The sequence below is a fragment of the Muntiacus reevesi genome, chromosome 17, assembly GCF_963930625.1.
Source record: "Muntiacus reevesi chromosome 17, mMunRee1.1, whole genome shotgun sequence".
In the NCBI taxonomy this organism is placed as follows: Eukaryota; Metazoa; Chordata; class Mammalia; order Artiodactyla; family Cervidae; genus Muntiacus; species Muntiacus reevesi.
The window spans coordinates 60,597,901-60,669,508 of NC_089265.1; the positions used below are offsets into that span (position 1 = coordinate 60,597,901).

The following is a 71,608-nucleotide window of genomic DNA, read 5'->3' on the forward strand; positions in this document are numbered from 1 at the left end:
AGTGTCGCATCGAGATAAAGAGATGAGCCAGAGGCTGACTCCTGAGACGGCTCAGGACCAGAGGCAACATAATTCCACAGGATACTTGAACCTGTGAGTCCGCAGGTGTCAGAGTGCGGAGGCTCGGGGTGCGGCCCTCGGGAGGGCGGCTGCGACGGAGGGCAGGGCATGCAGACGCAGCGCACGGTGATGGACGGCAGGCCTCTGCTGCTCACGTGCTGAAACCCTCTGAGAAAAGTAAGGCCACAAAGCTGGTTTCAATAACGGAAACAGTATTTTGAACACAGTTTCTTGAAAACTGCTTTCATTCATTCATCAGATGTTTACAGAACACCTACTCTGTGCCAAGAACTTTTCCACGGGTTCAATAAATTCATCCCCCCAAATAAATATGTCCAAAATAATTTAAACAAAATGGCATTTCAAAAGATTTTTGAGATAAACAGAAGCTTAAAAGTTTAAATATGAAAAAGTCGCTAAAAGTTAACTGACAACTATAAAGTGCTACGAAACTATGGTAAATAGATTTCAAAATGTACACAGGTTATCCTACTGTTATTTTAAAAAGTGAAATCAATGACAACATGTGAATTTAAATAAGACAATCACTTTCAGAAATTATAAATAATGAGGAATTTTACTAAACTTAAAATATGGCTTCATATTCTCATCACTACAATTGATAAAACAAGAAAACATAAAAAGGGAACTAATTCAGAACAGATGTGTCAGGGAAGAATTTTTCCAGTAGTGAACTATAAACATGAGGAGCAAATAATGAAATATGTATTATGGTAAAAATTAGAATCAGTTACTAATTACATAATCCAAGCAGTAAATCAGATACCTAAATACGTAGAAGAGGCATTTAAAATTAATGGACAAACCATGTTTTTACTATTCAAACCTAACTCAGATAATACATAAACCTGCAATGTGTTAAAATTTGGCTATTTCCCAATGCCTATAAAGTCAGCTCTTATTTATCCATAAGGGAGAAGGAAATGGCAACCCACTCCAGGATTCTTGCCTAGCGAATCCCACGGACAGAAGAGCCTGGTGGGCTGCTGTCCATGGGGTCGCACAGAGTCGGACGCGACTGAAGCGACTTAGCGTGCATGTGTGTATTTATCCATAAAAATGTATCCAACTGCAAATCTAACAAGCTTGCAAACAGAATTTATTGAATTCTTCCTGCCTGATTTGCTAACACTTTTCCAACTTGAAATTGATACGTGGTACTTTTGCCCTGCTTTCTCAATATTTCACTTTATTTACACTCTACAAGGAAATGTAAAGACTTACAAACCCACCATCACCAGTCCTTCTCTAGGAAAAAGCAAAAAGGACAGTTTCGCCTTAGCTGCTACATTTAAGAAGAAATGATTTATGCCTAGCATGCAGTAAGAATCGGAAAGGAACAGGAGGAGCAAACAACAGTGTCTATTCCAATGAAAGTTTATTAATTTGTATGAAGTCAGTTTGTGATTCATCCATATTCAAATGAATTAACAAAAACAAATTCCAAAGCTAAATATAGAATGACTTTTGGACTATCCAGGTGTCTGCTTGTTTTCACTTCAGGACAAAACGAGGCTGTGAGGCTGGCAGTCCATTAGCTCCCAGGTCACTGAGATCTCACCCAGTGGCTACGGTTCTTTGCCACAGAGGCCAAAAACGTTAAGCATGATGTTACTACTGCCACTGTTTGCAAAGCATACAAGAGAGCTCTGAGCCACCTGACTACAGCGATCAGGTAGGGACAAGAGGCCAGGTCAGAGCTGACACAAGCATTCAGCCTCAGAAACTGAAAGATCCTTAAAGGTCACACGGTAAGCCCAACATTATCATTTTACAGATGATGATACTTAGGTCCCCCAAAAGATTACTTAACTTACCCAAGGCTGGGCAGTTTCATGGCAGCAAAACCAATCCCAGGCCTCTGAGAAGCAATCCAGTGCTCTCTGTAAAATACAGTATCCGACTCTTGGAGAGTATGCTAAAGGACTGACCTTGTACATGTGAGGTAATCTTTTTTTTTCCGGAGTTGGGGGATAGTAAAGGGCTATGTAGTTACATGTGGGGAGATACTTACTTCATCCATCAACCCAAGATAAAATGCAGATCTTATTTCAAAGCCCTAAATAATATCCTGAATTTATTTATCAGACATGAGTAATAACTTTTCTTCCCCAAATTACTGTGGGTTTCCAGAGTTTACCAGCAACTGGCGAAAAACATGATTAAGAAATAAACTATCTTTTCAAACAGACTGCAAGTCTGTCCTAATATTTACTAATGGGGTTTCCTTGGTGGCTCAGATGGTAAAGAATCCACCAGCAAAGGGGGAGACCTGGGTTCAATCCCTGGGTTGGGAAGATCCTCTGGAGAAGGGAATGGCTACCCACTCCAGAATTCTCACCTGGAGAATTTCATGGACAGAGAAATGTGGCAGGCTACAGTTCATGGGATCACAGTCGGACATGACTGAGCAACTTATACTCATTCACTGAGAAAAACATTATTTAATGAGATTAAAAAATAATATTGGCACTTATACTATTAAGTAATCATTCCATCTCTGGCTTTTACTCTTTTCTGAAATTTTCCAGAACAGAAAGTCTATGCTGATTTGCTATTTACTTTTTCCTTGTTAAATATTAATATTTGAAGTCCCATGAGCCTCTTTCTAAAACTTCTAAGAAACCAAAATTCAAAAATCTCTTTGCCAAAAAAAAAAAAAAAACTCTGCCTAGCTTACTTCTACATATATGTAATGTCATACAAATCTACTTACAAATATTTTAGAAACGATAAGAAATTCAAGAATTTTTATGTTTAACTGGCTATACATAGGTGCCATGGTTCTGTTTCCTGAACCTTAAGAAATGTTTCCAAAAGAAGTTGATATTAACATTTCCTCGCCTAGAGCAGCCCTTTCCTCACTGAGAGGAAGCAGCACAAGAGAACGTACAAACAGAGGGGAAAAAGGTAGAGGAGTCAAACCAAAGTCTGTCAGGAAAAAAATCATAGCAAACCTTCCTACACAGATAAAACACATGTCAAGCTGCAATTTCCTTGTATCACCATGCAGCTGTCTGGCCTTGTGGTGGGCATCTTGACAAGGTACATTCAATCAAAAGTGTTAAAAGTTAAGGTAAAAAAAAGAACTAATGTATGATATCATTTTGTCCATCCATTCCAAGAATATCCTAATCCATATAATTGGTTAGTTATATTATAGCTGTTCTCTATAAATATTGAAATTTAGATGGGGGAATATTTTATGGGTATTTACTATCTCTGTTAGATTTAGGAGCCACAGGAATTTCAAAGATACATGAGGCATGCTTTTGAAGCTTATAGTCTGACAGGGGAATAAGCAATGTACACAAGAGTACAAAAAGAAAGCAGTGAAATAAGAGCTTTATGAAAGACTAAAGCACAATCAGAATTCATTTCTTGAGCTAGTTTTAGAGGCAGGGTAAGATTTCAATAAGCAGAGAAGAGGAAGAAGAGAACTCCATAAAAAGGAAAACCATGAACAAATGCGGCAGGGTAAAAGGGTGTCTGAAGCACAGACAGGATGTCAGTTTGACTAGGACAGAAAAATTACCTGGAAATAAAGAAACCAAGATGTGCAGGCTTTGGGGCTTTATTTTGGAGACAACACCCAGCTGCTGAAGACTTTTGAACCCAAGGGTGATATAACAAAGGCCTATATTTCGTATGTTTGGAAGAGAGTATTAAACCTATGGTGCTATTTAGCATAAGCTTAAAAAAAAAAGTGATATAACAGAAGTCATGCTCGAGGAAGAATAATTTGGCAATAATAGAAGTGACAGAGAAGGGATAGTATGCAGGCAGGTGAGATAGAATACTACAACTTCCCACGTTCATAAGCCGAGTAATGTAAGTGGATAAGTCAGTGTTATGCCAAGCTACCACATTTTGTATACATATCTTAAATGTAGTATAGAACTTCTATAGTGATTCAGGAAAACATGGACTTACACACAAGTGTAATTTTCCCTCCTATCTTCACCTTAATAACAAATTCTGGCTTGGAATTTTTATTTCACTTTTTACCTCACTCAAGTTTTGTATCAATAAGACTCCTTATCATCTTTACATATGAGCAAAATCAACAAGATGTACATATCAGTGTTTAATCAGAAGAACACTTAAAGCAATTTTTAAATCCTATTTTGTTAAAGAATTTGCTTTATATCATACGCAATAAATTTCCCTCAAATTTCATATTTTATTTTCCAAGAGAAAGAGCACTTCCTTTCTTGCAGACTATAACCACATAATCAAAACAAACAAAACGTAATTACCCAATGAATGTGTAATAGTTACTTCATAGAGTTTTTTTTTAACAGATTGGCTGCCACAAGTATCATGAAAGCAGAAACTAACTGCTTTCTTTGCTTTGGGTGTAAACTGGGCCACACATGAATGTCCCTCTTCTAGAAAAAGGACCAAATCAGGTTAAGTTTTCAACATTCCACAGATTAAGATAGTCTTATTCTATTGGGTTTCGCAAAAGAAGAGATTTAATTATAAAGTACCGTTTAATTTAATTTAAAAAAAAGTCATCAAAAAGGTACACTGAAATGGTCAAGTTACATAAGCCTTACAGAAAATTATGCCTGATTTTTAGTAAGTCAGATTTATGGAACAGATATTTGAAAAAGAAGACTGAAAAAGATTCACTTGGTTTGAGGTCATCTGAAGAAGTGCAGATGATTAGGGCCCTAGGTTTAAGGAGGGGGTGGTGTCCCAGTTTGTAAGAAAGCCTTGTCTCTGCTTCCATGACTTTCCATTTGAGTGCAAAACTGTTGCCACTTCTCAGGGACCGCTGGAACCTCTCCAACAGTCAGTCCAGCTTCCTACCCAGAGGAGCAGTGAGACAGCTGATTGGCTCAGCGCAATCAGACAACAGCCCTCAGCCTCAAAGCAGTCAAGGAAAAAAGATTGGTGACCAGATACTCAGGGGAAAAAGGATGTAACAGGCAGGAGGGGGGAGGAGAGAACATAATTAACCAACGTAAACGTGCAGAAAGTCACAGCCACTCAACATGTCAAAGAGAAAAATGCTTTACCTGGAGACATTCAGCTAGGGATGGAATTCTTTTTTTTTAATTTAAGTTAAATAAGAATAATGAAACTGTCACGGAGGAAATCCAAGTCACATGAACAAACTTAACTAGCAACTTTTACATATTAACATTTAAGAAACGTAGTTTACTCACTCAACAAATTCACTGAAAGATGTCCTATTTCCTAAAAACTGTACCTAACAGGCGTCCTTTTGAGTGAGTCCAGTCCTGCACGCGATTTCAAATTGAAGGGGGAATGGGTGGGGTGCAGCATACATGAAGTTTTTACAGCATGGAAATAAAAGTATTTTTAAACCTTCCTGGGTGAAAAGTCAGGCAAGAGGTAATGCGTGGAAACCGTCAAGTGCCGCCCTAGACGCCCACCCGCCAGATACCATCGCAGCCGGCTCGGGGAGTCTCCCTCTTTCTGCCTGACAGCTTCACTTTCTTTGAGGTCTGGAGCTGGTGATCACACTGGCCCGTCATGGTATTTTCAGCTAACAAAGCAGTTACTCAACGGGGGAAAGCCACAAAGGAGCCGAGCAGCTGCTGCTGCACCCGTGATGCAAGTGCAGGAGGAGCCCCGGGCCGCCACCGCCGCCTCGGCTCCTCCGTGACGTCCGGGAGGGGTATCCCCGGCCCTCAGGAAGTGGCGGCCGCGGGCGGCTCCGCCCCCGCGCGGCTCGGCTGGCGCGGACGCCGGGCCCGGGCCGGCCCGGGATCGCCGCCGCCGGCCGAGCACGCCCCGCGGGCCGCGCGCCGCCCCGCGAGTCGCCCCTCGCGGCGGGCTCCGCGCCGGACTCGCCCTCCGCTCCCGCCACAGCCCGCGCGCCCCGCTCTCGCCCGCGGCTCACACCCACTCACCCCGACCCCCTGCGCCGAGCCCGGCCCAGCGCCGCCGGTCGCCAGACGGGGTCGAGCCGGGTCCAAGATGGCGACTCCACCCCCGCCCCCTCCGCACTCCCCGCGGGGCCGGGGCGCCCCTCACGCGGCGCGCTCGCGCCCGAGGCCCGGCTAAAAATAGCCAGGCCCGACTATATTTGGTGCGGCCGGATCCCGGCGCGGCCGCGCGCGCCCGCCTCGCCCCGCCCCGCCCCTCCGCGCCCGGCCCCGCCCCTCCGCGCCCGGCCCCGCCCCTCCGCGCGCGCCCGGCCCCGCCCCGCCCCGCCCCTCCGCGCCCGGGCGCGGCGCTGAATGGAGAAGGGGCGGGGGTGACCGAGGGGAACCTACTCCGCTATCTGCGGCGCGCGCCGGCGGCGGGGCCGGGCCAACCGCCGAATTTAGTAACACCGCCTGCGTCAATCACGCGCCTCGCGTGCGTCAGTGCTGCGCGGCTCCAGGTCCTGCGCCCCCCACCGCCCGCCAGTCTCTGAATGGAGGCAATGTAGCGGCGCCCTCCTTCCTTCCGAGACTGGATGGGAACCTGCGGCGGTGCAGAGGCTCTGCTCCTGTCCTCCAGGCCAACTCTCGAGGCACCCTTCCAGGCCTGCTCCACACCACCCTGTCTGAAGTGCAAGTGGATCATATATGTAACTTTAGTTTTGCGTTCAGGATTCTTGTGCTAGCTCGAACCTTCGATTCTGAATTGTGTGCTCCGCCCCACACCACCCCTCAACACACAAGCAAAGACCGTGACAGGTCAGAAACATAAATGTCATGTCTGATTCAAGCGGACCACATGGGGACCATGTCTGCTGCATAGTTTCACGCAAATATTTTCTCCTCCTCAAAAATTCATTTATAAAAGTGGTTGCTTTTACCCAGCTGCAACTTTTGGAGCTAGGAGACTTTAACTCTGATAAAATTTTGTTATTGTTTTCAGCAAGAAATTCACACTTAAATTCATCACTTCCAGGAAGAAACTGCTCTCCGTAACAGAATCTCCCAGGCTTTCAGCTCACCATTTCATAACAAACACGTCTCAGGAGACCAGCACAAATCCCCTAACGAAGGACTGACTAATAAATCCTGTTGATTGATTTCGAAATGTTTAATTTGGGAGGTGGAGGGGAGGCCCATCTACAACCATTAAAAAGTGAAAGTGCGAGCTGCGAGTTCCATTTCTGACGGGAGGGGGTGATTTGCAACATTCAGACTCGCTCAGCTGTTCAACACGTGTGTGTTTGTTTTACACACAGTAGTTGCTACAGCGCGCGCGGATGGTGGATGTGCACTAAATTGGGTGCTAAGGTCGTTAGAAAATTCACACCTTAAGTGTAAAGAAAGAAAACCTTATCTTCCCAGAGCCATCGGTATGCCTGTGCAAAACACGCACCCAGCAAATGACCGGAGGAGGAAAGGGATTAAGCCTAGGCACCGAGAGCCAGAGAGACGAGGGACGTAAACAGCTTCAGGCTGTTGCTTGGGGGAAGCGCAGCTGCACCGCAGGGAGTCTTCGGACTGGTGCCTGACTCCTGCACCGGCTGCCAGGTCGCTCAGAGAAGCTGTTTGGCCGAGCCTTCCCTTTCGGAAGAGCTGTCCTCTCTCTTACCCCCTCGCCCTGGCTCCCTGCCCCGGGGCAGCCTCGGAGGCGTGCCAGTAGCTCTCCTCCAACTCTACTCCACCCGAGCCTGACAGCTGGGCGGTCCCGCCTGACCTGCGGGCGGGCCGCTGCAGCCTCTTACCGACTCGCGACCGGGCGAGCCGCGCGGTTGCAAAGGGGTTGGCAGCCCTAGTCCGAAAGGTCGCCGCGCCAGGACTGGCTGCGCCGAGTTTCCATTGTCCTGCCCTGCGAATGGCCGGGGAACGCGCGCGCGTGCTCGCACATGCACACACACAGACACACACACCCTCCCTCGCACACGCGGAACCGGCTGGGCCAGAGGAGGGAGGAGGAGGGTGACGTAGCGTCCCATGGCGTCACATTGACGTCTCGCATTCCAGGCACTCTATGGAGAGGGCGCTGGGGCTCCTGTGGCATAAATGACGTGCCGAGAGAGCGAGCGAACGCGCAGCCGGGAGAGCGGAGCCTCCTGCCTCCCGCCCCCCACCCCTCCGGCTCCTGCTCCTCCTCCGCTCCCCACACACAGACAAGCTCACACCCGCTCCCTCACTCGCACACACAGACACACGCGCGCACACACGCTCCGCACACACACTCCACTCTCTCCCGCGCGCTCACACCCCTCTCGCCCTGCGCCCTCGCGGGTGCAGCGCAGCGCCGCAGCCGGACTCCCCTCCTGGGCTCACTTTGCAACGCTGACAGCGCCGGCGGTGGCCGCGGAGGTGGGAACAGAAGCGGCATCCTATCCCCTGGTCGCGGCCGGAGACGGGACGCCCGCGGAACCCCTCGGCGGCGCTCTCCCATGAGTCGGGATCGCAGCATCCCCTGCCAGCAGCTCACTGCGCCTGGGAGCCGCTGGACTTGTACACCGCAGCCCTTCCGGGACAGCAACACTGACACCCCCTCCAGTGCAGATTTCGGGGCAGCTTTCTAGAAACTCGCACTAAAGACGGAACCGCCACAGCATTCAAGTACGTATGAGATTCGCTCAGTTAATAGGGAGACTTGTTAAAAAGTTGGCGCGCTGGGAAGCTCAGCTTCTGAAATTGACAACTTTCTGAGTTGGGGTTTTCCCCTGCTAGCTCCTCGCTCCGGCTTTGCTCGCGGAGTCGCCGGTGGGTTCCGATCTGAAACTTTTCCCTCCCGGTAGCGGGCCTGCGGGGATCTCTGGAGCTTGTGGGATTCCTCTCCTTACCCGAAGAGGCGAAAAGCCTCTAACAAAGACGAGGACCGGGATTTGTGCAGTAGCAGCTCCAGCGATGTAATTCAGGGTATTTCGGCTCTAGTTGTCATGGTAATGATGCTCTAGGCGGCGGCGGCGGCGGCAGCGGCAGGGAGTTGCAGCTCCTGTGATGAACGGCAGTAATTTTCCTGCCTTTTAACTAGGATTGGAAATAGGGGCTCCGGTGGGTCCAGGTTAATCTGCCTAATGGTGACTCCGAGATGGCTGACTGGGAGGAAGCTCGGGAAGGAAGGGGACCTGGCTGGAGTTTGCAGCCGGGTTCGGAGGACCTCAGGAAAGAGGGCATAATTGTAGGAATGTGGCTTATTGTATTGAAATGAGCCTGGGGCTCCACTAGACACGTCTGCCTGGCGTCGCCGGCTTGCCGGTGTACACTTTTCCCTTCGTAGGTAATCGGGTGTAATTGCCGACCCCCGTGCCCCAACATGCGTGGGGACTGTGTCCCCCCCTCCGCTGGGCCTTGACTCGGTCTGGGTAAGGCACGTTTCAACTGACAGAATTCGCGCTTTTGGAGAAGTTGCTCGGAGTGTTTTACTCTTGATAGAAATGAAAGTTCTCGGTGGTAAGAGGAGAACGGTCAAGCGAGTGCAGCCTGCGGAGACTGACTTCCAAGGGCGCTTCTCAAACCTGTTGGAAGCTTGGGGCAATCGTGAGGGAGAAGGCATCTGTCCCTTGATTCTAAAGAACGTTCCTGGAGATTGTCATTTATCTGTTATGCCCACGGACTGTCTAAAGGGAAGAGCTGCGAGGAGTTTGGTTATCAGAAATCTCAGGCTATTATCCCAGAGCCGTAGAGTGAGTGCCGGGAGAGAGGTACAGAGCGCCGTTCAGTCATTTCAGCGCGAACCCAATCCTGAATCTTCTTTTCCCACGACGGAGAGATGTTTTACAGAACTGAGTTGGGGAGAGGAAAAGCTGCCCGACGTGGCTTCTGAGCGCAGTCAATGCAGTCTGAATTTATTAGAGTTCTCTTAACAAGATGCTCATAATGTGGACCATCAGAAACCTCTTGGGCCGCAGCAGCCTTCCACCCGCCCCCCACCCCGCACCCACCCCGCCCTACGCCCTCCCTCGGACCCTGCGCTCGCAGAAGCTCTCCCCCGCGGTTTGCCTCGTCTCCCTGGGTCTTTCTGAGAATCTCAGTCTTTCCCTTTCTGGCGCTCTCTCCTCCACCCCTCCCGCCCCCGCCCCACCTCCGCCCCCGCTCCCCAGGGTTGGAAACTCCGTGGAGGAGCCCGGGTCACAATGGTGCGTTTCACGGTTTCCTTCACACACTCCACCACCGGGAGGGGAACACGGGGGTGTTCCTTTCGCCTGCCCACGAGAAAGAAAGGGGCTTTGACAGAGGTAGTTATTTCTTCCTAATTTACAACCTCGAGGCTCCGTGTTCCCGGCCGCGGCGGCCGCGAGCGGGAGCGGAGCAACGAGTTTCCAGGCGCGGAGGCTTTGCCTAGGTAACCGGTCCTCTCGGGGCGGGGGGCGAGGGGGCGCGGAGAGCGTCGAGGGGCGCTGCGCCCGGCTGGAGGAGCTGTGGTGCGGCTTGCCCACCGCAGCCCAGCCCAGCCCACCCCCGCCAGCGCTGGGCGCGCGAGGGAAGCCTCCGCTTCCTTGGGGAGGCGCTTCCCTCACCCACCCTAGCCAGAGGTCGATCCTTGGAGACCCCAAAGAAGGGCGGGAACGTGGGCACCTGGAGGAGGTGGTGGGAGGCTGCCGGAGACTCCCGCTGAAGATGCGGGGGACGGGAAGCGCACGTCGCAGCCGTGGGAAGAGCCTGCGCTGGGGCGAGCGCAAGCTTTCTGTAGTATCAGCTGGGGCTGGGGGGGGCAAGGGAATCCCCCACTTCCTGGCCGTCGGGGGCTTCCCGGCTCTGGGGGCTCCGATCCCCTGTCTCCTTTCAGGCGAGCCGCGGGCGCAGGGGCGGCGGGAGACGAAACTTACTGGACACCCGCGGTTCGGGCACGCCCGAGGTTTTTGGGATTTTGGCGGTTTTCTTTCGGGTGCCGGTTCCCATTCTTATAGCTGTGAGTGGGTCCGGGCAAAGGGGGCGCTGTAGGCCGGAGAGTCCGACACGACTGAGCGACTGAACTGAACTGAACTGGGGTCATGGGATCCTTTCCCGAGGCCCGCCGAAATGCGCTTCCAGGTACAAAGTTTCCTAAGGCTTTGCGCAGAGACGCTTGCCCCAGAGCGGCTCTCGGCGCCCTCCGGGTCGCGCCCCTCCGGGTCGCCGTGTGGCCCGGAGCCTCGAAGTCGCCCACTCTCTGGGATACCGCCCGAGGGTGCAGGGGGGCCTCCCTCGGCTGGCACCAGCAGCGGCAGACGCCGACCGCCTTGTGCGGTGCTTCCAGCGCCGGCCTATTTCCACTCCGCTCTTTTGTTTGCTTGACCCCTGGACCCCGAAACTCGCCGCTAATAGAAGCGAAGCTCCATTAGCATTTAGAATGAAAAGCTCAGACTTTCTTAATTCCTCGGGGCATTCATGCATTCGTTCCGGACCCTGTGCATTTCCTACGCAACGTGTAAAATTTGTATTTGAGGGGTGGGGGCGGGTGAAATTGGAAAATATTTTCCGCTCCTGCACACTCACAGACTCCGATTCCGGCAGAACTCTTTCCTCAAGTGTTCCCATTCTTCGCTTTTCCTGACATGGCTAGCTCGGAACCAGTTGGGGGGTCAGGCAGATTAATTTCTGGGCAACAACTGGTTGCGCGTTTTCTAGCCTCGGTTCGGGAACCGCAGAACCGCCGTGAGCGCGGACAACCTTTGCTCGGCTGCCCCACGGCGCTGTGATCCCTTTAGCCCGGGGACTCCGATCACCCTCAACACTGCTTTCTTAGCCTTTTAATTCTTCGTCATTTCTAGAGATCCCTACCACCCCCACCCCCGTATGCCCAGGCCAGGCCTCGGTGACCCGGCACAGTCTCACTGTGACCTTTATGCTTTCTCCTGGCGCCCGCCCCCCGTCCCCCCAGAGCCTACTGCGGAAGAGCGCAGCCCGGCAAGCCCCATCGCTGAGACTGGGCCCTCAGCGGAGCCGGGCGGCCCCGCAGCCACTTCACCCAGCCGGCCGTCCCCGCCTCCTCCACGCTCAGCCTCCGCTGGAGAGACCCCCAGCCCCACCATTCAGCGCGCAAGATATCCTCCAGGTAGGTCTGAAGGCACGACCCTTTATTCTTCCCGGGCTGGGAGGTGTGGGTGAGGAAGCCACACACCCACAAGCAGGCTGGTGGACTTGCCCAGCGCCAGGACAGTGAGTGACTGCTGGCCGCGAGTTTCACGGCACAGGTGGCATCTTTGCACGAAGCTCCTCTGGATACCACACGCTGTTGCTACCTAGTGGAGCAGACAGATTAAATTAAGCGTTGCATTTCTCAAAGATATTTTTCCTAAGAAAAATGCAAATACACCAGTAGATTGGGATATTTTGATACCTTTTAATGTCTTCATTTTTGCTCTCCTTTTAATGCTAAGGCATTTAAGAGTTATGGGATCATTTCGAACAATACAAAGCATTTTTGTTTGTATAAAACCCAAATCATCTGAGTGCAGACATTTGGATTTTTGCAGCTCAGAGGGAAAGAGGGAAAGCATGTGAGCTGAAAACCAAGGAGTAAATTTGAGTTGGGCAAAAGAAAGGATTGGAGGTTTAGCTTGTAGCACCTCTTTTTGCATTTGGTAAAGGACTCCCCTGGTGGTTCAGTGGTTAAGAAGCCACCTGCCAATGCAGTAGGCGTGGTTCCACCCCTGGATTGGGAGGACCCCCGGAAGAGGAAATGGCAACCCATTCCACTATTCTTGCCTGGGAAATGCCATGGACAGAGGTCACAAAAGAGTTGGACAGGACTTAGCATTTAAACAACAACCAAGGGATACCAGGTGCCTAGCCAAAGAGATGCAAATAAACAGAACTCAGTCCCAGTAAGCTCATCTTCTATCTGGAAACCTCAGAAAGTCACAAAGAACAACAATAGGTAGGGACTGGTGAAGAATGATAGAAAAGAGTCATAGAGAAATCCAAGGGAAGAGAACAAATGAAACATCAGGCAGTGCTCTTTTTTTGTTTTTTAATGACTAGCCTTTCATTTCACCCCAAAAGCTGAACAGCAGGGTAAGTGCTCCTTTAACTTGAAACTAATGATGATTTGTAGGGCCTTGCTTGGAAAACAGAGGCTTGAACTGGCCTCTCCTCATCACTGCTTCTTCCAACAGGCCCTCAACACCTTTTTTCAAGTCAAGATTTCATCCCATACATGTATGACTCAATCAGATTTGGAAATGTGGGTAAGAGAAAGATGTCAAAGGAAACGTGAAGTATTCGCTTTTCTATTAGTCACACCTTTTACACGATAGACTCCAAAGAGACGTTAAACACGTGGTTTTCCTTTGGTTCGGAAAAACCAACCACCAGAAACTACCCAGTTTACTATTTATATTTAGCCATAAAGAAGAGGAAATAATTAGATACATTATCCACTGGATCCAATATGTCTCAGGGCTTTCTCATTAGTTCAACCTCTGAACAATAATAAGTACTCCAGATATCAGTGCTTTGGGGCTGAGGAAAACTAAATCTATTAAGAAAATGTTTTCTTTTCTAGAGGTGCTAACTTTTCTATCATAAGAAAATATGTAGATAACTCACTTATTATAACCAAACTGTAGTTATTAAGCAGCTATTGATATATTTATTACTTAGATGGGGGAATATATATATATTTACATATACATTTATACATAGACACATGTACCGCTGGAGAAGGGAATGGCAACCCACTCCAGTACTCTTGCCTGGAAAACTCCATGGACAGAGGAGCCTGCAGGTCTGTAGTCCCTGGGGCCACACAGAGACACGACTGAGTGACTGACACTTGCTTGCATACATGTGCTAAGTCGCTTCAGTCATGTCTGACTGTGTGCAGCCCTGTGGACCATAGCCTGCCAGGTTCCTCTGTCCAAGGATACTGGAGTGGGTTGCCATGCCCTCCTTCAGGAGATCTTGCTGACCCAGGGATCGAACCCGCATCTCTTATGACTCCTGCACTGGCAGTTGAGTTCTTTACCACTACCACTAGTGATTCCTGGGAACCTATATATGTATATGTATATTTAGGTGTATATGGCACAGAGCAGGTTTGGTGGGTGTTTTGTTGCAGCTGCCGATCTTTTTCTTTGCAGATGGCGCAAACTCCCTCAAGCCCATTTCCTGGGCCTGTGTTCCCACCTCACCACCTAGCTGGCTGAAATCATCAACAGGGGTCCAGTTTGAGCAGGCTGCCAGTCCTGTTTGGAGGAGTAGGGAGGGGGTGGGAGAAAGCAACCATAAAGTGTGTGGGTAGCCTCAGTTGGCACTCATAAAATGTTAGAATGTCACTGGGCCAGTAAGTCCCAAGTAGGACACCTTTTTTTCTTTCTTTTACTAACACTCAAGTTTACATATCAGAGAGTTGACTTGGGGGGGGGGGGGAGTAGTGGTCTCTTGCTCCCAAAATAAACCAACAGGGCATTCACTGGATTTCCTCTTGTCTTCCTAAATTGATAGCTGAGATCACTCCATTAAATTTCCAGGGCTCAAAATCACTTTTTAAAACACAATTGGGCTTTTGAGGGAAGACATCAAACTTCCCAGATCTAATGGAGGACGGGGCAAGGGAAGGAAGGAGGACACAGAGGTCCCCTGGAGGCTACGTTTTGACAGCCTGTGGCCCCACGGGCAGTTCCTGAGGGATACAGCTTTCTGCCCATGGAGGAAGGGAGGAAAGTGGGGGAGACAGAGGGAGGGAGGGAGGGAAGAAGGAAGGAGAAAAGAAATAAAAGAGGAATGAAAGAAACAGAGAGCGAGCACTGGAAGGGGGGAAGGAAGGACTCTATGCTGCTAGAAAGGTGGAAAGACCGTCACTTCCCAGTTCCCATATTAGAGAGCAAGGAATCCATTGCCACCCATTAGCTAGGAAGACGCTTCTGAGAGATCCTTTTTCCTCTCCCTGCAGATATGCCCTGCGTGCAAGCCCAGTATAGCCCTTCGCCGCCAGGTTCCAGCTATGCAGCACAAACATACGGCTCGGATTACAGCCCGGAGATCATGAACCCTGACTACGCCAAGCTGACCATGGACCTTGGCAGCACGGAGATCACCGCCACAGCCACCACGTCCCTGCCCAGCTTCAGTACCTTCATGGAGGGCTACTCCAGCACCTACGAACTCAAGCCCTCCTGCCTGTACCAAATGCCGCCGTCGGGGCCACGGCCGCTGGTTAAGCTGGAGGCGGGGCGCGCGCACGGCTACCAGCACCACCACGAGCATCACCACCAGCAGCAGCAGCAGCCGTCCGTTCCGCCCCCGTCCGGGCCGGAGGGCGAGGTGCTGCCCAGCACTTCCATGTACTTTAAGCAGTCCCCGCCGTCCACCCCCACCACGCCGGGCTTCCCCTCGCAGGCGGGGGCCATGTGGGACGACGCCATGCCCTCGGCGCCCGGCTGCATCGCGCCCGGCCCGCTGCTCGACCCGCCGATGAAGGCGATGCCCACGGTGGCCGGCGCGCGCTTCCCGCTCTTCCACTTCAAGCCCTCGCCGCCGCACCCGCCCGCGCCGGGCCCCGCCGGCGGCCACCACCTGGGCTACGACCCGACGGCCGCCGCCGCGCTCAGCCTTCCGCTGGGAGCCGCCGCCGCCGCCGCCGCCGCGGGCAGCCAGGCCGCCGCGCTCGAGGGCCACGCGTACGGGCTGCCGCTGGCCAAGAGGGCGTCCGCCCTGGCCTTCCCGCCGCTGGGCCTCACGGCCTCGCCCACCGCGTCCAGCCTCCTGGGCGAGAGCCCCAGCTTGCCGTCGCCGCCCAGCAGGAGCGCGGCCTCGGGCGAGGGCACGTGCGCCGTCTGCGGGGACAACGCCGCCTGCCAGCACTACGGCGTGCGCACCTGCGAGGGCTGCAAGGGCTTCTTCAAGGTGAGCCGCCCGCCTGCGCCCGGCGCCCCTCCGCCCGGGCTCCCCTCCGCCCGGCCTCCCCTCCGCCCGGGCTCCCCTCCGCCGCCGGCCTCCCCAGCCCCCGGGCTCCCCTCCGCCCGGCCTCCCCTCCGCCGCCGCCGGCCTCCCCTCCGCCGCCGGCCTCCCCAGCCCCGGCCTCCCCTCCGCCGCCGGCCTCCCCAGCCCCCGCTGGGAGCGGCTGGGCCGGTCCTTCGGGCCCGGACCACCAGGGGCGCGATGCTGCGCGCGCACTCCGGTAGCCTTTGCTAGCGCCTTCACACCCACGTTCTCGGGGCCTTCTAACCTGATGTCCATCTCAGGAGGCTGCCCCGGGTGGGCTTGCGGAGACTGTGAACTTCCCGACGTGGCTTTCCCGGCTGCAATTTTTTCTGGAGAGAGCTTTCGGAAGATTCGCAAAGGGATACACACCTCTCTGTATTCCCCTTCTATCCATCCCAAATGTCTGAGGGAACAGAGTCTTGCGTGTCAGGCCTTGGGTGTTTCTATCTCATTTAATCCTCCTAGTGAGAGCTAGAACTCTAGACAGAACTGAGATGGAATTTTGGCCACCCACTAGCTAGTTTTATGAACAGCATCTTGAGGGTTTCAATTAGTTATCCTTGTTTTATAGATGAGGAAATGGAGGCTCAGAGAAGTTATTCCACTGCCCCTGGACACACATTCAGAAAGGGAGATGGAGGCAGGATGCCAGCTGGTGTTCCCATGACCCCAGAGTGCAGGCTTGCTTCACAGCTCAGCTGCTGAAGGAGAGATGGGGGCATCTGGGGGTGCAGCTTAGGGCAGCTCCCCTTGCAGAAGAGAGAAGTGGAGTCTCATCAATCTGCTCCACTTCTGTGCCACACTCAAGGCCAGGTGTGGACACTCTTCATTAGCTCATAGACCCGAAGGAGAATTTTACAGCGGGAGGGGTCTTCAGCCTCCCCCTTCTTTTACCCATGAGGATATTGAAGGTTAGACAGGTGATTTAGTGGCACATGGGAACAGTTCCAGCTAGTTTCTGCTACTCTGGAGTTCAGTGCTCTCTGCACCACTCAGAGAGAAGAGGCCTTGCTCTCTTGCTGCTCTGCTTTTGCTCTTGACCCCAGACACTTACTTCTGCGCCACCCTCCCTATTCTCACTGCTTTGGTCATTGCATCAGGTGTTTGCAAACCCAAGAATGTTCTCCCACAATTCTCACTTCCTAACCTCCAGTGCTGGCCAGGGTGGAGAGAGAGGAGAAGCTGGATGCTGATTGGGTAATGAGGATTTGGGAGGCCAATAGGCTGGATCTTGGAGCATGCTGGAATTAAGAGTCAGAATACCCAGAAAGGAATCCTTGATCTGTCACCTATCAATTTTATGATGTTGGGTAGGACACTTCCTTCCAGACCTCAGTTTCTCTATCAGGTGAATACAATTCAGAGAAGAAGTGTTAGTTTTAAATGAGATAAAACATTTATGAAAATACTTTAAAATTTTTAAAGGGTCATAAAAGAATAGTACATTGTAAATGAAAACTACAAAGTATTTATGAAAAATGCACATGTGTACATTGGTATACATACCAACAAGCAACAGTTATTTTTGATCTGGAGGTAGGAATCATGTGATAATTAAATTCTGCAGACAAATGAGAAAATGTTTGTGGAAAGATTTTACAGTATATTAAGCACCATACAAGAGGTATGCTAGATTATGATGTCTTAAATGTAGAACTGTCAGTTTAGCCATTTTTTTCTGTCAAGTAACTGCATTTCTTCAGCAGATTTGATTTTTACAGTGTTGCAGTGGAAATGCTGAAAGGCATTGAAACAGGCAGTCAGAAGGGGGAAAAGAAAGAAAAACAATTACGAGAAGTATAAGTAATCCATAAATATAACCACCCCTGAATAATTGAGAGTTGACCTAAATGCAGGAGTGATAATACATTCCTGGTCTAGAAATGTCAGTTGTGTTCCCCAACAAGCCTCCTTTTTCTACAGCAATACCTCAAAAACAAATCTATACTTGAAAGGGTGGGGGTAGGATCGGGGAGAACCACCCCACGGATCTGTTAATTAAGGGAGGACAGGAGCATGTTTTACCCAGTGGCTTTCTACCATTAAATTGAATTCTTTAAAAATGTGACATGAAGTGCAGTTAATGATGGGAATTCAGTGATTGAACCATAACGATCTCTGCAGGCACACGAATGTTAGGGAGGTTTCAGGTTATTGGGAAAGCATATACCTGACGCAAAATGCCACCAGCCCTCAAATTGGTATATCCTTGAGGATGATGACAAGAGATACAGTTTTCTAAAATCACTTTGAAAGAGAGCTTTTAATTACAATGAAAGAGAGCTTCATTCAGGAAACACAGGTTTCCTACCCTTACAGACTGCTGCAAATTTAAATGCTGGAAACATCAGAAGTATGTTGTATCTTGGAAATTTCTCATTTTGAACTAGAATCACCTGCTAAAGCAGAGAAAATGTATCTGACTTTAAATTTTATGTAAGCCGTTTAGAAATGATCTCTTAAAATGAAATTAAAAGGTGATAGAGTAAAAACTGATACAAGAGGATTGAGAATTGCTGAAAATTAAAAAAGATAGAAAGTAAATCTAGAATTTTAGACACAAAATAGATCACCAATCCCAGATTACCTAGATTTTTTTTTTCATGTAGCCCAGGCTCACCAAATAAATTCACCTTTCTGCTCTATTTGGAGTTGAATAGATTCAGGTAATTTCTGAATGAATGGTGAATACACATCCATTTGCACAGATTATTTTTATTTTTTTAAATCAAGCATTCTCTTGTCTCTGGAGCATAAAATATTATTCTTTTATTATTTCATGTTTCATTTTAAAATTGTATGTGATTCTGAAGAATACAACATTATTTTATATCCATACACAAGTTTAATGTAGCATCTTTTACAGTATAGCTATTTTGTTCATGTCAATAGTCATTTATGACATAACATATTAATGGGAATTTTCATTGAAAATATATTGCCCTCATATTCCTTCCTTTATCTCATTCTTTTTTGTTTGTTTTTTCTTGGATGTGATAGTGGTTTTTAGTATCCAGTTTTAAATCTTTACTTTCAAAAGTCAGAAATCGACAGTTTACCATTCTTTTAAAAATAACATACACTGCAAATGTTGATTAAGTGATTTGTTTTTGCATTAAAACTTTATTTCCTATGTTATAACTAGAGAAATCCTCATTTTTGCTTTTTATGATTTCATCTCTATTGGCAGACAAAGCCAGTTTCTGTGATATTTGACTTACTATAGTGATAGGCAACAAAGTATATCCCAGATAATTTTGATTTTATTTTAATAAGGTCAGCAATAATCAGGGGAGTGGACCAAGTAGAAAATTGTTCCCAAGGGGATATTAAAAGTGAAGATAATCTAATCCTCCAAGGTATGATATGTTGACCTGGTAATTTCAGATATGATTTTATCATTCAGACTTGGATGTCTCCTGAGACTTGCTTCAGAACAATCCAAGATGATTTTCATTGTCAGCAGCTAACACTAATAAAATTGTTTTTCCTGCAGGCTAGCGTGTTAGGAAATTAAATTTATCTAATTATACGAATTGCACTGTCGCTTTTCACATTGTAATCAAAATACATCTTGTCAGGTCCTACCTCTTTCCAGAAACTATTAGTTGACTATCTGTGTATTGTATTTCCTCAGAGAACAGTGCAGAAAAATGCAAAATATGTTTGCCTGGCAAATAAAAACTGCCCCGTAGACAAGAGACGTCGAAACCGATGTCAGTACTGTCGATTTCAGAAGTGTCTCAGTGTCGGAATGGTTAAAGAAGGTATGAGTATAATGCTTTTTATCCAACTTGCTTATAAATATTCTCAGATATCCCTGGAAAAAGTTAATATTTGCATTGGGATGGTGAATTTTCCTAGTGTCCCTTTCCTTTCAGCATTTTATTTTTATGGTGTATTTACATTTAAAAATAGCAGAGGTCTGCTTATTCTAATTTCTCAAAATCAATAGAGAGCTTGTGTACATACATCTTCCTTCTATTTGAGAAGGAGCCTTTTAGGGCTAATTCATTACCAAATGTACGTACGGGGTGGCTGTCATGCTGCCTGCTTCAACTCTCATTAAATCATTGTGGGGATATTACTCCAAACTTTTCCCACTTTTAAACTGTCGGTCTCATTTAACGATTTGCTCAATTGTAAAGTGTTTTGTTTCCTTTCTGTGATTTATGGCTGTTTGTGGATATCTTTGGAGACATTTTTCTTTTTTTCTCTTGGTATCAGTTGTCCGTACAGACAGTCTGAAAGGGAGGCGAGGTCGACTGCCTTCCAAACCAAAGAGCCCGCTACAGCAGGAAGCCTCGCAGCCCTCCCCACCGTCTCCTCCGATCTGCGTGATGAACGCCCTTGTCCGAGCTTTAACAGACTCAACGCCCAGAGAGCTCGACTATTCCAGAGTAAGTTTTATGATATCCTGCTTTTGAGTGAATGGTACTGGTAATAAGCCTGGATTGAATGACTTGTGTCTGGCACTGTGCTCAACCATCTTCATACCTTTCTCTATTTCTTCACTTCACTTAGCATTTCCAGTGCATCCATTGCACCAGATAATTTTTCCCTTCTTGAGCCTCTAAATGCCTTAACGAATGACCCTGACAGTGCTGCACCTGTCATGCCCATTGTTGCAGGATTCCCGATGGCTGTGCCGATGAAAGTCTGCACAGGTGAATTACAATTTGTACATTGCTTTCGTGCTTTAGACAACATGACTACTGTGTTTTTTCATATTGTGACCAAACCAGCTGGGTAAGCCTCAGGTTATCCTTAAACAGTTTACCCAGTTGCACTGGCATTGATTGACATACTGCCTATGCAGAGGGATTAGACCACTGATGGAGAGGAGCAAGCTCTGGCCTTAACATCAGGCGGTGTCAGGAGAACTGGGATGGAGTGTTGCCTCTGATGCTTCCTGCCTGGGTCACCTGGCTCCTGCTCTTGGCTTTCTCATCCTTACAGTGGAGATGATTACAATATTTAACCTCAGAGGGATGTTTTGAACATCAGTCACATAGGAACAATGGTTGAGAAAACATCTGAAACTGTAAATGACCACCAGTGTTGTTAAGTCAACCAAAATATACCAACACTTTTATTTCATATGAGACATAGTGAGAGCACCAGTTTGAAACCTGAAAATTCCCAGAAATTTGGATAGCATGAAGAAGAACGATTTTCTGAACAAATGTATAAGTATTACTGGAAGACGGTTTTAAAATAGACTTAGAAAAGCAAACTTCTAGTAAGGCAGGTTCTCACCAGAGAAGAGAAGAAAGGAAAAGAATCCTAATTATTCAGCCATTTCTACCTGCTAGACACTGTGGTACTTCGTCTCATCTAACAACCATTTAAAGAACCATAAACTGTAAGAATAGTTACTCCCACTCCAAGACAAGGAAACTTAGAAACACAGTTTGCACACAGAGAAGAGAGAAACCAGTCCGGGGATCCCCAGTTGGTTGATTTGGCTTGGCAGCAATTACCAGATTGCCTTCTCCAGGCCCAGTCAGTATCGTGAACTTCTGGTTGAAGGGTTGGCCGAGAGTGTGAGTGTGTCTGCTCTTGCCCTCTGTTTAGGTTGTAGTGTTGGCAAAAATGAAAGGCCGATCGGTATACCTGCTGTGGTCTTCCTCCCTCCTTCCCCTCCCTCCTTCTAGTCTGTGAGTCCTCCTTTGCTCTCTGGAGCACAAGACTTCCTATGAGAAGCATGGCAGGTCCTTGGCATCAAAGGTTGAGGACTCTTGTTCTGATTACAAGTAGCATCTCTTGACTGAAGTCAAGTCTCAAATAACAGTTTAACTGAATAATGCAATGGTTAAAGGGCTAAGGCTTTGGAACTGTGCAGGCCTCAAGTAAAATTCCAGTACCATCATGTATTGGAATGACCAATACATTCCAAGCTGGGTGACCTTGAGCAACTGATTAAATCTTTTAGCATCTCACCTTCCTCATCGGTGTTATGGGATAATAATAATAATATCTACTTCCCAGGATTGTTTTTATAAAATTTAAGTAAGATACTTGTCAGAGCTTCAGCTCAGTACGCTGTATGTTACCTCCTTGGCCATACCTTCTTATTCTGTCGTTGTTGAACGCTTTAATGAGTATAGACGCTACATATGGCAGGTGCTATGTAGCAAAACCACTAAGGTAAGCGTGATGATTGCTGTTTCATAGATGAGGAGATTAAAAGTGAGAAAGGCTAAAGAACTGACTTGCCCAAGGTCACGTGAATGAGTGAGTGAAGTCGCTCAGTCGTGTCTGACTCTTTGCAACCCCATGGACTGTAGCCTACCAGGCTCCTCAGTCCATGGAATTTTCCAGGCAAGAGTACTGGAGTGGGTTGGCATTGCCTTCTCCAAGGTCACATAGCTAATATGTCTCTGAGATAGAATTAGAAGCCAGTGGGTCCAGTTTGCCCTGCAAAGTCTGTCCTCCTAAGACCAAAATTCCCTGCCTCTCCGGCTTCAGTGAGAATGGGTGATGGAAAAGCATTTGGGAATACAGATTTTTCATGAACCAACTCTGGCCTTCCCTTATGCAATCCATCAGAATTAATGAAGCTTCTTGGCACTGCCTCCACTGAGGCTACAGCACACAGTCTGACGTTGTTCTGGGGCATTGGAAATGACTATTTCTGGCCAGTCCAGAGAATTTTGTCCACAAAGTGATGATGGCGGGGGGGTGGGGGGGGCAGTCATCCAATTATGGGTCTACACGGCCTAATTAGTTATTCAGTGGCGAAGCTTGTCCTAGACTTTGCGTAGTCCCAGCTGGGAACTGTCCCCACACGGAAACATCCATCCACTGCGTCTGCTTGCTTCTGCACCATTCGGTGTGTTAGACTAGACTCATCGTCCTCATCAACAAACATTTATCCAATTTAATTGTTAGCTTTGTCCAAACTAGCAGATTGACCATGCCAGAGTCTGGGTCATGATGATACTACCTCTGGGGCCTGGCTCAATTTTGCAAAGCATATTTATTTTAATTGCATTGTTTTGGAATCAGATCGAACCTCATAGCTTGGATTCTCCTGCTTTTAGATAGCTTTACAAAATTATAAAAAATTGGACCCAAATCAATTAAATTAAAAGTCTTTTTTAAAAAATACAGTGAGTTTTCATCAAAAACTTGGATGAAGGCGTAGAAGGCATGCTGATCACATTTGCAGATGACAGAAAGCTGGGAGGGATCGCTAATATGATGGATGTCAGTATCAACATTCAGAGTGATTTCGACAGGTTGGAACAGGATGGATGAAACCATCATGGAGAAAGTTAACAAAAATAAATGTGAAGCTCAGCATTTAGAATTTTTTTTAATGGGAGAGACTCAGCTTGTCAGTGGTCCGTGTTGAGAAGCTCTCAGGAGTTTATTCCCTGTGCTCAGTAAGAACCACCGATGTGTCAGGTGGTGGCAGGAGGGATGCTCCGTTAGCTCCGGCCTCTGCAGAAGAAGGGTAGGACCAGGACCGACTCGGTGGCGCCCATGGGCTCTGCGCTGTCGGCCCACACTTCAAGGATGGCGTTCAGTTCCAGGCTGGGATTTAAGAGGGCAATGGACACACTGTTTCTGAAAACTTGAAAGGGATAGTTGGAGGAAATGGAAGTGTGTAGACAGAAGAGGAGTAGGTTTGGTGGGACGAGGCCACACTTCTGCCATGTGACCAAGAGGACTGTTCTCCCAAGGGCAGAGCTAGAGGGTGAAGGAAGTGGCCTTTCCAGCCCGTTCTGAGGACAAGAAAGAGTTCTCTTGGCTCTAAGAACTGCTATGGAAGTATGAAGAAACGTAAGGAGAACTCTTTACAGGGTTCCTCACAAGGAGACAGGTTGTTTTGGCTGACATTAAGTTCCTTCCAGCTCTAAGATTTCATGATTCTAAGGTCTACCTTATTGTCGCTAAATGCAAGTGAATAGATATACATATACATATAAGAATGTGTGTTGTTAAGTAACTTGTTACTTCACAAGATTGAATTTGCTTCATTCTCTTTTAAATAATTAACATAAAATGAATGAAGCAAAATGAATTTATTGGAAGTCCACTCTGAGCCAGGTACCATCACATATATTTAGTTTATGTGGTATAATTTATGGTTTCAGTCATTTTTAAAATATCATTCATTGGAATTCAGTTTTCATATTACCTTCTCTTTAAAGTTTTTATTTAAGAATTCAGAGAACTGGATGTGATCTTGAGGTAATCTAATCCAACACTCATATTTTCAGAAGAGTAAATAAAAGTTTAAAAAGATTAAGTGGCTTACCTAAAGTCAACGGCAAAGGGTTAGACCCAAATCTCATCCCTCAAGAGAGTCTGTTTCTCACCATATTGCCATTCCATTTAATGGAAATGTACTAGTTTGTTGTTTTTTTTTCAAACACAAGTCTTTATTAGATTTTAAAAATTACAATAAGAGTAACATATACTCATGGTTTGAAAAAGGCAAACCATTTAGAAGTGAATCAAGTGAAAAATGAACATATCGTCTTCATTTATTCCTGCTTAAACCATACCATAGTGGTAGACATAATTTATTACATTTTAAATAAGAATATGCGCTGTCAGTTTCGAGTCAGACAGTTGAACATGACCAAAACAATTGATTAAAGATGCTACCTTCCCCCAGTGAATCAGAGAAGCGAGAAGACATTTTGCCAGACAGGTTCATTCTAATCTTCCTGTCCCCGCCTGTGTGCCTTTGAGGTAGTAAGGGAGTGTTTTCCTGGTCTGTGGGACAGGGAGGTGGAGGACTTGTTCCAAGTCACAGAGGGAAGGGTGTTTTCAAGGCCAGAAAGATTGCTCCTCGCTCTGTGAAGCGTTCCTGGCGCTGAGACCTTCTCCTCTCCTTTGGGCCAAACTTCTCTCCTTCAAAAGTGAGCTCAGATCAGTATATACCAGTGCAGTCAAAACATGTCAGATTTGATTTGTTTCGCCTCAAAATGTTGCTGTTCTCTACCCCACAGTTGCTTTTAATTTAGCATCACAAGTATATATAGATACCGGACTCGACTTCAGAGCCTGTGTAATTACTAATGAGAAAGTGTACTTCGCGTCCTCATTTGTTGGTCATTTTAAGTATTTGCCAGCGAACTAGGATGTTTTCTGGTGAGAGTATCACTTAGCACTGTAACAGACTCCAAAAACAAGATACAGTACAGATGCAACCAGGCCCCAGCAAGTGGAGTTTAAATGTGTTAACAAGATAGCCTGAGAACCAAGGTGGCTGGCACATGTTAGACCTACAAAGTATTAACTGCGTGAAGACTCCTCAGAGTCCTTCTTAAAGCTACTTCAGAGACCCTCTCCAATGGCCACTCACCCACCGGATGATTTCAGGCCAGTTCTGCCCCGCTGTGGGCCTCAGCTTTCTCATCTGAGCCACAAAGAGATGGACTAAATGCAGAACCACAGTCCCTTCCAGCCTTCCCGTTCCCTGACCCTGTGACCGTTATATCTGCTGCAGTTCCCCTATCAGTACAAGTCTCCCTTTCCCGAAGCGTAGTACCCAGACTGCCTGTATCAGAAGGACCCAGGGTGTTTGCTTAAAATGCAGATTCCGGGGCCACACATAGGCCTGCTGACTCAGAACTGGGGGACGGAGAAAGCAGGCAGGAATCTCTGTTTTTAAAAAGGCCTCAGATGGTTCTTTGGCACACTAAGGTTTAAGAACCATCATTATAATTTAATAAGGACAATTCAGTTTTACCCCGAATCTCCTGTTTCCCAACTTGCCTGGCGTTGAGAAGGAATGAGCAATAGACACGGATTTGACAGAAAGTAATTGACTCACTGAACCATTCTTCCAGAGCAGTAGACACATTATTGAACAAGATGCAACTCTGTCTTCATGGAGCTTACAGGCCAGTGAGGGAGACAGAAAATAAACCCATATGTAACTGCAGTGATGCCATTTTGGGAAGAGACGAGGGTTTGGGGGGTTTGTTTTTGCTTTTCAGAGAAAGGAGGCAATTAGATCAGAAAAGAAGAAACTTGGGGAAAATTATATTAATTGCCTGTTTTTAAAGTGTCAGTTTTTAAAGTGTAAGATTCTAAGACTGTATACATAGTTTGACTCATCGAATAGTAATGTCCGAAATATAAGGACCCAGGGAAAAGTAGCACTGTAAGGGAAAATAAAATGCTCAAGACATTTTACATATTTAGCCTCGACTGACGGTGAGATAGAGTGAGTATCAGATTCCACTCTGCTCTGAAAACATCACATTGCTAAATTTTAGGGCTGGTGTTCACCAAAGGTCTTCCATAATTTATTTTGGGCCTAGGCTGTGTCTGAAATCTGACTTGTACATACATGGTATTACCGTTTGAAGTGTGTCAACTCATTTAGTTTAAATAATATTTGTTGCTTGCGGTCCTAGATTCTCAGTCTAAGTCCTTCAGAGAAATCTGCATTAGACATTAGCTGTCAGTAAATGCAACCCTGTGTCTTTGACTAGTGGTAAAATCTGATTATTGATGGATCAGTTATCCATAAAGGCTGGAATACAACATTAGCATAAAGAGGAGAAAAGATTCACTTTTAAGGTCTTTCTCTATTTGGCCTATATCTGATTAGAATGATCAATAAACAAATTATTCCAGATTTTTTTTGGTGAACCCCAAACGGCTTAGCCCAGAGACAGAGCAATATAGGGGAGTACAGAAGCAGGGCTTGGGGTCTGGTTCTTTCAACTCCATGCTCAGCATTTCACGGCGAGGTGTTTATAAACTGCTAGCCCAGGCAGAGAGAGACTCTAATATGTTTTGTTCTGTTTCTTTAAACCTTATATTCAATAGAGGGGACACTTGATTTATTTCTCACCCCCAGAAGTTGATGCCGACCCTCCAGTCACCTCCTAGTTACTGGTGGCTCAGACTGAATCCAGTTTGGCTCCAGAATTCTGGAACGTGAACCGGAATCACTGCAGGTGAAGCCCAGAGAATCTGGCTGAAGTCTGGCACACGGGGCCTGCTGGCTCTCCTCCTTGCTGGACTCCATCAGAGAAAAGCTCATACACAGGCAGCCACTGCGTCTCCCTGTGTTTAGGACGCATGAAATGTGAGCGCAGCAGGGGCAGGGGCCTGCAGAGGACCCTGGGTGAAAGCTAAGTGCTCTGGAGGCTTCTGAGCAAATATTGGAAGCAGGGAGATTATTGAGTTGTGAGCCCTGCTTTCAGGGACAGCAGTGTAGGCGGGAGCTGTTAGGTCCCGTTCCTTGACGTTCTTTAGTCTTTTTCTCTCCATTTAACACCCTACTTTGAAACAATAAGGCTGAATTAGTATCAGATTCCTGGCAATACCACCATCATACCTGATGTGATTAGCAATATTTAGAATCACTGAATGCAGAGCCATCATGTGGAACATTCCACCAGGATAGATGATGGTCGGGGCTGTAAAAGAATAGAAATCATACCGTGTCTGCCATCAAACCCACCCTGGAATTAAACTAGAAATCAATAACAGAAAGACAACTGAATACCAGAGCCAAAGGCATCTTAGAGATTGGCTAGTCTCGTCACTTCCTACTTCAGAAGCAGAAACAGGCCCAGAGAAGTTCAGTGCCTCATCTAGGGCTTCACGGCAAGCCAGCGTCAAAGCCTGGGGGAGATGTACTGTCTGACCCAGCGTTCTTTCCTCGACTCCCAGTTACCTGAGATTTCACATGTAGGGCCATCAGTTTTCTAAACGTGGTGCTGCCTTGAATTTCATGCTGCCTGTGGGGAACATTTGGAATTAGATTCACATAAGAAGAGGAAGTTTAAAAATAAAACCTTCTTCTCCCCGCCCTCCTCCAGTTAATAGTACATGTGCTGAAAGGAGGCGGTGGGGAGCGTCTGTGACACCAGGTCACGCTGCCAGCCGTGAACGTCCATGGAGAGGAGAGAGGGCTGCTTCCTTCTACCACGCCTTCCTACCGTTCCAACCCAGAACACCCAGGGCCTCCTCTTACTAGAATCCTGGCCCTGGGCAGATTCTTGGGAACAGAGGAGCCAGGACTTTGAGCTGGACCTGATATTATGGGATCCTAGAAAGTCAGGCTGAAAATTAGGAACCTTCCAGTTCAACCCCATCCCTCATTTTATAAAATGGGAGCTGAGGGACACTGATAATTCTAAATATCAAAATCATTATCGGTGTCATTACTGTCTTCATGTGTTAAATATGTTCTATGTGCCAGGTTTTCCACATATGTATCACACTTAATCACTGCAACAAAATGTTGAGGAAGATAGTACCACCATTGTGCAGAAGACAGAACTGAGGCTCAGAAAAGCTAAGCAATTTACCCTAGATGACTATAGTAGCAGAGCTGCATTATGTCACAAACGAGGGGCCTAAACAAATCTAGGATTGAAGCAACTGGGCTCCTTGTCTGATGTTTCTTTTGTTATTTCATGATGCCTTCTGGGAAAACACGGTGGGATGAGGGGAGACCCACTTCAGACAAGGGCCTTATTTCTTCAGATCTATGTAATTCTACAGTGAGCACCTGTCTGCTCATTGGCTTTTTGTCCTCCATCCAGGTTAGAGCTTTGTGGCAAACCCAGGTACTCCCGTGACTGTTCTTTCATTCAACAGTATTCACCAGCGGTTTGTTATTGTCATTGTTTAGTCACTGAGAGTCAGTTCTGTCCCAGTCACTGTGGTGACAGAATATGAGACCAAATGAATATACACATGGAGAGCAAAATACTTTTTTTTTTTTTGAAATGCAACCTGTATTACAGAGTAAATTCTCACATACACATATACTCTAGTCTTCCATTGATCAAAGCAAAATACTTTTAAAAGCTATCCCACAGGCCACCAGCGCGTAATATCAGAACTGCTAACAGCCAGAAGGTGTAGGACTGGAAACCACAGAGGCGTGTTTAAGTCTTGGCGGTCCCACTGTTGGTTGTGTAACTTGGGAAAGTCTCTTAGCCTCTCTGAGCTTCTTTGAGTCTCGGTTTCCTCCTCTGTAAAATAAGGATTAAAATCCGCGCCCCTGAAAGATAACTGAGAGAGGAGACACAGAAGCACCATCAGCTGTGTTTCTGTGAAGGCAGCGATGCACAGTTACATGAAGGTTTTTGCACGTCTCTTCAGTCTCTGTTGTTGGTTGTCCCTGGATTATTACTTTGCTGTATCAATCTTTCTGCCTGAAGCAGGAAAGATTTTCCTTCAATGATTCAAGCAAAATGCTGACGCCACCCGCAGAGCTAAAAGCTGGGGTGGAGACTTTAACCCTGCCCGTCCCTTCCTTCTGCTGGAGCCCTCTAGGTCAGTGCCGTCCAACGGAACACGCTCTACGCCACATGGTGGCTACCGAGCGCTTGGAATATGGCTCGTGTGACCGAGGGTTTCCACTCGTTTAAGTAGCCACAAGTCCTGCGTCTGATGGCACCGTCTGCCTGGGCCGTGCCGAGGACACATTCCTCCCCCACCCCCCCTTTTTTGTCTTATCTCTCAGAAATCCATCAACAGTAAGCACTCATCTTCTCGAACTGGTTCATTCCAAAATTCTCAAACTTCACTGCGCATGAGAATTCACCTGGAGATCTTGATAAAACATTTTCTTGGGCTACTCCCCACAGAGATTCTGACTCTGTAGGTCTGGGGCAGAGCTGGAGATTTTTGCTTTAACACATTCCCAGGTGTTGCTGATGCTGCTGGTCCAAGGACCACAGTTTGAGAACCAGGGGTTAATTAAACATCTTGTTTGGAGACAGCTTTGCCTTAGGGACTCTGTGGATCCTGGAGGCTCACAGACAACCCCCTAGGGTGATGACTCTCAACACCGGCAGCCCTTTGGAATCACCTGGGGAGCTTTTAAAAACTCCTGATGACCAGTCCTCATCCCAGACCAGTTAAATTAGAATCTCTGTGGCTATGACCCAGACATGAGTGTTTTTTAAAGCTCCCCAGATGATTGCAGTCAGGACTGAACTCCAGTGCACTCATGGGGCTTAAGCAAATTTCATTGCCTATTAAGGGGTAACAGAATCCACTCTGTTTATGTCACAGGGCTATCGTGAGAATCTGATGAGACTATGAGTGCAAAAAGGTTTTATAAACTGTAGGACGCAAGAGTAGCGATTTAGGCATTGATGATTTTTTTTTTTTTTTTTGAGTGTAAATTGTTTTCTTAGAAGGTGCTGGAAATTGGGGGGATGAGGACTAAAACTTGTAAGAGAAGCAAGCAATAAAATGTGCGGCATCACATAAAACACCGTGTGGGCGGCTGACACTTGTCCCAAAGGAAGACTCTAGGAGACACTGTAGAACCTGCGCTGAACTGTAGTCACCCCGCCCAGGGGGTACACAGCTTGGTTATTTACCCACCAACCCACTGACTGAGGTTCTCCGGGAAGGATGCTAATTTCTAGCACTTTCTGCTGTCTGTCACAGTGAGAGTGGGCTCTGGTGGCCAAAGCCAGCCCTCCTGAGAAGAGAAGGCATTGACAATCTTGCAAGAGCCGATGCGCAAATGGTGCTGTCAGGCCTGTCGGACTGAGATAACGCTGCTCTCTGGGGTTTGCCTTCCAGTACTGTCCCGCTGAGCAGGCTGCCGCAGGCACGGACGCGGAGCACGTGCAGCAGTTCTACAACCTTCTAACAGCCTCCATTGATGTGTCCAGAAGCTGGGCGGAGAAGATCCCCGGATTCACTGATCTCCCCAAAGAAGATCAGACATTACTTATAGAATCAGCCTTTTTGGAGCTGTTTGTTCTCAGACTTTCCATCAGGTAATTGCTACTCTTTTATCTTCCTTTAGTCCACTCCTTCCTTTGAAGAAGTTTGAAACCTGCTGGATTTTTAACCATGTCAGTGGGGAAAAGTTTGCTCAAGAAGGACATATGTAATATGACCAGGCGTTAAAAAACTGAGCAGTGGATCGAACGCTGGGCTGGTAGCCGGGTCTCCTGGGTTCTAGTCTGTTTTAACAGACTTGTTGTAAGACCCTAAGCAGGTCACTTGCTTCATCAGAAATTTAGTTTCCTTCTTCCTACAATGAGAAGGTTGGATTTGGCAATTGATGGGCTTCCCTGGTAGCTCAGCTGGTAAAGAAGCCGCCTGCGCTGCAGGAGACCTGGGTTTGATCCCTGGGTTAGAAAGCTTTCCTCCTGGGGGGATAGCAGCCCACTGCAGTATTCTTGCCTTGAGAAACTGCGTGGACAGAAGAGCTTGGCCGGCTAGTCTGTGGGGCCGCGAAGAGCCGGACACGACTGAGCGACCAAGCCCCCTGCAGCGCTGTCACTCTGACCAGGAAGATTCTCGGTGCAGAAGGTATTTCCTGGGGCCAGCTTTCAGCATTGCCTTTGCCTCCCAGGTTTCCATTTAGTGTTACTTTCTGATGCAACCAGAGGGGGCGCTAAAGAGTTCCCACAGCTTTGCAGCCTCCACTATTTACTCCCATGAGAAGAGCTTCTGGATCAATAGATTGGTTCAGCTTACCACACTCTGACATCAAAAACAAAGAGAAACTGATTTTTCAAAAATCTAGAACCTGGAATCTAAGCTTCTGCCATAAAGTTCATATGTAGCATTTTAAATTCTACCTTCCTTGCTTCCTTTCAGTTATATCTTTATAGGAGATGGTACCAACATTTTGCCGATTTTATAGGAAAAACCATCACTTTTCCCCTCTTTCTCTTCCCTGCTTTCCTGGTTTCACACCATGTTACCAAAAACTCTTATTTAAGATGCAAATTCCCATGCTTCATTCCCAGCTGTTTTGGTTTGGATCTACGTTGAAGCAAGTCTAGAAATCTGCATTTTTTAATGTACTTATTGATATTTTAAAATGAAAGATGAATATTTTTAATGATGAAATGTTCAATTCACAAAGAAAATAGACATCATAAGCCATTAGACACCTAACAACAGATAAACAAAGACACATAAAGCAAAAATCAGAAGAAATATGAGGGAAAAGAAAAAGTATATGTAATCATAGTGTGACATATTAACTTAGAAATCTGCATTTTTAAGTCATCTTCTAGCAATTCTGATGCCACTGGTCTGAGGTCGGGGTTTTAAACCCTGAGATTGAATCATTCTGTCCTGTGCATGCATGCCTCTGGGGAGGGATCTGCGGGAGAAACCGAAGTGGAGTTACAACCAGACTGCCAGTAATTAGCATAATTACAGCCAATCCTGCTTGTGCAGGCGCTAAGCTGACTCAGCAATACGACTACGATCTATTAGGCGGGCAGCAAGGGATTAAGTCAGAGATCAGCTCCAGGAGGGTGGCCGCCATGTAGGCCCTATTCACCAGGTTTTCTCCAGTGTCCAGCTAAGGAATGGCACTGGTTCTGTGCTCAAGAAGTACTTGCTGAGTGAATGAATGAATGAAGTTATTTCTCTAAAAAGCGCAGCTGAAAAGACATTCACATGTTACCTGCCATGGGCCAAGAGAGAGAGAGATGTGGCAAAAGATTTGAAAATTAAAGGAGAGTTAAGATTAAGTTAAGGTCCACCTAAAATTCAGAATTAGTTACACCTAACACTGGTTGGGCTCCTCTTGTATTCAGACACTGTGCACAGACTTTCAAATTCTTTATTTTATTTAATTCCCACAACATTCTTTGGAGGTAGCCGTTAGAATTCCTGTTTTATAGATAAGGATAAGGAAACGCAGAAAGATTAAACAAGTGCCCAGGGCTCCAGAGAGAAGTGGCGCTAACTGGAAGTTCCAGGCTGCCTTTCATGAGAAAAGAACGGGATCACTGCGGACGTCATATAAACTGTCAGGGTGGATTGAGAGAGAGCCCTTGACAGCCCAGCTGCTACAAGCAGAAAGTGTGGTACAAAACAAGGACTCTTTTTACTTTAGACCATTGTTCAGTTTATGATTGATTTCTGGCGCTTGAGAGGACTTGGTGTTTTTAGAGTCTGCACAGTGGAATTGTAGTGTCTAACCTTGGGCCTTATCAGTTCTCGACATTTAAGAAAATGAAAGAGAAGTCCTGGCAGAGGAGCACTGGAGGGAACAGTCTTGTGTTCGTGGCGCAGAGAGACAGGGCACTGGGCTTCACTTCCAGCCTCCATCCCAGGGCAAGCCAGAAAGTGCATCTGCCCACAAGAGAGCTCACGCCCTGCTCCGAGCACCTCCAGGGCTGAGGCTTCCCAGGGGAGTCAGCGGACCTCCAGCAGTGGTTGTTTATCCCAGGGTTGTTCATGGAGGGCGTCTGGGTGGGTTTCACAGCGCCATGCTGGGTTTTGAAGGCTGCGCAAAGCTGTGTGGGTACCGGTGCCTTATGATGTTATCCCACTGGACAGACGAACAGGCCTATCTTTGTGTCTCTATCCTCACCCCCCGACGACTTTCTCCCGTAGGTCAAACACTGCTGAAGATAAGTTTGTGTTCTGCAACGGACTTGTCCTGCATCGACTTCAGTGCCTTCGTGGATTTGGGGAGTGGCTCGACTCCATTAAAGACTTTTCCTTAAGTTTGCAGAGCCTGAACCTTGATATCCAAGCCTTAGCCTGCCTGTCAGCACTGAGCATGATCACAGGTAAGCGCCGCCCTGACGTGGCGTGCAGGGACGGTGGCTCCCCGTCTCTCTTTTCCTGGCTTCTGTTTGCTTCTGGCTTTGGCTGCCACTCACACACAGGAAATTAGGAAAATGATTGCCCCGCTTTGCTGAAATCCACTGAGTTTGTTGTTTGGACGCTAAGTCGTGTCTGACTCTTTGCAACCCCGTGGACTGTAGCCCACCAGGCTCCTCTGTTCATAGGCTTTCCCAGGCTGGAACACTGGAGTGGATTGCCATCTCCCGCTCCAGGGCACCCTCCCAACCTAGGGATGGAACCCACGCCTCCTGTATTGGCAGTCGGATTCTGTACCACCGAACCACCAGGGAGGTCCCCGCTAGGTTTATCCTAGTTTAAACAGGAGACACACAACTTATTGTCACGAACTTCCAGGAAAGAGGATTCCCAGCGGGTTTGGTTACTGTCAGTAAACCCAGTTGTATGAAAATCTAAATTTCCACAGGGTCACTGTGCGCAGGTGGACTCACTGCTTCAGGGTTATTTTTACAGGAGCTTTTGAAGGAAGATTACCTTAACCAGCCTAGTCTTGTGGGGCAGAGGGGTGGGTCTTCGCGTCTCCGCAGTCCTTGGCTAGTAACCCAAAGTAAAAGCAAAGAACTACATATACATAAAACACACATTTATTTATTTACAGCTTTATTCGGCAGCTTTAATTGGCAGAGGGCTGAGGAAAATGGGTATTCATATACAGCAAAAACGGTTCAACTCAACCACTTTAAGGGTTTAAACCAGAAGTCTGGAACATATTCAGCTTCTCTGCTCTGCCTTTCTCCCCCTAGATGTCTCTTCCTGTCTATCTTTTGGGAGGTAAACGATTCGGAGGCGGAATGACAAAGAAGAACAAAGCATAGTGGATAAGAAAGGGACACCTTCTCCCGGGAGCTGCTTGAGGCCCAGCTCCCCTCTGCCCCTTCACACTGTCAGAGTTTCCTGTTCGATCTCATCCTTCTTGTTCAAACTGGGGCTTGGTGAAGTCGGGACAGTAGATGGAGGCTCCAGAAGGGCTAGCCAGAGCGGCTTTCACCTCCCCTCCTTGTCATCAGACTCAAGTACAGGCTAGATCATTGGACTGAGGATTGGGTTTCAGATTCTTGACACGCTCCTGGCTGTGGCAAACATGACTTTTTAGGCTGGTGATGCGTTTCACAGAGGGCCAGATGCATCCTGGGGCACCCATGGGCCCTTCTTTCTGATGCATCCGAAATATGCATCGTTTACACACACCTCCATGGGACATTGCCTGCTAGCTAAAGCGAGGTGTGTCTGAGCACATTAGGAGACTAAACTGGTTCATCATCTCACGGTTTACATGAGGGCCAGGAAGAGGAAGGGTGTGTGCAATGGGAGGAGTAGGACCCCAGTGTGTTCCCTCAGGGTTCCAAGTGGGAATAGGCTCCTCCTGGTCTTTGGTCCTGAATGAGAAGTCTCCCTGCCAGAGGCTTCCAAGGAAACCATTGACAAAACAGAAAGAAACAGTCTCCAAGAGAATGGATTTGATTAAGGGGTCTTTCAGATGGCACACGTAAGGGAACACCTGAAGAAAATAAACACATCGAGAGCACAAATGTTTCACTCCAGCAGGACTGGAATGAACCGGGCTCAGAGGCTAGCTTTCAGCTGAGGCTCTCCAGCTCAGGTTTAAAATCATTCGGCTCTTCCTAGGACAGTTAAACCTTCAAAGCTGGAAAGTATGAAATCTAGTTAATTTAGAAAAACAGACACAAAAACCAGAGCCAGATAAACTTTGCTTTCAGTAAATAAAGCCAACACATTGCACATCGCTATGGAAATGGGATTTGAATATAATTCATCGACACGTGCTCCCTGATCCAGGCACTCCGCTGCAATTCAGTGGGTTTTCAGAGATGGTAACATACACACCTGGAAGGGATAGAGCACGCAGAAGAGTCCATGTGATACCAGGCGCTGAGTGCCCCAGTGGGGATGTGAGAGTGGGTACCAGGCGCTGACTGCCCCAGTGGGGATGTGAGAGTGGGTCCCAGGCACTAAGTGCCCCAGTGGGGATGTGAGAGTGGGTCCCAGGCGCTGAGTGCCCCATTGGGGATGTGAGAGTGGGTCCCAGGCGCTGAGTGCCCCATTGGGGATGTGAGAGTGGGTGCCAGGCTCTGAGTGCCCCGGTGGGGATGTGAGAGTGGGTACTAGGTGCTGAGTGCCCCAGTGGGGATGTGAGAGTGGGTGTCAGGTGCTGAGTGCCACGGTGGGATGTGAGAGTGGGTCCCAGGCGCTGAGTGCCCCAGTGGGGATGTGAGAGTGGGTCCCAGGCGCTGAGTGCCCCATTGGGGATGTGAGAGTGGGTGCCAGGCGCTGAGTGCCCCGGTGGGGATGTGAGAGTGGGTACTAGGTGCTGAGTGCCCCGGTGGGGATGTGAGAGTGGGTGCCAGGTGCTGAGTGCCAAGGTGGGGATGTGAGAGTGGGTGCCAGGTGCTGAGTGCCCCGGTGGGGATGTGAGAGTGGGTGCCAGGTGCTGAGTGCCCCGGTGGGGATGTGAGAGTGGGTCCCAGGCACTGAGTGCCACGGTGGGGATGTGAGAGTGGGTACTAGGTGCTGAGTGCCCCGGTGGGGATGTGAGAGTGGGTCCCAGGCACTGAGTGCCCCGGTTGGGATGTGAGAGTGGGTACTAGGTGCTGAGTGCCCCGGTGGGGATGTGAGAGTGGGTCCCAGACACTGAGTGCCCCGGTGGGGATGTGAGAGTGGGTCCCAGGTGCTGAGTGCCCCGGTGGGGATGTGAGAGTGGGTACCAGGTGCTGAGTGCCCCGGTGGGGATGTGAGAGTGGGTCCCAGGTGCTGAGTGCCACGGTGGGGATGTGAGAGTGGGTGCCAGGTGCTGAGTGCCAAGGTGGGGATGTGAGAGTGGGTCCCAGGCGCTGAGTGCCCCGGTGGGGATGTGAGAGTGGGTGCCAGGCGCTGAATGCCCCGGTGGGGATGTGAGAGTGGGTCCCAGGCGCTGAGTGCCCCAGTGGGGATGTGAGAGTGGGTACTAGGTGCTGAGTGCCCCAGTGGGGATATGAGAGTGGGCCCCAGGCGCTGAGTGCCACGGTGGGGATGTGAGAGTGGGTACTAGGTGCTGAGTGCCCCAGTGGGGATGTGAGAGTGGGTCCCAGGCACTGAGTGCCCCGGTGGGGATGTGAGAGTGGGTCCCAGGTGCTGAGTGCCCCAGTGGGGATGTGAGAGTGGGTGCCAGGCACTGAGTGCCCCGGTGGGGATGTGAGAGTGGATCCCAGGTGCTGAGTGCCCCGGTGGGGATGTGAGAGTGGGTGCCAGGCGCTGAGTGCCCCGGTGGGGATGTGAGAGTGGGTACTAGGTGCTGAGTGCCCCGGTGGGGATATGAGAGTGGGTGCCAGGTGCTGAGTGCCAAGGTGGGGATGTGAGAGTGGGTCCCAGGTGCTGAGTGCCCCGGTGGGGATGTGAGAGTGAGCCCCAGGCACTGAGTGCCAAGGTGGGGCTGTGAGAGTGGGTGCCAGGTGCTGAGTTCCAAGGTGGGGATGTGAGAGTGGGTGCCAGACACTGAGTGCCCTGGTGGGGATGTGAGAGTGGGTCCCAGGCGCTGAGTGCCCCAGTGGGGATGTGAGAGTGGGTGCCAGGCGCTGAGTGCCCCAGTGGGGATGTGAGAGTGGGTGCCAGGCGCTGAGTGCCCTGGTGGGGATGTGAGAGTGGGTACTAGGTGCTGAGTGCCCCCGTGGGGATATGAGAGTGGGTGCCAGGTGCTGAGTGCCCCGGTGGGGATATGAGAGTGGGTGCCAGGTGCTGAGTGCCCCGGTGGGGATGTGAGAGTGGGTCCCAGGTGCTGAGTGCCCCGGTGGGGATGTGAGAGTGGGTCCCAGGTGCTGAGTGCCCCGGTGGGGATGTGAGAGTGGGTACCAGGCGCTGAGTGGCCCGGTGGGGATGTGAGAGTGGGTGCCAGGTGCTGAGTGCCATGGTGGGGATGTGAGAGTGGGTACCAGGCGCTGAGTGCCCCGGTGGGGATGTGAGAGTGGGGCCCAGGCGCTGAGTGCCAAGGTGGGGATATGAGAGTGGGTACTAGGTGCTGAGTGCCCCGGTGGGGATGTGAGAGTGGGTGCCAGGTGCTGAGTGCCCCGGTGGGGATGTGAGAGTGGGTGCCAGGTGCTGAGTGCCAAGGTGGGGATGTGAGAGTGGGTACTAGGTGCTGAGTGCCCCGGTGGGGATGTGAGAGTGGGTCCCAGGTGCTGAGTGCCACGGTGGGGATGTGAGAGTGGGTGCCAGGTGCTGAGTGCCAAGGTGGGGATGTGAGAGTGGGTACTAGGTGCTGAGTGCCCCGGTGGGGATGTGAGAGTGGGTCCCAGGTGCTGAGTGCCCCGGTGGGGATGTGAGAGTGGGTGCCAGGTGCTGAGTGCCCCGGTGGGGATGTGAGAGTGGGTGCCAGGCGCTGAGTGCCCCGGTGGGGATGTGAGAGTGGGTCCCAGGCGCTGAGTGCCCCGGTGGGGATGTGAGAGTGGGTCCCAGGTGCTGAGTGCCAAGGTGGGGATGTGAGAGTGGGTGCCAGGTGCTGAGTGCCCCGGTGGGGATGTGAGAGTGGGTGCCAGGTGCTGAGTGCCATGGTGGGATGTGAGAGTGGGTCCCAGGCGCTGAGTGCCCCGGTGGGGATGTGAGAGTGGGTACCAGGCGCTGAGTGCCCCGGTGGGGATGTGAGAGTGGGTGCCAGGTGCTGAGTGCCATGGTGGGATGTGAGAGTGGGTGCCAAGTGCTGAGTGCCCCAGTGGGGATGTGAGAGTGGGTGCCAGGTGCTGAGTGCCCCGATGGGGATGTGAGAGTGGGTACCAGGCGCTGAGTGCCCCGGTGGGGATGTGAGAGTGGGTGCCAGGTGCTGAGTGCCACGGTGGGGATGTGAGAGTGGGTGCCAGGTGCTGAGTGCCAAGGTGGGGATGTGAGAGTGGGTACTAGGTGCTGAGTGCCCCGGTGGGGATGTGAGAGTGGGTGCCAGGCGCTGAGTGCCCCGGTGGGGATGTGAGAGTGGGTACCAGGCACTGAGTGCCCCGGTGGGGATGTGAGAGTGGGTCCCAGGTGCTGAGTGCCAAGGTGGGGATGTGAGAGTGGGTGCCAGGTGCTGAGTGCCCCGGTGGGGATGTGAGAGTGGGTGCCAGGTGCTGAGTGCCATGGTGGGATGTGAGAGTGGGTCCCAGGCGCTGAGTGCCCCGGTGGGGATGTGAGAGTGGGTCCCAGGTGCTGAGTGCCCCGGTGGGGATGTGAGAGTGGGTCCCAGGCGCTGAGTGCCCCGGTGGGGATGTGAGAGTGGGTGCCAGGCGCTGAGTGCCACGGTGGGGATGTGAGAGTGGGTGCCAGGTGCTGAGTGCCCCGGTGGGGATGTGAGAGTGGGTACCAGGCGCTGAGTGCCCCGATGGGGATATGAGAGTGGGTCCCAGGCGCTGAGTGCCCCGATGGGGATATGAGAGTGGGTCCCAGGTGCTGAGTGCCCCGGTGGGGATGTGAGAGTGGGTCCCAGGGGCTGAGTGCCCTAGTGGGGATGTGAGAGTGGGTGCCAAGTGCTGAGTGCCCCGGTGGGGATGTGAGAGTAGATACAAGGTGTTGAGAGCCCCATGGTGGGAAATGGTCATCTCTAAAGAGGTAGTGTAAAAGAATCTAAAAAAGAGTGAATACATATATATGTATAACAGCGTCAATTTGCTCTACACTTAAAACTAACACAACATTGTAAATCAACTATACTCCATTAAAAAAAATTTTTTTTAAGATGTAAATATATCCAAACCAGAAAGGGAAAAAAATAAAAGAGGCAGCATGAGCTGGTCTTTGATAAAAACATAGGATTTCTCCAGGCTAAAATGGATGGAGTGAGAATTTTAGGCATGAATATAAATTTGCTAACGCCATTGAAAATGTGGCTGTCATAGATTTCAGGTCTAAAAACCAGAGTGGTGGGAAGTGAGACAGGTGTGACAGGTTAAGGTGAGGCACCATGGAGAACCCTTCACACTTGGATGAGAAGGTTGGGGTTTATCTTTGGAGCAGTGGGGATCTGCAGAGAGGAGCTTCATGGCCAGACTTGCATTTTAGACAGGTCTACCCTGACAGCTGGTTTTGAGCACAGATTTTAGCAGGAAAGAGACTAAGAGGGAAAAAGCCAGTCCAGGTATGAAAGTTTGGTTTAAGAAGAGGTCCTGAGGCTGACATCTTTTTTCGCTTTACCCTTTAAGTGAAAGTGAAGTCGCTCAGTCATGTCTGACTCTTTGCGACCCTGTGGACTGTTAGCACCAGGTTCCTGGGTCCATGGATTTTCTAGGCATGAATACTGGAGTGGGTTGCCATTTCCTTCTCCAGCGGATCTTCCCAACCCAGGGGTCTAACCCAGGTCTCCCACATTGTAGGCAGACACTTTACTGTCTGACCCACCAGGGAAGCCCCATTTTACCCTTTAAGCAGAACTTAATAGACAGCAGTGAGGTCACAGCATGTGGGTGCCCGGCAGCCCCAGCCTGCAGAGAGTGACTGTTCAGTGTGGAGAAAACGGCCTAGGAGTTAGGAGAAGGAGGTGCCGGTGGCTTCTCTGCCTGCAGCGTGCTGTGTGCGGCGGTTATACATGCTTCCCTGCTGCAGCTGTTTAGTCAGTAAGTCGTCCAACTCTTTGTGACCCCATGGACTATAACCCGCCAGGCTTCTCTTTGCATGAGATTTCCCAGGCAAGAATACTGGAGTGGGTTGCAATTTCCTTCTCCAGGGGATCTTCCCAATCCAGGGATCGAACGTGCGTCTCCTGCGTTGCAGGCAGCTCCTTTGCTGCTGGGCTCAGCCTCCGCCCATTTATGTGGAGACTTGCTCGGAGAGGAAGCAGGTTGCATGGCAGACATTGCAAGGATGTTGGAGACCACCACCCCAGGTTTGAGTCTGGGATCACGTATTTAATAAGTGCATGCTACTGAGAAATGCATTTCTCTGAACTCAGTTTCCCCATCTGTAAAATGGGGATAATAATATCTATTCCCTCTGGCAGCAGCAAGGATGACAGATAACTAGGTTTGTGATGTAGCCAAACTGGTTTCAGAACAGTTGCTGTCTCCATTTATCTTCCGTCCTGGAGGGATGGTGACAGGGACTCCCTCAAATCAGGCACATGCCTGCCCTTTCCACAAACACTAGCAGTCCAAAATCAAACTCAGCGGCATGAGGAAACAGGTGGTAGCCTTAGAAGGCAGTGTGTGTGGTGAATATCTCCTAGGATGCTGGAGAGAGGCTTGAAGAAAGACAGTGATGTTAAAGAAATCCGGCTGCACTTACCAGGCGCTGACAGAGGGCCCAGTCCTTGAGGGGCACCTCCAGATCCTGCTGCCAGTCCCACGGCCTCTGCCGAGCGGGTTGTTTTAGGTGCTCTAGTTAGAATACACAAGAAAAACAAGGCCTCTTCTCTCATTTCTGGATCTCGCAGAACTCTCTCTGTGATTTGCTGGTTGGGAGAGAGGTTGAGATGTGTGAAAACTTCAGGAAACGGCAGAAAAGGCAGTGCCTGAGCGCCAGCAGTGCACGTTGTCCTGGATGTTAATTTTCATTTGATCGTGGGCTTCCCTGAAATCTTGACCTCTGAGAAACTCCATTGATCATAAAAGGTGATTGTGATCAGTTGGGCTATTGGCAGGAGAAAATTTGTCCCCAGATTGTCTGCTCCAAACCACACGGAACTCATCAAAAGGAAATGGGGTTTCAGACATTTAACCAGTCTTGCTTCCAGGAAAGTTATTAAGAATCTGTACCACGTTGGTAGTCTGTACAAACATGACATTTTTTCCTAATTCTTTTTTTTTTTTTCCTTCCTCTATTTCTGTCTCTCTGCCCTGATAAAAAACTAGGTGGCAAGGTGGGGCAGGAAATGGTTTTTTCAGATCACTCTCCTTTCTGAAGTAAAAGGGAGTTCCCCACACTTGTGGTTGTCGCATGTTTTTAGGTCCTCACTTTATCTCCCCAGCCACTCCTATGTTCCTGACATAGGAGTAATGGAAGCACCTTGCTTCTGATAGAATGCCAATGAGGTGATGTCTAGTTGCAGTTAATTATGTGTAATAAATAAGAAGCACCCCCCAAATCAAAAGTTAGTATGGAATTACTACATTTTGTGAGTATTGTTCACTAGATAACTATGAGGCCCTACTCTATGTGGGGCATGGTGACAGGTCTCCAGGGATGCCAAGATGAGCCATGTGAGTTCTGCTGTCAGAATTCACAGCAGAAAAGTGTACGGTCTACTAGGAAGTCATATGTGTTGGTGTAGTGAACTAAGGTATGGCAGTGAGTGCTCAGGTCCTTAAAAGGGATAGATTCAGGGCAGGGGAAGTTCCGATAACTGCTAGGACTTTGGGGTTAAAGGAGAATGAGGTACTGGTCATGCATGGCTTCCCAAGGAGATGGCGTCGAGAAATGAGGCCGTTTAGAGGAAGGACATTCCGCTGTGCAGAGGAGGGAGCTGCTTAGCGGAGGCGGCCGTGGAAGTCTTCACATTCTGGGGAGAAGCAAGGAGCTGGAGTTGCATCATGTATTTCTTTATTTTTCCCTTTTCTTGAAGGTGTTGTGGGCGCATCGCTGATTTACAGGGTGTTAGTTTCAGGTGTAGAGCAAAGTGACTCAGCCGTGCATACGCATATATCCGCTGTCTTTCAGATTCTCTTCCCATGTAGGCCACTATGCTATACCGTAGCTCGTTTAAATCCTGTGTGTAATCTCAGTAGAAAGAACAGAAAAACTAAGAGCGTACAAGCTACCACACTTGATGATGCTGTGTCTTAGAATGAGCATGAGAAAGAAGCCATGAATCCACTGTGGGCCGAGGACTGCCTGCTTCTGATGGTGAGAGCTGAGAGCATGTCCTGCACTTGGGGAAAACTTAAAGAATTTTCAGGGAAAAACTTTGATTCTACGTAATATTTATCTTGTGGCTTATGGTTATGACCTAACCGCAGAGTAAAATGCATTTCCCATAGAGTAAAAGGGGCTTCCCTGGTAGCTCAGCTGGTAAAGACTCCACCTGCAATGCAAGAGACCTGGGTTCAATTCCTGGGTCAGGGAAAGCCCCTGGAGAAGGAATAGGCTACCCACTCCAGGATTTGTGGGCTTTCCTGGTGTCTCAGATGGTAAAGAATCCACCTCAATGCAAGAGACCTGGGTTCGATCCCTGGGTTGGGAAGACCCCTTGGAGGAGGGCATGGCAACCCACTCCAGTGTTCTTGCCTGGAGAGTCCCCACGGACAGAGGAGCCTGGTGGGCCACATTGATGGGGTCGCAGAGTCGGACACGGCTGAGCGACTCAGCACAGCACATAGAGCGAAAAGGGAAGGAGGCTGGAAAGGCAGCTCAGACCGGATGGTAGGGAGGATCTTGAGTGCCCAGGTGCCATTTTGCAAGACACTACGTTAAGTCAGTGTTCCCTGTGGCTTTCATTCCCTACTCGCGTCTTCCATCAGGCAGAAGACATTCTTCTTTCCTCTCGGCACTCTTTCTCTTTTGCCTGTGGGAACGTGAACCCTGAGACTGAGCCGGGGGCAGGAGGCAGTGAAAGTGACGGAACCCGTCGGGGGCCGTCCTGCCACCCCCTCCAGCAGCTGTTCTCAGCTCCCCTGTTCACTCGGAGTGGTCACCTGGTCACTCTGTTTTTCTGGCACGTAGAGCCATCAGCTGCATTGCCAGGAAAACTAGATGTGGAACTTGCCAGGGCCATGTTTTTTTTAAAAAACGGTAGTGGCGAAGGGATGTCATGGGAGTTGGGGACTGGAGGACTGTGCTCAAGTCTTCACCATGCTTACTTCCTAGCTGTGCAATTTGGGGCAAGTTGCTTACCCTCTCTGAACCTCAGTTTTCTCCTTTATCATAGGGATAGTGATGTCTCCGTGTAGTTTTCTTGTAAAGATTGAATGACCTAATGTGTACTTTATAGAAAAAAAATTAGACAAATCCCTGTTATTATTACCCTAAATGGCACAAGTTTTACTTCCAAGAAGAGCTGGCAGTTCTAAGAATCCATAGGTCACTTCAGTCGTGTTTGACTCTTTGCGACGCTGTGGCCTGTAGCCAGCCAGGCTCCTCTGTCCGTGGGTTTTTCCAGGCAAGACTACTGGAGTGGGTTGCCATTTCCTACTCCAGGGGATCTTCCCCACCCAGCAATCGAACCCGCATCTCTCACGTCTGTTGTGTTGGCTGGTGGATTCTTCACCACCAGCACCACCTTTGAAGGCCCCCCAAAATGCTGACGCTTCGCTACAATTATTTGTGCACATAACATTAAGCAATTTCTTTGTGTCTCTCTTTTCCAGCTAGATTCAGGATTTCTTAAGGGAAGGGAGAGGTTTATTCACCTTTATAATTACTTTAGCATTGAAAAGTATCTGGCATAAGGTAAATATTGCTTGAATGAATGGGTTAATTGTGAATAGCAGAAAGTGTCCCAAATTAGGAAAATCTGTGTTATTTATTTTTAGCCCACCACTTTGTTATTAGAAGATAGTCAGAATTCCTGAGAACTACGTTATTTTAATTCAGAGTGACTCTGTATTTATTGAACATCTGCTATGTGCCAGGCATAAAATCCCTTATCCTTGAAGAGTCTGGGGTCTCACTGGGGGGACAGACACCTGCTCTGATAAATCAAAGAGCCCGAAATGCACTGTTCCAGCCTGAGCAGAGGCTGCTGACCGCCGTGTGGTTTCCTGATCGGTGTGGGCTCGGCGCCTGTGGGGCTGCCCATCAGGAAAGGATGCTATGACGTGAGCAGCAGCAGTGAGATGACTTCCCAGAGGAAGAGTAGAGTTCCGAGCAGGAAGTCCTGTGTGTTAGTGTGTGTCTGAGTTACACACGCGTCTCTCCCCGGGTGCTCTTCTTGCCTTTGGCTGGACCTGTATTACTGTCGTTACTGAGTCGGCCTGTGCCAAGACCTGCTCAAAGTCAGAAGAAGTTCCTTTTCCTTATTGAGGCTGCTAATGGTACCATCACTCCTTTCCTTGCCCCCTGATCCTTGCCATGAGGAAGAGGATTTGGCATTTCTTGTGTGGGCCTAAGAGGCAGAACTGTAAGCTGTAGGAAGGCAAAATTTAGCTCAACATAAGGAAAGCTTCCTGAAAGACAGAACTATTTGACACTGGAATAAGCAGCCCTGGGGAGTGAGTTACAGAGATTGAATGAGCACTCATTGTATACTGTGTCAGACATCTTGTGGGGACTGGGATTGACGGTAACACCAGCTTCTCCAACTGTCACCTGCATGCAGATTATTGCACATCTTGTTAAACTGCAAATAATAACCATAGGATAGTGAGAAAGTGGGCAACAGTCCATGGGGTTTACATTTAATGGGAGAGGCGGGCACTGGTGACAGAAAATATCTGATTTCCACCTGTTATATCCTTCAAAGGGAAGAACACGGAGAAGATGCCATAGGAGAACAAGATCTAGGTTGGGAGTAAAAAGGGAAGCTTCCTTGAGGAAACACTGGGTCTGCAATCTGCAGGATGAATGGATGTTTACCTGGTGAGGAGGGAGGAGCAGGAGCGCAGAGCTGAATAGCTTCATGTTTTCACTCAGTCAGGCTCTCCCCATCTCTCTCTGTACCTTCTCCTTCCATCCCTCGCGTCCCTTCTCCCCGCTGCCTGCCTCCCTGCCTCCCTGCCTCCCTCTCTCTCCAGCAGAGATGTCTGCTGCGTGACTAGCTAGGATGCGCCAGAATCCAGCAGTGTCTTTGGACACTAACACGCGGCAGGTTAGGAGTACAGGCTGTCGTTGCTCGCTCTGGGCACTGGTCTGACCCCGGCGCTCTGGGCACTGGGCACTGGTCTGACCCCGGCGCTCTGGGCACTGGTCTGACCCCGGCGCTCTGGGCACTGGTCTGACCCCGGCGCTCTGGGCACTGATCTGACCCCGGCGCTCTGGGCACTGGGCACTGGTCTGACCCCGGCGCTCTGGGCACTGTTCTGACCCCGGCGCTCTGGGCACTGTTCTGACTCCGGCGCTCTGGGCACTGGGCACTGTTCTGACCCCGGCGCTCTGGGCTCTGGGCACTGATCTGACCCCGGCGCTCTAGGCACTGGGCACTGTTCTGACCCCGGCGCTCTGGGCACTGGGCACTGTTCTGACCCCGGCGCTCTGGGCACTGGGCACTGTTCTGACCCCGGCGCTCTGGACACTGGTCTGACCCCGGCGCTCTGGGCACTGGGCACTGGTCTGACCCCGGCGCTCTGGGAACTGGTCTGACCCCGGCGCTCTGGACACTGGGCACTGGTCTGACCCCGGCGCTCTGGGCTCTGGGCACTGATCTGACCCCGGCGCTCTAGGCACTGGGCACTGTTCTGACCCCGGCGCTCTAGGCACTGGGCACTGTTCTGACCCCGGCGCTCTGGGCTCTGGGCACTGATCTGACCCCGGCGCTCTAGGCACTGGGCACTGTTCTGACCCCGGCGCTCTGGGCACTGGGCACTGTTCTGACCCCGGCGCTCTGGGCACTGGTCTGACCCCGGCGCTCTGGGCACTGGGCACTGGTCTGACCCCGGCGCTCTGGGAACTGGTCTGACCCCGGCGCTCTGGACACTGGGCACTGTTCTGACCCCGGCGCTCTGGGCACTGGTCTGACCCCAGCGCTCTGGGCACTGGTCTGACCCCGGCGCTCTGGGCACTCTGGTCACTGGTCTGACCCCGGCGCTCTGGGCACTGGGCACTGTTCTGACCCCGGCGCTCTGGGCACTGGGCACTGTTCTGACCCCGGCGCTCTGGGCACTGGGCACTGTTCTGACCCCGGCGCTCTGGGCACTGGGCACTGATCTGACCCCGGCGCTCTGGGCACTGGGCACTGATCTGACCCCGGCGCTCTGGGCACTGGGCACTGTTCTGACCCCGGCGCTCTGGGCACTGGGCACTGTTCTGACCCCGGCGCTCTGGGCACTGGGCACTGTTCTGACCCCGGCGCTCTGGGCACTGGGCACTGTTCTGACCCCGGCGCTCTGGGCACTGGGCACTGATCTGACCCCGGCGCTCTGGGCACTCTGGTCACTGGTCTGACCCCGGCGCTCTGGGCACTGGGCACTGATCTGACCCCGGCGCTCTAGGCACTGGGCACTGTTCTGACCCCGGCGCTCTGGACACTGGGCACTGTTCTGACCCCGGCGCTCTGGGCACTGGGCACTGATCTGACCCCGGCGCTCTAGGCACTGGGCACTGTTCTGACCCCGGCGCTCTGGGCACTGGGCACTGTTCTGACCCCGGCGCTCTGGGCACTGGGCACTGTTCTGACCCCGGCGCTCTGGGCACTGGGCACTGTTCTGACCCCGGCGCTCTAGGCACTGGGCACTGTTCTGACCCCGGCGCTCTGGGCACTGGGCACTGGTCTGACCCCGGCGCTCTGGGCACTGGGCACTGTTCGACCCCAGTGTCTATAACACTGCTTGGCACGGAAAGTGAAAGTTGCTCAGTCGTGTCCAACTCTCTGTGACCCCGTGGACTGGAGCCTGCCAGCCTCCTCTGTCTGTGAGATTCTCCAGGCAAGAATACTGGAGTGGGTTGCCATGCCCTTCTCCAGGGGATTTTCCTGACTCAGGGATCAAACCCCGGTCTGCCGCATTGCAGGCAGATTCTTTACCGTCTGAGCCACCGGGGAAGCTGCTCTGCTTTGCACACGGTTCTAACCCCAGTGGCTATAACACTGCTTGGCACAGAACAGATACTCAAATATTTGTTGAAAGAAGCAATTAGTCAATTAGCTAATTAGATACACAGAAAGTAGGAGGGAGTTACAAGGAGGCTGAGTTCATCTCAGGAAGAGAAGGGACAGTCTAACAATGTTCAAGGCAACCAGGTATAATAGAAATATCTCTGGACTTGGCATGAAAGAAATTAGCCACTTGTTAATTTTGAGAGTGGCAAATGGCTTAACTCTCTGTGCCTTAACCTTCTTATTCACTGAATAAAGATTATCTTTGTCCTGCCTAGTTCATAGAGTTATGGTGAGGGTGCAATAAAATAATCTAAGTTTTTAAAATGTAATGTAAAATACTACTAAATATATTTTTATTATCAGGGTGTAAAAGTGAACTCCCAGTCTGGCTGGTGTCTTTGTGGTATCTTGTAGTGGAGACTCTTGTCTTAGGAGAGAGTTTGAACTAAATGACTCAAATTCTTTCCAATTCATATATTCTATCGTTATGACACATAAATCCATATGTGTGGGCATGCATGCTCATTCCGACTCTTTGCAGCCCTAAGGACTGGAGCCTGCCAGGCTCCTCTGTCCATGGAATTCTCCAGGCAAGAATACTGGAGTGGGTTGCCATTTCCTCCTCCAGGGGATCTTACCGACCTAGGGATCGAACCCACATCTCTGACATCTCCTGCTTTGGCAGGCAGATTCTTTACAGAATCTGTATTTTGAAGTTTTGAATACACGAAGCTGAGTTAAAATACATATTGGATGAAAATGATGTAGATCAAAATGCAAGAGATACTGAGAAGCTTGCTTTATTAAATGGTGGACAAAGATCTTAAACTGAAATGTGTATATAGGAAAGGGGAAAATCCAAATGTCTGATCTGCCCTAGAATTTATGAACTCTGTGTACGTCAGCTCTGCAACCGTGCTTACCAAGCTGCAAGAAGAAACGGAGGTTCCCTGACACTGAAATGTCAGCGACTGGGGTTTTCAGGAATTTCAGATTATTGGGACGGTCTCAGACACTTAGTGACTCCCTAGTGATTTGAAAGTCTTGCTGACTGCTGGCAGTAGTTTGCCTGGAGACTGAATTTTATCTCAACCTTTTTGAAAGAGCAAAGAAGCCACAAATTCAGTAGCTGTTCAACACAACAAAGAAGGTGCCTTTGGCTTCTAACAGGAGTGTCTCTGAATTCCTCAAGGAATTCCAGGCCTAGGGTTGATCCAGCTGGCAGGAGGTATCGATCTCCACTTGAATTCACTGAATAAATAATGGTTGCCATAGTTATCGAGCAGTCACAACTGGTTGGAGAGCAGGGAAAACTCTGAGGCTCCTTCTGTGAGTTTGGCCCTGAGAACGTCTGGTTACAGGGTTCCATAATCAACCCCCTCCTGAAATCCAGCCCACACATTGCTCAGTTTCTTTCTTCTGATAATGAATATAGGATCCTGAATATAGTGCAAGGCATGAGGCACGGAAGGCAAGGGAAAGCTTAAATCAATGGATTGGTATTTTATTCTGGGAAAAGCATCTCTCCCTGCATTATGAACCTAATTTGATATATCTCAGGATTTAATAGAATTTACTATCAGCAGGATGACTGTTTGATCATGTTACAGCAATGAAAAGGTTTCACAAGGAACCAAATCCCAGTTTGTTCTATTTTAACATTGTTTCTTATACCAATACCATTAACCTGGATATTTTCAAAGAAAAGAGTGATCTGCCAATCTCATGAATATTTTCATTTTTCTGTTTCCGTTCCCCCTTCTCTGCGTGTGTTCACTTGCTCAGTTGTGTCTGACTCTTTGCAACCCCATGGACTGGAGCCCACCAGGCTCCTCTGTCCATAGAAATTTCCAGACAAAAATACTGGAGTGGGTTGCCATTTCCTACTCCATTCGCCCTTCTCTAAATATCAGAATAATTTTTGCATCGATGGTAGCACAGCTTAGATACCATTTTGTATTCCATTCTTTATTTAATGTAATAGTATGTATTCTGCCATGTTGCTTCACAGCCTTCGTGTCCTTTTTGATGTCTACAGAATCTTCCATTATGAGGACGTACTGTGTTTTACTCAGCACTTTCCCTATTTTCCTTCACTTTCTCCTTTTCTGTTTTTTTGATTGGAGTATAATGCTTTACAATGTTGAACTAGTTTCTGCCACAAGAAAGTGACTCGGGCATATGAATACATAAATCCCTTCCCTCTCGGACCCCCCTCTTCACCCGCATCCCACCCCTCCACTTCATCGCAGAGCTCCGAACTGAACGCCCCGCGCTCTGCAGGGGCTTCCCGCTAGCTCTCCGTTTTACACGCGGTAACGTGTTTGTGTCAGACCTGGTCTCCCAGTGCATCCCGCCCTCCCCTTCCCCATCCTCACGCCCAGACGCCAGTTCTCTACACCTGCGTGTCTACTCCTGCCCTGCACGTAAGTTCATCTATGCAGTTTTTCTCGATTCTAGGTGATGCCACCCCAAGGGTCTTCATGCACACAGTCTTATTCTTTTGTTCAAAAGAGTGGGATTGCTTGGTCAGAAATGATGAACATTTTATAGCTTTTGAAATCTGCTGCCAAGTTCGCAGCCAGATTCTTTGCTCTTGAGTAGATAATAGGCAGCACTAGTGGTAAAGAATCTGCCCGCAAAGCAGGAGACCTGGGTTTGATCCCTGGCTTAGGAAGATTCAGGAAGATCCTCTGGAAAACGGGATGGCTGCCCACTTCAGTATTGTTGCCTGGAGAATCCCATGGACAGAGGGGCCTGGTGGGCTACAGTCCACGGGGTTGCAGAGAGCCAGACACGACTGAAGGACTAGAGGGAAATGCTGAGACAAAGAGGGCTTCCCTGTGGCGCTGGTGCTACAGAACCCGCCGGCCAGTGCAGGACGCATGAGAGGTGTGAGTCTGATCCCTGGGTCAGGAAGATCCTCTGGCGTAGGAAATGGCAACCCACTCCAGTGTTCTTGCCTGGAGAATTCCATGAACAAAGGAGCCTGGCGAGCTACAGTCCATGGGGTCTCAAAGAGTCAGACATGACTGAAGCGACTTAGCATGCAGATACTGAGAGATGAAAACTTTGACTGAGATAACGGGCCAATGTCTTCTTTCAGGAAAGAGGCTCTGAAATCTACACGCTGAGGGAGAGCAAACTGATTGGCCTGAGTGTCAGGCTCCGTTTTGTTCACAGGAGACGCAATGTTGCTCTGGAGCCAGAGGACAGAGGCTGCCTCAGAAGACTGGGTTCAAATCCCAGTTCTTAGCAGCTGTGTGACTTTGGGAAAACCATTTAACCATCTATACAAGATAAGAGATCATACTACTTAACATAGGGATAATTTTATATATTATTTCATGAAATATAAGATTACTGGTGTTCATGTCTTGCCACTTTACGAAATGCTTGCATCACCTCCTCTTCTCTTTGACTTTTCCATCTCCACAGACAGAGACACGTGCCAGGTATAGGTCAATGGGAGTGTGGGAGTGGGGAGGGAGGGGATAAAGAAAAGAAAATCCAGATTCTTCTCAATGCTGGTTCTTCTCAGTGCGTGAAAACACAAGAATGCACTTTGTATGGGGCAGCTTTTGCCTTTGCAAATGGACAGTCACAGCCCCACTGCCACCTGAGTGTCAGGAAGGCAACATTCTTTCATTTACCTGGATGTGCCTCTGCATCGCCCTGAAAAGGGTTGCTTCCTCACCGGGCTTTTATAAGACCTCAGTCAGATAATGTGTGCAAAATAGTAACCACCCTGTTATTCATTCACTGTGGCTCTGTGCTGGGAGCTGTGTGCTTCATCTGTGTTATTCGCCCAAGCTGGTCCTCCTAGAAGCTCTGAATTGGGTATGACTATTATCTTCATTTTGTAAGGAAGTCGTGGCTCAGAAGTTAAGGGACTCTAGGGGACACTGGGTAGGTGACAGGACTGAGGTTGAGTCCCGGTGCTGTTTGCCACTGTGTGCGTGCGTGCTGAGTCACTTCAGCGGTGTCCGACTCTGCAGCCCCATGGACGATAACCCGCCAGGCTCTCCTGTCCGTGGGGGTTCTCTAGGCAAGAATATTGGAGTGGGTTGCCATGCCCTCCTCCAGGGCATCTTCCCAACCCAGGGATCGAACCTGTGTCTCTCACGTCTCCTGCGTTGGCAGGCGGGTTCTCTACCACTCACACCACCTGGGAAGCTGCATTTGATACTGAAGGCCATGAACTACCTCTAAGAGGGAGGGCGCTGTGACTGTAAAATGCCATCCCAACTGGCAGAACAGGACACGGGCCTCCATGAGGAATCCGGAGTTTTTTACGATGTAGCTGCCTCCTCAATTTTCCCATCCTTTTCTATCGCTCTGCAGAACGACATGGGTTAAAAGAACCAAAGAGAGTGGAGGAGCTCCGCAACAAGATCACAAGCAGCTTGAAGGAGCACCAGAACAAGGGACAGGCCCTGGAGCCCGCGGAGCCCAAGGTCCTGCGGGCCCTGGTGGAGCTGCGGAAGATCTGCACCCTGGGCCTCCAGCGCATCTTCTACCTGAAGCTGGAAGACTTGGTGTCCCCACCTTCCATCATCGACAAGCTCTTCCTGGACACCCTGCCTTTCTGAGCAGGAGCAGCCTGAGCAGGGAGCTGCCTCGTCTGCTAGCAGCCGCTTGCTGAGCAGCAGAGGGTGGGGATCTGGACACCTACCATTTTCTGTCCTTCCTTAAGAGAGAAAGCAAGCAAGCTCCTGTCGAAATGAAAGACTTTTTTTTTCTGGCACTTTTCCTTCCATCTGAAAGCCAGGAAACTTGCAGAGTATTGTGTTGGGGTTGTGTTTTATATTTAGGTTTTGGGCTTGGGGTGGGAGGAGGGTATAGTTCATGAGGGTTTTCTAAGAAATTGCTAACAAAGCACTTTTGGACAATGCTATCCCAGCAGGAAAAAAAAAAAAGGATAATATACTGTTTTAAAACTCTTTTTGGGGAATACAATTATAGTTGGTTTGTATTTAAAAACAAGAACAGCTGAGGGTTGTTCGCCAGGGTAGGAGGTGTCTTGAGACTGATCCCTTTAGAGTACACTTCTTGTATCAAGGGTACGTATGTGGTGCAAACAAGGCAGAAATTTTCTCCTCTTAGTTTCTTCTTCCTTTATTTTATTTTAAGAAATGGTGAAAGATGGAGGGTTACCTATACATCAGACACAGCAAACGATAACTGCTGTTCACTCCCATATGCAAGTGCAATTTTTAAAGTGATGTCTTATTGAGTCTTGTTTATTAGCTCTCCTTTATTTTGTATGGAAATAAAAAGGAGGCGGTCATGTTAGCAAATGACACATGCTAATTTCCCTAGCGGAGGCTCTGTCCACCTGCCCTGTGGAACCCTTCTGAGGTATGGTCCATCCAAGATTTTAGGCCATTCCTGATGGATCCAGACCCCTGCCCTAACTGTCCGACTATCCTAAAGAGGGCTCATTATAAGACGGATTGCCACACAGCTTCTTTTTTGTCATGTTTTGTAAATCCTGCCAGAATTCCCTAAACTTGCTTCAATTGTAGAAACTGACTCGCATTCATTCAGAAGCCCCAGGAGCATTCAGTAAGTTTCAAGTATTTGAACCCTAGATGAGAACATGCAAATAAGTAGAAATGGATTATACAGGGTAAGCACCAGGGATAATAAAGTTTTCTAAAGTATATATAATTTAATTTTTGTTTTGGTTAATGAGACAATTTTGGAGAACAGGCAAGTCTTATTATAAAAATACAGTGTGAATGTAAGTACTAGAAAGAATTAATGGGCTGCGTTTCAGCGTTCCGTGTTCGTCCTCCCTTTTGTATGTTTATACTGTTAATGCCATATTATTAAGAGATAATTTGTTGCATAGTGTCCTTATTTGTATAAACATTTGTATGCACGTTATATTGTAATAGCTTTGCCTGTATTTATTGCAAGACCACCAGCTCCTGGAAGCTGAGTTACAGAGTACTTAAATGGGGTGTTCACAGTGAACTTGGATACACCACTTAGAAATTAAATAAGCAAATATATATATAAATATAGCAGGTTACATATATATTTATAATGTGTCTTTTTATTAACCATTTGTAAAATAAATGTTACTTTCCATGTGGTTATTTTATGGTTCATTTGCAGTGACTTTTAAGGCAGTACTGTTTAGCACTTTGATATTAAAATTTTGCTTATGTTTTGCTAAATTCAAATAATGTTTGAAGATTTTTAGGTCTAAAAGTAACTTTATATTATATATATACTCTGTATCAAGTCAAAATATCTTTGGCCATTTTGCTAAGAAACAAACTCTGAATGTCAAACTGATGTCATAGTAGTTTTTGTTAGATTTAAACCATTTTTGCTTTAGTCTTTTTAAAGGAAACATGACAAAACTATGCTGTTTATATTGTCATTAAATTATACAATCAAACAAATGCCAAATGATTGCCTAATTGCTGCAAAGGAGAGCCCAGATAGCAAATCATATATGTTTTTTTCCAAGTGTCATTCTGATATTTGATCTTGTATTATGTTTGTGTGAGCTTTTGTGAGAGATTATTTTTCTATTAATATCGAGATGATAGGATCTGGAATGTTAGGATCTTGGAATGTTAGAAGGGGCCTGACTTGTCAACTAGTCCACCCCTCCCTGCAATTCATAGAGAAGAGAACTGGGGCCCAGGAAAAGGCAGAGCTACGCAAGATCAAACAACTGGTAACAAAATCAAGACTAGGGCCTAATTCTTCTTTCCATGGTCTTCTTACTTAATTTACTGCATCTGCAGCAAAACAGGCTTTAAAAAATAACCACTAATACTTACATTTTACCATGAGTAGAGTCGTACTTTTGCAGTAATTGTTTGAGTTTATATGCGGACATAATAGACATTACTAAATATCAGGAAAGCTGACATTTCATACAAGGTAGCTTCAGACCAAATTCAAGTTGAATTTGAATAAATTAGAAATGCTGTGCATACACATAACCCTTTTGTGCACCGTTCGTCTTAGAATGTTAATCCTTGTTTTCTGTCATGTCTCTAAAGGAGAAACAAAACAGAAAACCAGAGCCCTGGAGAAATGCTGTCACTTGTTATTGTTACACCCATTAGATTTAAGGAAAAAACTTTTTAGTCGATACTGATCGGTTGGGAGGAATGAAGAAGGTTTTTAGTTGTAGGTCCAGACACTAGTGCTGAAACTAAAGAGCATAGCCAGTGTCCTCTGCCTTCCATAGTTACCACGACTATGAGACCCCCCCGATCCCCAGCAAGCCGCCTGTCAGTTCAGCTCTCTTTTTTTTTTGGTCTCGGTGTTCACACACAAGTTTATACAGAGTGGATGACCGAACTAGCTCAGAAGAGGACAGCAAAGAAGTAAAGCAGGTGATCTTCCCTTGTGGGAGAGCTCTCTCAGTGCTAATATGCCTTCTGTGGGCAGAAATCAGGAATCCACCAGCTGTTAATGGAGAGTGCCTTGCTTCCATTTCAGACGGCAGAGTTTTCCAAAGTTCCTCTGCTCCTCTATCAGCATTGCTCTTTACTGGGTGTTAACCTTGTGTTTGAAAGAAATGCTCTTGTACATTAACAATGTAAATTTAAATGATTAAATTAAATTACATTTTATCAATGGCTACTGGTCTGTTGAATAAGCATGCTTCATTTAACAGTATTTTCTCAATCATTTATATAAAGGTATTTGCTGTGAGCTCTTAAAGTGAAGAAAGTCAAAGTGTTAGTAACTCAGTCATGTCCGACTCTTTGCAACCCCGTGTGAACTCTTAAACAGATCTCAAATGGATTTTTTTAAAGGCTTACTAGTGCTGAAAAATTAATAGGCGTTCTGAAATAGAAATATATTAAACTTCACTGATTGGGAAGAGGTACATTCTAAATTCAATAACCATCTATTGATTACTTCCTGCAAGCAAAGCAGAATTGGGTGCTTTGAGGAGATACAAACATGCAGTGTATGACGCTTTTGCTTTCAGCTGTATATGGTGGAGTTAACAATTTGTTGCCTAAAAGTATCATTTGGGCATGTAAAAGATTTCATTCTGTTTCAGATTAATGGGCTATCAGTCATTTGTGAACCAGAATTTATAAGAGTCGGGGTTAGAGTTCTCAAAGATTGATTGGTACTCTGCCTTTTTGCTGAAGCCATTGCTAGTACATTGCTTAGAAACGCCCCTGTGGGCAATGCAAATACAACTTTCATTCAACACTGGCCCAAACTTACGGGCTTTCCCAGATGGCACTGGTGGTAAAGAACCCGACTGCCAATGCAGGAGACTTAAGAGACGCGGGTTCGATCCCTGAGTGGGGAAGATTCCCTGGAGGAGGGCATGGCAACCCACTCCGTATCCTTGCCTGGAGAATCTGATGGACAGAGGAGCCTGGCAGGCTACAGGGCTGCAGAGTCGGACCTGACTGAAATGACTTGGCATATCCCAGGTGTATGTTCCAAGTGAGTACAAACATTTTTTTAATCGGCATATGATTGCTCTACAGTGTCGTGTTTCTGCTAAACAAAGACGTGAATCTGCTGTATGTATTCATGTATCCCGTCCCTCCCCTCCCCACCCCACCCCCCGAGGTCATCCCAGAGCACCAAGCTGGCCTCCCTGTGCGCCCCTCGCAGGAGGTTCCCGTTAGCTTTCTATTTTACACACGGAAGTGTATTTATGTCAAACCTAATCTCACAGTTCCAAATGTGGGGTTTTTTCATGCACCGATAGCTCAAAAACAGAAATGTGGGCGTTCTCATGATTTTCTTTATTAGTTCATATGTAAAGTATTTTCTGTGACATCTAGGGGCTGTGTGTGGTCTAGGAGCCAAACACGTCTCTCTGCTTCTTGCCAGTACCTTCATTCCTCAACTATAAAATATTGCAAGGAGAGAATGAGAGATATGGTAAAGCACCATCTTGCATACAAACTCAAACGTCGATGCCTGGACCAAAGCGATAGAAGAGAAGGGGAGTGGAGAAGCTCTTGCTCTGGGGACTCTAGGGGGAGAAGTCTGAGCTTGAGTGGGGAAGGAGGCAAGAAAGATCAGTTTTAGATAAGGGGCATATGCTTATGGATGAATTCCCATAGGTTAAATGCACAGAGATAACACAAGAATTGTTATTTTTGTGCACAATCTTAATTGACGTTTTAAAAAATGTGGTAAAACACACATAAAACATACCATTTTAACCATTTTTAAATGTACAGTGATGTTAAGACCACATATTGTTGTTTAAACAATCTCTGGAACTCTTCTTACAGAACTGAAGCTGTTTCCATTAAACAAGAACTCTCTATTCCTCCCTGCCACAGCCCCGGTAACCTATGTTCTTCTGCCTGTTTCTATGAACTTGACCACCGAGGGGCCTCGTGCGGTGTTTGTCCTCTTTCTGGCTTATTTCACCTAGCATGATGTTCTCAAGATTCGGCATGTTACAGCATGTGTCAGAGTTTCCTTCCTTCTTAAGGCTAAAAAATATTCCATAACAAATAATATATCACACCTTGTCAAGTGTCAACGGACGCTTGATTTGCTTCCTCCTTTTGACTATTGTGAGTAATACTGGTGTGAACATGCAGGCACAAATATTACTTTTCAACACTTTGCTTTCAATTCTTTTAACTAAATGTTGACTTTTGAGCTTATAAAAGGCATAATGCAAATTATTTTCAAAGATAATCTTGATTATATGTGATTTTTTTTGCCTTAGGCACTGATTTCAGACTCTCCTCGTTTTTTTTCTATCAGGTAGCTTCATGACCAAGCTACTTATAAACTTTTGCTCTAAGACTAGGAGAAAAATGGAAAAGAACACAATCAAAAAAGACAGAATACTAAAATCTGAGAGTATTAAATAGTCCATCATCTTGTCCAAATATTTGAAAAAGCCTGTACTTTGCCCAATAAGTTGAAAATCTCATCATGCTTCGAAGAGGGTGGTTCTTGTACCATCTCTTATCTGACACTCCTCACCATGAACAAAATTCTTCAAAAGATACGTCAGAAAATTATTCTTAAGTGTCATCCTGAACTGCATGTGACACTAACATAAACAATACTTTTGTGTGTTCTATTCAGTTAGTTTTGCAAGCACACTGTCATTTCTGTTTTGTTTTTTTTTTAATCTCAGCCCATTTCATGGCTCTAATGGTGAACCCAGGGATCACTGGCCCCTTACCTGATCACCTGCTGTGATGCTGGTCATCCTCTAGGTTGGGGTTCTAAGGGTATTTGATTCGAGGAGGAGACTCAACACTTATTAGGCATCTATTATGTGTGCCAGCTATCCTCATGGAGATACTCACCCATGACATCACTTAATGCTCACTGCTTCTGAGAAGGTGTCACTATCCTCTGTCTGAAAATGGGGAGGGGAGCTAGGAGAGGCTGAGTGCCTTGCCGGGCACCCGTGGGATTTGAACGCACGTCTCTACAGCGCCAAAGCCTCCGGCAGCCTGCCTGGAGCTTAGTCCCTAGACCCCTGCCTCCTCTCTGAGCACAGAGACCGTTTACCCCGAGTGCCTAGCTCATCAGCAAGTGGTAAGAAACTCTACCCAAGGCCAAAGAACTAAACAGACATTTCTCCAAAGAAGACATACAGATGGCTAACAATCACATGAAAAGATGCTCAACATCACTCATCATCAGAGAAATGCAAATCAAAACCACAATGAGGTACCATTACACGCCAATCAGGATGGCTGCTATCCAAAAGTCTACAAGCAATAAATGCTGGAGAGGGTGTGGAGAAAAGGGAACCCTCTTACACTGTTGGTGGGAATGCAAACTAGTACAGCCGCTATGGAAAACAGTGTGGAGATTTCTTAAAAAACTGGAAATAGAACTGCCATATGACCCAGCAATCCCACTTCTGGGCATACACACTGAGGAATCCAGATCTGAAAGAGACACGTGCACCCGAATGTTCATCGCAGCACTGTTTATAATAGCCAGGACATGGAAGCAGCCTAGATGCCCATCAGCAGATGAATGGATAAGGAAGCTGTGGTACATATACACCATGGAATATGACTCAGCCGTTAAAAAGAATTCATTTGAATCAGTTCTAATGAGATGGATGAAACTGGAGCCCATTATACAGAGTGAAGTAAGTCAGAAAGATAAAGAACATTACAGTATACTAACACATATATACGGAATTTAGATAGATGGTAACAGTAACCCTATATGCAAAACAGAAAAAGAGACACAGATGTACAGAACAGACTTTTGAACTCTGTGGGAGAAGGTGAGGGTGGGATGTTTTGAAAGAACAGCATGTATATTATCTATGGTGAAACGGACCACCAGCCCAGGTGGGATGCATGAGTCAGGTGCTCGGGCCTGGTGCACTGGGAGGACCCAGAGGAGTCGGGTGGGGAGGGAGGTGGGAGGGGGGATCGGGAAGGGGAATACATGTAACTATATGGCTGATTCATGTCAATGTATGACAAAACCCACTGAAATGTTGTAAAGTGATTGGCCTCCAACTAATAAAATAATATTAAAAAAAAAAAAAAAAAAAGAAACTCTACCCAAGCACCAGAGCTACTGGCTTATACTCTGTCCCAACCTCGTTTTCTCTTTCTGTCAAATTCATCACCTGTCCTGCTAATCCTTCAGCCTCCTTGACTCAAGCTATCCACCATCTGTCTCCAGGAACTTGGTCCCTCCTTAGCCTTAGACTGCAGAATCTCGCAGTGAGGAAGCTCTGCTCTGCTGTCGGAGCGCCTTTCTTGTGCTTCCCCCGCTAAATACAAGTGTTCTCTGTCCTCAGAGTGGACTTCAATCATTCAACGCCTCACAGCTCTTTCCTGCCCCCAGCCAACTTCCCAATTTCCAGTTGATTCAAAACTTACACTCAGGCCCTGTCGTCCACAGCCTCAGAGTTGTCGTCCTTCAGGTTCTAGAGTCAGCTCTCTGTCCCCTTCTGACCATGCTCCCTAAACGCACGAAGGGCAGCATCTTCAGCCCAGAACCTACTCTCTGTCCCTGAAGAGGGGCGCTACAGCAAGCAGAGGGCCAGGCAGCCCTTGACAGGCTCCGAGTTGTTCTCTTCCCAGTAGCCAGGCCTTCACTTTGCAAATTGAATGCATGTGTTCCTGACACAATTTCCACCTTTTGTTCCTAAAATCCTAATTTCTTCACCCCGATTATTCCACCCTTGCCCATTTTTTTCCTGCCAGTTTCTAATCAATTGTTCAGAACTGTGCAAAGGTGTTTTTAAGTATATATTTAAAAAGACATGTAAGTATACTATCCTAACATAACTGTTTTCATATGTTTCACAATATGTACATATTTAGGGTTTTTTTTCTTATTTAAAAAAATAAAGAGTACATCCTTATATATTTGCATTTTTGCTTCTTACATTGCCAAAAGAGCCTATATGAAACTAAAGTAATATAAAACTGGAAAAACAAAACTGATTAAAAAAGTAAAATATTTCATATACACAAAAAATAAGACTAATTTAAAAGAAAAAATAATTATAAAATGATTTGTACATACAAAGCAATAATATAACAAATATCTATTAACTTATCATCCAATTCTAGAACTCTTGGAATCTCTATGATTTTCCAATAATATTCCTCACTTCTCCCCAACAGCCTGAATTTTGGTTTATCATTGCATATATATATATATTCCTAAACAACTTATTGTTTAGAGTTACACTTTCAAAATTGTATATTAGTTGTATCATGATGTATATATTCTTTTGCAACTTGTTTCCTCTTTGCCCAAATTGTATTTTTCCATCTGTCAACAGATGAATAGATGGAATATTATTCAGCCATAGAAAAGAAAGAAACAACGCCGTTTGCAGCTATATATGTAGACCAAGAAATCGTCATATTGAGTAAAGGAGGTCAAATAAAGACAAATATCCTATGATATAACTTATATGTGGATTCTAAAAAATGATAAAAATGAACTTATTTACAAAACAGAAACAGAGTCAGAGACATAGAAAAAAGGTTTCTGGTTACCAAAGGGGAAAGCTCTGTCTTGCTGTCCTGTTGGTATTGAAGAAGAACATGCATTGACCCTTCAGGAAGTATTGTGACTTGAATAGTTTAAATCTGAAAGAGCTGTAAATACAGTGGCACTGTAAAATCATGTTCAGTACGGTAGGAAACCTGACTTGGCTTATGGAGCCATCGTGGAGGGTAGTTTTGGTAGAATCATCCTGAGTATCTAGCACAGCGCCCAGTTCAGCACAGACACTTAGAAATGCTTACTGAGTGAATTCAAGTTAGATATTCACTGATGGAGATGGAGGTGAGAGAGAGAAACCATATCAAATTCCCAAGAGAGAGACCATGTCATGATTTTCAAAGTTGGTATCTACAGCGGAAGTGTCTAGTTTCATATTTTTCTGAATTTCAATGCCCAAGAGAGAGAGAAAGAAAAGCAAAATTCAACACAACCGTAAGGAAGGTTTGTTTTTTTTTCCCTTTCCCTGTAGAAAGCAGCTGTCAGTTTAACTTATCCCAAAATACTGTCAGTGATGAGCATGACTGAAAATGCGTTTTATCTGTAATTAGAGAGATTACATTAAACACTATTATTTGCAGACACACATTGAATTAACCCTAATCGAGGCTAGCAAATAGTAGAGCCTGCCTATTTTTCGCCTCCAAATTTTTAGAAAATTGTGACAGTTGACACACGAGGGACAATGCTGACAAGATTTCTTTCCATCAAATGCCAGGCGGTAATTGTAATTGCCTTTAAAAATGTTTAAAGCAGTTTCGTTAGTAAATCAGAAGTTGTCACAAATCATGCTGATAGTTTCTAAACATGGAGGTTGTTGACTGTGCATTCCAATGTGAGTTTAATGAATTGATTTTCTAAGGAATTTAACTTTGCATCTGTTTTCAGGTGTAATTAATTCACTCTGATTAATGTGATTAGCATAGATATCAGTGGATTACACATGATGCCCTCTATTTATTCACTTATTTTTAATCTGCCACACTGTCCACTGGGAAATTACATGTGTTTTTTGGGGGAAACATCTTGCTCCTGGCTCTGATCACACTGGATTTCTGCAAAGCAGAATCCTGGTAGGATTCATTGATTATTCACAGGGTGTGCAGCAATGCACTTTTGTTTGAAGGGCCTATTAAAGTTTGCACAGTCCCAGGCTTTAAAGAGCTTATAATCCAGAGGGGAAGATGAGACAACCATTCCGATGCAAGTCACTCACAAAGAACGACTGCCCTCAGTCTTCAGCGTCCCTTCCCTGTTCTCCTTAAGCAATGCTATTACTTCTGTGTCAGCTCGGCTGCTCCGTTGCGTTCAGCTCTTCATGACCCCATGGACTGTAGCCCGCCAGGCTCCTCGGGCCCATGGGATTCTCCCAGCAAGAATACTGGAGTGGGCTGCCATTTCCTCCTCCAGGGGGTCTTCCTGACCCAGGGATCACACCCACGTCTCCTGAGGCTCCTGCATTGGTAAGCAGACTCTTAACCACTGACCCAGCTGGGGAGCAAGGCTATTACTTATGTCAACGCTCCTTCTCTTCTCCAGTGCTGCCCACCCTCCGGGGCACTCTCATTTGTGGCTTCAACCACACCTCCCAAATCTATATCTCTATTCTGTCCTTGCAGATGCCTCCAAATAGCTTCACCTGGATAACCCATGGATAATCCAAATTTAACATACGAAACCCAAGCCTGCATCCAAATGTTTCCCTCCTGTCTTCCCAATTGCCGTAAATGGCTCCTCCATCCACCCAATCAACCAAGCTATACTATTACTGCAAGTCTCTGGACAGAAAGAATTCATTTATTTCCCATCGTTCTCCAAATTTAACATTCATTGGAATCATCTGGAAAGCTAATTAAAGCACAGTTTCCTGAGACTCATGCCCAGAAATTCTAATTCAACGGTCTGGAATGGGATCTATGAATTTGCAATTCTAACAAGCTCACAGGTGACAGCAAGGCTGTTGGGCCAGGGGCCACAGTTTGGGAACCATTGCCCTAGAGGATGAAAAAAGCATAGACACATTTCCGTGAGCCGTCAAATCCCTACTCGGCGAGCAGTCATTGCCAAAGAATGAAGGCCCAGGGAGTAAATCTCCTGTGGAGAAAGAATCTCTGCATCAACCAGAGACAGGATGAATTAATGAAATGGCGTGGGATATAATTGTTCCTTCATTCATCAACCTCGTTTGGAGTGCCTACTCTCTGCTCAGCATGGTACCAGGCACCAGGCCATACAACGCAGGATAAAAACATGACGCAATCCGCGCTTTAACAAGTGAACTCAGGCCCTCTATCGGGACTTAATCTGTAAAATGGGAATCATAATGCCATCGTGTAGGCTTTATGAGAGATATCAGATAGAGGACTTATAGTGGGTGCCTAGTTCAGTGCCTGGAGCATTGATTCTCAGTGACGATAATGGATAAATGGTGACTAATACTTTTATTGTAATATGAAAATTAGCCACTCTAAAGTGCTATGCAAACACTAGTTGTAATTATTTTTAGCATTGTTTCATAGACTCTGCAATGAGTTTACCTAGGCAGCTGGCTAGATTTCAACAATATAAGAAAAGACCCCAAACAACTGAAGACATGGTGGAACTTTGAGGGTTGTAGAGCCCAGCGTCTCTTCCATTCTTTAAGACTATTGAAATTTGGGTGTTAGTTTCCAAACATCCCTCCAAAAAGACATTTTTTTACATCAGCATGCTGTTTGATTAACTGTAATTCTTCCAGGTAAATTGGAGTTGGTGTGGAAGCCAAGAGAAACAACAAAATCTGATGATTCTTCCTAGATTCTAGGATTTCAAGTGTCACATTGTCTGAAAGGAGGTGGATGTGGAGATAAAAAGAAAACACCTACTTCTCATCAAAGACATATTGTTAATGACTTATTCATCATTAAAGACTAAATGTGTGTTTGCATGCTCTGTCAAGTCCGGCTCTTTGCTGCCCCATGGACTGCAGCCCACCAGGCTCCTCTGTTCATGGAGTTTCCCAGGCAAGAGTACTGGAGTGGGTTCCATTTCCTCCTCCCAACCCAAGGATAGAACTCGCCTCTCTTACGTCTCCTGCATTGGCAGGCGGATTCTTTACCGTTAGCACCTCCTGGGAAGCCCCGAAAGGCTAAATGAGGTAGAGTTAAGTGCTATAAAGGCTTTGAAAATAGTATTGATTTGAATCAATATTGATATGGAATATTATATTGGAATATATGAATAGTATTGGTATGGAAAATGGCAAAGATGGCTATATATATATACATATACATGTATATATGCATAATTTTGATTATAAAAGAGTGCTGGTTTATTAATTGTGTGTATATACATAAATGGAGGAGGGCATGGCAACCCACTCCAGTATTCTTGCCTGGAGAATTTCATGGACAGAGGAACGGGGCAGGCTATAGTCCATAAGGTCACAAAGAGTCAGACACAGCTGAACCAACTGAGCAACCACACACACACACACACACAGAGACGTTCTGGGAAGATATATAACAAATTGTTAACACTATTTCTTTCTCTGTGGAATGACTATGATTACTCTCCAAAGAGTAACCTGTATCTTCTAGATTTTTTTTTACTTCTTTTGCTTTTTCTTGCTTTTTTAAAACTGAAGTATAGTTGACTTACAATATCACATTAGTTTAGATGTACAACATAGTGATTCAATATGCTTATAGATTACACTGCACATAAAGTTATGGTAAGACATTGGCTATATTCTTGGTTCTGTGTGTTACATCTGGTGCCTTGTTTATTTTTTACCGAGTAGATTATACAGCTGAGCTGCCTTCCCATAGCCTGCCCTTTCCTCTGCACCTCTCACTACTGGTAACACCAGTTTGTTCTCTATGAGTTGTTATTCCTTCATTTGTTTTAATTTTTAGAGTCCACATACAAGTGAAAACATACAGTATTTGCTTCCTCTTTCTAATTTATTTCACTAAGCGTAACACCCTCAGGATCACCCATGTTTCTGTAAATGGCAAAGTTTCTTTCCTTTTCACGGCTGATATTCCATTATATACACTGCGGTGGAGCTGTGGTTTCGTTGCCAAGTCGTGTCTGACTCTTGTGAACCTCATGGCCTGTAGCCCACCGGGCTCCTCTGTCCATGGGACGTCCCAGGCTAGAATACTGGAGAGGGTGGCCGTTCCCCTCTGCAGGGAATCTCCCTGACCCAGGGATCAAAGCCCATGTCTCCTGCGCTGGCAGATAGATTCTTTACCCTGCGCCGCCTGGGAAGCCCTGCACATACCGCACACGTATTCCATTATATTTGTGTGTGTGTCCATATATGTCATATCTTCTTTGTCTATTCACTGTTGATGAAAACTTAACTATTGAAAATAAAGCTGCAGGGTGTGTATATCATTTTGAATTTACACTTTTGTTTTCTCAGATCCATACCCAGAATGGAATTGCTGGGTCATATAATAGTTCTATTTTTAGTTTATTGAGGAACTCCTATTCTGTTTTCCATAGTGGCTATGACGATTTATAGTCCCACCAACCGTGTACTAGGGTTCATTTTTCTCCACATTCTCACCAACACTTTTTATTTGTTTTATTTTTTATATTAGCCATTCTGACATGTGAGGTGGTATCTTATAGTGATTTTTATTTGCATTCTCTGATGATTGGTGATGTTGAAAATCTTTTTATGTACCTGTTAGCCATCTGTACATCTTCTTTGGAAAAATGCCTATTCAGTATGACAAAACCCACTGAAATGTTGCAAAGTGATTGGCCTCCAACTAATAAAATAATATTTTAAAAAATTAAAAAAATTAAAAAAAAATTAAAAAAAAAAAAAGAAAGAAAAATGCCTATTCAGGTCCTCTGCCCATTTTTTAATCAGGTTTTTTTTATATTGAACTGTACAAGCTTGTTATATATTTTAGATATTAACCCCTTATCAGACACATCATTTGAGAACATCTCCCATTCAGTATGTTGCTTTTTATTTTGCCAATGTTTTTCTCTGCTGTGCAACAGCTTTTAAGTTTAATTAAGTCCAATTTGTTTAATTTTGTTTTTTTTTCTCTTGCCTGAGGAGTCAAATCCAAAAAGATATTGCTAAGACTGATGTCAGACTACAACCTATGTTTTCTTCTAAAGGTTTTATGGTTTCCAGTCTTACATTTGCGTCTTTAGTGCATTTTGAATTTATTTTTGTAGGTGGCATGAGAAAATAATCTAACTTCATTCTTTCCCACGTAGTTGTCCAGTGTTCCCAATACGGCTTATTGAAGAGACTGTTTTCCCCTTTGCACAGCCTTGCCTCATTGCTGTGGATTAATTAACCATAGGGGCATGGGTTTATTTCTAGGCTTTCTCTTCTGTTCCAAGGATCCTTGTGTCTGTTTTTGCACCAGCACTATGCTGTTTTGAATGTTAGTGTTAGTACGCTTGATGTCCCAGAGGAACTCATTTTTAAAATTTTGTTTCCACAAGTCTATCCTCCAGGTGAGGATTCCCAGGTGGCCCTATTGGGGAAGAACTCGCCCGCCAACGCAGGAGACATCAGAGATGTGGGTTGGATCCCTGAGTCGGGAAGATCCCCTGGAGGAGGACGTGGCAACCCACTCCAGTGTTCTTCCCTGGAGAATCCCACGGACAGAGGAGCCTGGCGGGCTACAGTCCGTGGGGTCACAGAGTCGGACAGGACTGAGTGACCAACAGTTCTGAGCTGGTTCCGCTTGGTCCCCAGTGTTTGGGCATGGTGAGAGGCTAGGCTGAGGTTGGAGGGTTTGGCGCCAACGTGCTTGGAGCCACACTGCGGAGCTGGTTTTGCTCTCCGCTGTGAGTGCAGGCCAGCAGGGGCGGCCTCCAGCCTGGGCAGGGGCCGGGCCAGGCCGAGCTGGCTCATCTCCCTCCAAGCGCGGGCGCTCACCAGCTGCAGCGGCCTCAGCCTCAGCGGGGAGCTGCCGAGGAGCGGGAAGTGCTGGAGCAGGAGCCTCGGGCGGGGTGAGGGGCAGGCCTGGGGGGCTTCGGCAGGCCCCAGAGGGCCGGGCGGGTCTCAGTTTGCTGCGTCCACACCGGGCCGGGAGCAAGCAAGTCTGCGCACATGATCTTTGCGTGGCGTCCCGGTTTCTTACAGCCCTCGGGCAGCCCCGCTGGTTTCCAAACCGGTTCATCCTCCCAGTGTTGAGCGCCAGGTTTGGGGTGCCTAACATGGGGCTCTAACCCCTCACTCCCTGGGGGGGTCCCCAAGCCTGTGATACCCCGACCCGGTCTGCATCCCCAGGTAGGGGTGTGAGTCCCAACTGGACCACGCCTCCTTCCCTCCCAGCAGACTCTGTGGCCCCTTTAGAGCCTTGGTCACGAAGCGTCGTTCTGCCAGTTTTGCTGTCACTTTCAGTAATAGTTGCTCTACATGTAGTTGTAGTTTTTATGAGTTCATCAAGGAAAGGTGAGTCCAGGGTCTTCCTACTCCTCCATCTTGATCCTATCTATTGTAGGTTCTAGATTTTATCCAACAACCATAGAATATTGGTGTAATGTGCATTTAGAAGAGAGAGAGAGAGAGAATGAGGCCACAGGTCCTGCAATGAACTGGTAAACCCGTGAAGACTTATGGCAATGCTTCCAATCTTGGCTGCATATTAGCATCACCTAGGAATCTTTGAAACACCTCATGGCCTGACTGTCCACAAGACCAGTTAAATATAAATCTCTGGGGCTAGAACCTAGGCTTCAGTAATGTTCAAATATCCCCATATGTGTTCAATGTGTAGCCAAAACGTAGAACCACTGCCTCAGGGGAACTCCTGTGTTTTTTTTGTTCTCAGTAGGTCCTGGGAGTCCTGGCTCATGAGGGGCTTCCTGGTCCTTACAACTAGTCCGCAGGAAAGACATCAGTGTTCATTGGCTCCCAGTATGAACACAGCTGTATTCAGATTTTAAAATACTTTTGAAATGGATCAGGACTAGAAATGAGTTTGGCCCCTGGATGAATACAGGGAGAAATAGTTGAAAGAAGATACGAGTTAGAATACCTGGGTTCTTGGTGAGGTCTGTCATCCAACAGCTGTGTGATCTTAGGTTACTTTTCTCTGAGCCTCAGCTTCCGCGTGGCTTTGCCTCTCTGTGATGCTGTTAGGGTTAAATGAACTAAAATGGAAAGAGCTTTGTGAAATGTAAGGTACTATATAAATATCATCATTTTTTGTGACTAATAATATGAAGAATGTGCTCAGATAAAGATGATGTCTGAGGAAAACATAAGAAAAGGTTGAATTACCTTCTCATAGGAGACCCAGGCCTCTGGATGGACAGGGAGAACTAAATGTTCAACACAGGCAAATTCATGAACTGAAGAGCAAGTTGACTTGCTAAACATGAAACACTTCCTTCTCAGAAATCCAGAGAAGAGACTCTGAGGAAGATCTTCCGTTTGCTTTTCTGACAGCTTCCAGGAATTTATCCTGAAGTGGTGATGTCCCAGAATAAATAGGTTTTCTTCTCATAATTATGCCAAAGGTTCTGAGAACGGGCTGTGTACAAGGCTGAATTCGTTACTGAGATTGCTTGCAGTTTAACTTAGGTCCCAAGGAGGTGGTCTCTATGTTATCAAAAAAGAATCCTTGCAGACAGCTTTTTGGGCTTCTCTGGTAGCTCAACTGGTAAAGAATCCTCTTGCACCGCAGGAGACCTCGGTTCGATTCTGGGCCGGGAAGACCCCTGGAGAAGGGACAGGCTGCCTGCTGCTGTGTTCTCAGGCTCCCCTGGTGGGTCAGATGGTAAGGAATCCGCCCACAATGCGGGAGACCTGGGCTCAGTCCCTGCGTTGGCAAGATCCCCTGGAGGAGGGCATGGCAACCCACTCCAGTATTCCTGCCTGGAGAATCCCCATGGACAGAGGAGCCTGGTGGGCTACAGTCCATGGGGTCGCAGAGAGTCAGACGTGACTTAGCGACGAAGCACACACACATAGCTTTTTAAATCACAGTGGTCTTCCAGAATCCTTGCATCTGGACAACAGCTTGCTTATGTCTCTAGACTGACTTTTTATTTTCCTCTGAAATTAATTTATTCTTTGAAAATAATAGGCCCTGGAAGGGATTTTACTGCAGTACTGTCTGTGGGAGGAGCTCAGCATCAGATAGGGCCCTCTGAGGTATCATCTGACATGGGTCATGGATGGAGAGAGCTGAGAGCCCTGTAAGCATAGAGACGATGACTTCTTAATCTCTGTATGCCCTGCATATGCAGGACCCAGAAAAAGTACACAGTGACTCAATTCCCTGGAAGCATCTCCTGTAGGCACAGTTCCTATTCATGGTAGGAAATTAATAAATATTTGTGGAAAGAATAAAATTGTCATCAGGTCTGACACCCTGACAACGTCCACTATTGTGCACGTGTGTTTCTCCTCTGTTCCTCTTAGCCCATTACCAGCTGCAACTTCTCCCATAACACGGAGATCTATTGCCCATATTCTCAGGATTAATACAGATGTACATCGAAAATTAACCATAGACTTTTGTGGTACATTATCGATGCACTATTGAGCTGGATCTTTGGAACTTTAGGAAGAATGAATGCTGTCATAATCCAGGCAAAAGTCACAGGAAACCTGAGTAGCAGGCTTCTAGCTCGGTTTCTGAGTTGACGATGGTGCTATTCACTGATATATGAAGGAGATATAATTTTGAGGGGAAATAAAGCATATTGGGGCTTCCCAGATGGCGCTAGTGGTAAAGAACCCACCTGCCAAAGCAGGAAACATGAGACGATGCAGGTTCGACCCCTGGGTCAGGAAGATCCTATGGAGAAGGAATGGCTACCCACCCCACTATTCTTTCCTGGACAATTCCATGGATAGAGAAGGCTGGTGGGCTGCAGTCCACAGGGTTGCAGAGAGTCAGACACAAATGATCCAACTTAGCGCACAACACGCAAGACAGGCCTAGTGATGGACGTGCTGAGAAACAGTGAGAGACTTTATTTTTGGGGGCTCCAAAATCACTGCAGAGGTGACTGCAGCCACGAAATTAAAAGACGCTTGCTCCTTCGAAGGAACGTTATGACTGACCTAGACAGCCTATTAAGAAGCAGAGACATTACTTTACCAACAAAGGTCCGTCTAGTCAAGGCTATGGTTTTTCCAGTGGTCATGTATGGATGTGAGAGTTGGACTATAAAGAAAGCTGAGTGCTGAAGAATTGATGCTTTTGAACTGTGGTGTTGGAGGGGACTCTTGAGAGTCTGTTGGACTGCAAGGAGATCCAACCAGTCCATCCTGAAGGAAATCAGTCCTGAATATTCATTGAAAGGAGTGATGCTGAAGCTGAAACTCCAACACTTTGGCCACCTGATGCGAAGAACCAAGTTACTGGAAAAGACCCTGATGCTGGGAATGATTGAAGGCAGGAAGAGAATGAGACAACAGAGGATGAGATGGTTGGATGGCATCACTGACTCAATGAACAGGAGTTTGAGTAAGCTCCAGGAGTTGGTGATGGACAGGGAAGCCTGGCGTGCTGCAGTTCATGGGGTCGCAAAGAGATGGACACAACTGACCGGCTGAACTGAACGTAACTGAACTGAACGCTGAGTTGTAGCTGCCTGTCTATCATCCAGGTGGCGGTGCTGAGTAGATCATTGGATATGCAGGTATGAAACTCAGGAGACATCTGAATATATTCTTGAGCACTATCAGCATACAATAGTAACAGAAATCCAGGAGAGGGAAATGAGTTTAGGGAGAAGAACAATGGGAGAGGTTTTAAGGGGAAGAATGTGACAGGCCTGTGGCAGAGGATTGAGAACAAAGATGAAAATGGATATGGCTTTAAAGAGGAGAGGATCGTGTGGAAAGGGACTTGAGGTCAAGGGAGAGATTTTTAAAGATCAGAAAAACATGCTTAAATGCTAATGGAAAGGACAAGATGGGCCTGTCAGGCACCTCTGTATCTGTTCATAATCACATCTGATCAAAATAACCCTCAGAAAGGGTTGACTTCAGCCTTTCAAATCTAGCACAAATTCCTCTCTTGGCCAACTCTAACTCATACAAAAAAAAAAAGGAATTCTAGGAAATGAAGTTCTCAGTTTATCCAAACTGACATATCACAATCCAGTACAGTGCATCTCTTGTCAACTTCATGTCTATGCACACTTCTTAAACTATATGTAATTTTCAAATAAAATCATCAAGACTATGCTTCTGTAAAACATTATTATTCTTCACACAACGGAAAACATGCTGACCATCTCCTAACCAAAAGATACAGGAAGTCGACTTCATCTAGCCTGAAGAGCAAAATTTTGCCATTCACTGGGCCCTAAACTGAATTTTCAAAAGGCTATTAAATAATTCAATCGGGTGAGCAGTTTCCACGTGATGGGAAAATGACTTGTTCTCTGTAAAATGAGTTCCTTGGTCAGAAATAAGGTTCTGTGGGATATTATGATGGTGCAGAGGGCGTTCTGCAAGTCCATACAGAGATGGGTGTGTTTGGAAGAATCATTGAGGAGGGGGAAGCAAGTCCATACCCAAAATAAGGATCTATTCTAGTAAGAACAATGCACTTCCCTATCTATGGTGGAAATGGCTCAGTATAATCAGTCTGATGGTAAGTGACCTGAGAAATAGTACCATACCTTTGACTGGTGTTGGTCTTCGGTGTTGGCAATCAGAGACCCAGTAGTGGAGGTAACCATATCAGCAACATGGGCAACCTGTGTCCCTGCCGTCAGCGGCCCCTTTATTTATGAGTGCCTCGGGCAAGGAGAGGCGTGACTGGGGAAAGAGACGGACTGACATCCACAAAACAGATCTTGTTGTTTGGTGAGCATTCATCTGGGACACAAATGTTATATTCTGTACTCTTTCAAAGAGGTCTATCCTCATACTTCTCCAGAACTTACTGCCTCCAGTTCTCCAGTCATCTTCCTTCCAAGTCCAAACTCTTAGGGATTTGCTCACGAGTTAATGTAGAGAAATACCTTTGTTCATCCCTTCTTCCAGGCAAACTAACTAACCAGGTGTACTGCTTGGAGTTTTGCCCACTGAGAAGATTTCTCAACACTGTCCTCATCGCTTTACCTGAGTGGAGCTAGAATGCTGCAGGCCTCCCACTGCAACTTCTGCCAGTCCTTTTGGGTGATGATTTGCAGTGAGAGGCAGAAGAGGTGTGTGAGCTTAGAGACTCCCTGGAGGGAAGGTGACAATCTTTGAAGAGGAAAGAAAGCTGCTGTCCACAATGGAACATTGGGGAAAGAGCAGAGATATTTAACAGATTTTATTAAGGTTTAAATTACACTTTTGGGAAAAAAAAATAATAAAAAAATAAAATAAAATAAAATACACTTTTGCAATATATATAGAACCTGCTCCCCTAGTCCCATGGGATTTTCAGTAAAATACCTATTTCTCATCCATGCTGGAAGAGGTGGACCTACAGTGGGGATACATCAAAATGCTGAGTGCTATCTCAACAATAGGCCTGGAGCACGAATGGTAGGTGCTCCCAGGAAGCCTGCCATACTCCTGTCATATTGGCAA

The 71,608-nt window shown here is 47.3% G+C and overlaps 1 protein-coding gene across 1 annotated transcript; it reads left to right on the plus strand.

The window, feature by feature from the left end:
* The first annotated feature begins 8,092 nt into the window (after positions 1 to 8,092).
* NR4A3 (nuclear receptor subfamily 4 group A member 3) lies at positions 8,093 to 54,653 on the plus strand. The gene is made up of 8 exons (XM_065908284.1): positions 8,093 to 8,579; positions 11,824 to 11,997; positions 14,839 to 15,791; positions 19,507 to 19,636; positions 20,097 to 20,269; positions 30,408 to 30,607; positions 33,201 to 33,379; positions 51,433 to 54,653. The coding sequence occupies exons 3-8, from the start codon at positions 14,841 to 14,843 to the stop codon at positions 51,678 to 51,680; spliced, it is 1,881 nt and encodes a 626-aa protein (XP_065764356.1). The 5' UTR covers positions 8,093 to 8,579; positions 11,824 to 11,997; positions 14,839 to 14,840; the 3' UTR covers positions 51,681 to 54,653.
* Positions 54,654 to 71,608: the final 16,955 nt, after the last annotated feature.

Bases quoted from the DNA above. Each gene is read 5' to 3' on its own strand.
- NR4A3 (XM_065908284.1), top strand. From the start codon at position 14,841: ATGCCCTGCGTGCAAGCCCAGTATAGCCCTTCGCCGCCAGGTTCCAGC. The intron at 15,792-19,506 runs GTGAGCCGCCCG...GTATTTCCTCAG, and splicing joins GCTGCAAGGGCTTCTTCAAG to AGAACAGTGCAGAAAAATGC. The intron at 30,608-33,200 runs GTAATTGCTACT...TTTCTCCCGTAG, and splicing joins GTTCTCAGACTTTCCATCAG to GTCAAACACTGCTGAAGATA.